The following is a 72,089-nucleotide window of genomic DNA, read 5'->3' as shown; positions in this document are numbered from 1 at the left end:
TAATTAACAATGTTATAAACGTTGTATGTATCTGTTTAAATGTTTAAGGCCACGGTGCTATTGATGAATGTGTTGGCTGAGCACAACTGTCAACGCAACAGCAGCAGCGGCGTCGCCAGATTATTCGCTTCATTTTTCGAGGACAAAGCAACACTTTCGTGGCACGAGAGACGACGATCCCCACAAAGCCTCGAGCAGACTGCTGGGACAAAGCGCTGTTAGCGAGCACCTATGAAGGCCGGCACCGCTTGCCAACGTCTTCCCAGTGCTCACGCCTTGCACACCGCAGCGGGCACTCGTTCGGACCTGGGTTGACAAAATGATCGCGAGAGGGGAGTCGAACTCGGCTCTCGGGCTTCATGGCACAGTGTGCCCCGCTACTCGCACACGCGTCGAGGCGTCGGTTTCTCGTTTGTATCGACCCTTGGAGAGATGGCGGGCCGAGGAGCCCTTCTACCAACCAGGACTTGAACTCGCGACTAAATATGAGTTTGAGCCCCTGGGCTGTAGCAACTGAGCCAAGGAATTAAAAAACAATAACAACGAGCAAAGAGCATCTTGAGAGTGAATGCCACCGTGCGTGGCGTTGGGGGGGGGTTGCAGGGATGAGTCGCCCCCCCCCCGCCCCTCCACCGCGATTCCTCGGCCCCAACTCCAGATGTTGCAGCTCACGCGGGCGCCAGGTTGTCTGGTGAAGGTCACGCAGGAGGCATCGCCCCCCCCCACCCCCCCGGGGGGAGCCAGGGGCTGCGATGCCTCCGGGCAGATCCTCACGGGGTCCATCTCGCGAAAGGTGAACCGAGCGGAGGCGTCGTTTTTTTTGTGTTGTTGTTACGACGCCGCCGGGATTGGGTCAAGACGCTGCCGCCCGTGCCCCCAATCAAGCCGCCGGTGTGCGAAATGGGCTGCGCGCTCGCCTAAGCGGGGTCCTCCGAGCCACGTTTGGCCGATGAGCAGTGCTCGATAAATCCCCGCCCCGCAGGGCGAAACTCGCCCGAATCTCCGCCAGAGCTGCAGCGGCCGACGCAAGGGGCTCGACCCGTATCTATCATCGTCATCATCATCGTCGTCGTCGTTACTCTGCTCGTTTATCACGAGCGCCTCGTCCAGTACTCAAGACTCTCCTTCAGGAGGCTGCTGCTGAGATTTCGCCATAGGCGGGGGGGGGGGGGGCGTGGAGGAGGCTATGTTGTTGTTGCTGCTGCTGCTGCGTGATCCCATTGGACCCATTTGCGGGTATATTTTCCTGCATTGGGATATTTGGTCTAGACCAGTTGCACCCTGTGTGTGTGTGTTTGGTCTAGACCAGTTGCACCCTGCGTGTGTGTGTTTGGTCTAGACCAGTTGCACCCTGTGTGTGTGTGTTTGGTCCAGACCAGTTGCACCCTGTGTGTGTGTGTTTGGTCTAGACCAGTTGCACCCTGTGTGTGTGTTTGGTCTAGACCAGTTGCACCCTGTGTGTGTGTGTGTGTTTGGTCTAGACCAGTTGCACCCTGTGTGTGTGTTTGGTCCAGACCAGTTGCACCCTGTGTGTGTGTTTGGACTAGACCAGTTGCAACCTGCGTGTGTGTGTGTGTTTGGTCTAGACCAGTTGCACCCTGTGTGTGTTTGGTCTAGACCAGTTGCACCCTGTGTGTGTGTGTTTGGTCTAGACCAGTTGCACCCTGCGTGTGTGTATGTTTGGTCTAGACCAGTTGCACCCTGTGTGTGTGTGTGTTTGGACTAGACCAGTTGCACCCTGTGTGTGTGTGTGTTTGGACTAGACCAGTTGCACCCTGTGTGTGTGTGTGTTTGGTCTAGACCAGTTGCACCCTGTGTGTGTTTGGTCTAGACCAGTTGCACCCTGTGTGTGTGTGTTTGGACTAGACCAGTTGCACCCTGTGTGTGTGTGTGTTTGGACTAGACCAGTTGCACCCTGTGTGTGTGTGTGTGTTTGGACTAGACCAGTTGCACCCTGTGTGTGTGTGTTTGGTCTAGACCAGTTGCACCCTGTGTGTGTGTTTGGTCTAGACCAGTTGCACCCTGTGTGTGTTTGGTCTAGACCAGTTGCACCCTGTGTGTGTGTGTGTGTTTGGTCTAGACTAGTTGTGCCCTGTGTGTGTGTGTTTGGCTATGCGAGAAGACTTTCAAACCTTGGAAGAAATCCCCCACGCGGAACAGGGGGCAGAACATCCAGACTCCACACAGAGGTGCCCAAGTTGGGACTCAAACACTGGGACTTCTTGCTCTGAGCCACGAGCGTTACCACTGCTGTGCCGTCATCCTGTGGTGGTGAGGGTTAGCGGCACTTTTGAGGACAGTGGCCGATGTTGTCGCAGAGATTCTCTAAACCTGCTGAGTGTAGTGATGAGTGTAGTGCTGAGTGTAGTGATGAGTGTAGTAGTGAGTGTAGTGATGAGTGTAGTGGTGAGTGTAGTGCTGAGTGTAGTGATGAGTGTAGTAGTGAGTGTAGTGCTGAGTGTAGTGCTGAGTGTAGTGCTGAGTGTAGTGATGAGTGTAGTGCTGAGTGTAGTGATGAGTGTAGTAGTGAGTGTAGTGATGAGTGTAGTGATGAGTGTAGTGATGAGTGTAGTGCTGAGTGTAGTGATGAGTGCCGTGCTGAGTGTAGTGCTGAGTGTAGTGCTGAGTGTAGTGATGAGTGTAGTGATGAGTGTAGTGATGAGTGTAGTAGTGAGTGTAGTGATGAGTGTAGTAGTGAGTGTAGTGCTGAGTGTAGTGATGAGTGTAGTAGTGAGTGTAGTGCTGAGTGTAGTGATGAGTGTAGTAGTGAGTGTAGTGCTGAGTGTAGTGCTGAGTGTAGTGCTGAGTGTAGTGATGAGTGTAGTGCTGAGTGTAGTGATGAGTGTAGTGATGAGTGTAGTGATGAGTGTAGTGCTGAGTGTAGTGATGAGTGCAGTGCTGAGTGTAGTGATGAGTGTAGTAGTGAGTGTAGTAGTGAGTGTAGTGATGAGTGTAGTAGTGAGTGCAGTGCTGAGTGTAGTGATGAGTGTAGTAGTGAGTGTAGTAGTGAGTGTAGTGATGAGTGTAGTAGTGAGTGTAGTGCTGAGTGTAGTGATGAGTGTAGTGATGAGGCTGAGTGTAGTGATGAGTGTAGTGATGAGTGTAGTGATGAGTGCTGAGTGTAGTGATGAGTGTAGTGCTGAGTGTGGTGATGAGTGTAGTGGTGAGTGTAGTGATGAGTGTAGTGATGAGTGTAGTAGTGAGTGTAGTGATGAGTGTAGTAGTGAGTGTAGTGCTGAGTGTAGTGATGAGTGTAGTAGTGAGTGTAGTGCTGAGTGTAGTGATGAGTGTAGTAGTGAGTGTAGTGCTGAGTGTAGTGCTGAGTGTAGTGCTGAGTGTAGTGATGAGTGTAGTGCTGAGTGTAGTGATGAGTGTAGTGATGAGTGTAGTGATGAGTGTAGTGCTGAGTGTAGTGATGAGTGCAGTGCTGAGTGTAGTGATGAGTGTAGTAGTGAGTGTAGTAGTGAGTGTAGTGATGAGTGTAGTAGTGAGTGCAGTGCTGAGTGTAGTGATGAGTGTAGTAGTGAGTGTAGTAGTGAGTGTAGTGATGAGTGTAGTAGTGAGTGTAGTGCTGAGTGTAGTGATGAGTGTAGTGATGAGGCTGAGTGTAGTGATGAGTGTAGTGATGAGTGTAGTGATGAGTGCTGAGTGTAGTGATGAGTGTAGTGCTGAGTGTGGTGATGAGTGTAGTGGTGAGTGTAGTGATGAGTGTAGTGATGAGTGTAGTAATGAGTGCAGTGCTGAGTGTAGTGATGAGTGTAGTGGTGAGTGTAGTGATGAGTGTAGTGATGAGTGTAGTGATGAGTGCTGAGTGTAGTGATGAGTGTAGTGCTGAGTGTGGTGATGAGTGTAGTGGTGAGTGTAGTGATGAGTGTAGTGATGAGTGTAGCGCTGAGTGTAGTAGTGGTGAGTGCAGTGCTGAGTGTAGTGCTGAGCATGTAGTGCTGAGCGATAGTGTAGCGGTTAGCGCGCTGCGCTATGAACCTGGCCACCCGGGTTCGATTCCCGCTCACGGCCAACACCAGTGACGATTATCTGAACCGGTTACGGGCCTCCCCTAGGTCGACTCAGCCTCAAATGAGTACCTGGTGCGGTGTGTAAACATTGCCACTAGGGAGACAAAGGCGGTCGGGCGTGGTGCTGGCCACCCACCTCCTCGTGTACCGTTCCGGCCTTCATAGGTGCTCGCTAACAGCACTTGCCCCTACAGTCTGTTAAGGCTATATTTGTAGTGCTGAGTGTAGTGATGAGCGTAGTAGAAACTCGAACTGTGAGAAAGGAAGACACGGGGAAGCTGGTCAGTCTCGCCATGTGGGTTGTGGCCTAGGCTGTAAAAATATTTGCGAGACGGGGAAATGAGGAGGTTCCAGAACATGATCAGGAGCAGTCGGACTCGGATAGTCCAGGAAAGCCAGCAGAGACGACGAAGGAAGTTCTGGAATGAAGTGGCGAGGAGGGGGGCAAGAGGCTGGGAAGGAAGCGATTCTCTTCGACAACTCGACAGAAGGAATGTTGCTGCACTTTGAAGTGGCGACGAAAGCCCAAAAGGTCAGACAGAGACGGGGGGAGTTCGAGGCCCAAAAGCCCCGGCAAGAAGTTGGGGGCTAGGATGGATTAAGCGAGCGGCTGGGGGTGGTGTCAGACTACAAACCCCGAGAACGAAGAGAGGCGCAGGGTTTGATGCCCTTGGGTGAGGAAGAGGAGGAGGGCGGGCGGGCGGGCGGGGGGGGCCGGAGGAGGTAAAGCAAAAGAGCTCCCCCCTGGCGGAACGACTCCGCCAGCGGCGTTACCACGGCCATTCGTCGCGCGTCTCCCCTGCGCGTTCATTTGAGGCGCGGCTCCCCGAGACGAGGAGTCACGGCCTTCTTCCTTCCTGCTGCTCGCACTGCAAACCAGGAGGTCAGCGGCGGAGGGAGGGGGGGGGGGTCCATGACGGACAGCGCGCAAATTGTTTTCTGTCGAAATATTCCGAGGCTGGTAATAATAACAATTGACATTTATTAGGCGAAATTCATCCAAGGATACCAGCGCGCCATGCACGGAGTTAGGGAACGTCCATAGTTCACTGGGCCATGCGCGGGGCGTGTGGGGCCAGGCGAAACAGGTGAGCCTTTAGAGACCACCGAAAACAAGGTGCGTGACCTCGCCTGTCTCGCCACACGTGGCAGGGCCGTTCCGTAGTCTCGTGTCGCCGCTCGCGTATTCGTGCGCGCCGAGGGTTGTGTGTGGAAGTCGGCGCCGTGACTGCCCCCGCGAGACGGAAAGCATCTGCAGGCATTGCGCGCTCATTCCTTTGATTTGCGGACAAGTGGCATCGTCGTCCAAGGTTTTCTTACACCTGTTCGCCTCTCAACATAACAAAAACTCGCACGCATAAATGAACCACGCTTTTATTTTTAATTGAAATATTTCAGGCGTGTGCACAGCTGCCAACCCATGCGGTTTTTGCCCCGTATTCTGGAACAGGGAAATTGAGTTTGCAGGTCCATTCGGCGTACAGCCGTTTCAATGCGGGCCAAACAACAATGTCTATTTGTTTGTGTTTCTCCCTTGTGATGGGACTTTGTAGCATTAACGTTGGAATTTAACAAAGTACGGGGAGGCCAATAAGGTCTAAATTGGTTCTGTATTAAGGTAGGGCACTGATAAGAGGTTGATCGCTATGTTGATGTCTCCTTTTGAGCGGAAATAAGTTTTGCCCAAGGAGACTCAAGCAACAACGCAGATTACACGCGCCCTGTCCGAAAATGAGACTCAAGTGGGGCGAGAAGATTAGCGTAGGATTGCGCGGCCTTCAACAATGACAAAGAGCCCCCGTGCAAATATTGACTTAAAGCTTTCGTGACCGCAGGAATTCATCTTCTTTGGGTCTTTCGGTAAAGTCACGTATGTAGAAATACCATAAAATTATATTAAAATAAAATAAATCAAACACGACGTTTCGACCGCAACACAAGCGATCTTCATCAGGTGTAAAAAAAAACAAATAGCACATAGGGTGTATTTATGGTATAATATACCTGGTATTTGTTCACTCTGTCTATGCTGGTGTATGTTCAACCCAGAGGATGAACACGAAATTTAGCATTCTTCTGAAATTCGTGGTCTGCCAGGCAAGTGTCTAACTGTGTTGTTGGCCTGACTGGTTTTGCATCACGTAAATTTTTCTTAGGTTTGTTGAATTCTCGTCTCTCATCTTCTTGTTGTATTTGCCTCCGTGTAAGTTTAACGCTCTCTATGTGTCGCGTTGATGTCACCGTATGTGCTATTTGTTTTTTACACCTGATGAAGATCGCTTGTGCTGCGGTCGCAACGTCGTGATTGATTTATTTTATTTTAATATAATTTTATGGTATTTCTACATTCGTGACTTTACAGCCACGAAAGCTTTAATTCTTTATTAAAATAGCAAAATAACAAACAAAAAAACTACGACGTTTCGATCGCAACACAAGCGGTCGTGATCAGGCGACGGCCGCTTGTGTCGCGATCGAAACGTCGAAGTTTTTTTTGTTATTTTGTTATTTTGGCGTCCTCTGGGTCTAACACCGCTTTGAGACGAGGCTCAAAAGAAAGCTGTCTCTGGTGTGGACCAATCAGTTTCAAGGACGATGCATCGTATTGTCAGATGACTTTTTGTTTGCATTCTGACCACAAGTATTGTGGTTAATGCTGACATGATTTATTGTAAAAGGTTTCAGTTTGGTGTTTTAACATCTTAACACAGCTGTTTTGTTGCCAGAAAAACGGGGTAAAACCTATTCTCATATTTTGGTGCTGGCAAAGGAGGTCCCATTATGTGGACTCTCTCAGAATCTCACGCGGCCGTGGCGGGACACGTCGAGGGATGGGATCGCGTCTTTCACGAGGGTGACCTGGCCACTCCAAGAATGACAAAAGGAAACAACAACAAAAAAACGGTGTGGCAACGAAGCGAATAAAAATTCATCGCAAAAAAACACAAAACAGCTGGGACCGTCGCCTGACGCAGTTCCCCCGTGACTGCGTCAGGACGCGCGGAGTGCCGCCGCCGCTACCGCTGCGCGACTCGGGGGTGAGGAACGCGCCAGGGGTTGCGGGCTCCGTCGGCCTGGGCCCGGGGTCCCTCCACCTCCACCTATCCCCCCCCCCCCGTCTCCAACCCCCGCTCCCTCCCCAACGTGCCCCAAGGCGCTTGATCACAGCCCTAGGGCGGACGGCGTTAATTGAACGGCTCCTCCACGGTTGCTCTAACCACAGCGCTCGGTGCGAGCCGTGGGCTCGACTCAGGCCGCCGGAGAATGCGCAAAACAGAAAATAAATACATCTACACCCCCACGCCACCCCCCCCCCACGCACAATCCCGCTCGTATATCCCGGTTTGAAATCATATTACGCAGGTTGAAAAAATATGTCTTGTGTGTCGGACATCGTCCGAGGGATACGAATATTTCGCCCAAAACAACAACACAAAAGAACAACAACAACAACAAACACAAAGGAACACACGAACACCGGTGGCTGTCGTGCAGCGAGACAGCCGGCGGTGGGGGGGGGGGGGGGGGGCAGAGGGGGAGGGGGGGGTCACCGGAGCGGCCGCACGCCGAGAGGCGCCGCTCCCCTCGGCTCCAGCGAGGTCGAGTGGCGATCGGTTCTCGGCCGGCCGGTCGGCGTGCGCGATTCTCATCCGCGTGTGCGTCCACCCAACGATCGGCAAACGCTTCGCTGTCAGGCCGAGCGCAGCGCGCGCGTCTCTGCGATTGGGAGGCGCGAAGCTTTTGCATTTTCAGAGCTGAATGGCATCTCTTGGCGTATGATCTTCCGTTATTTATTGTGGTTAATTTCCAGCATCATCAGCAGCAGCAGCGCCAGCAGTAATGGTTTATCCACTCTATCCACTGCTGGATGAAGGCCTCCCCGAGTCATCGCCATATCTCGCGATCCTGCGATGCAACAAATCACTCAGCGAGCCGATTTCCCCATCACTCTGTGGCGGTGTGGCTTGGGGAGGAGGCCTTTATCCAGCGGTGGATGGAGCATTGCTGCTGACGACGACTACGATGATGAGCTACGTTTCGGCGACCGGCTGGTGGTAGTGGACCTCTCGGAGGCCGAGTTGTTTCCCGCCCAGCCGCACGGTAGCTCCTCTGTGCCCACACGCGATGCCCTGTGGTGCAGTTTACATGAATAATGATCACCGCGATCGCGGTGAGAATAACGTAAAAAATGTATACAGGTGATTAAATTATTCAGCGGTTCCCTTGGAAACGAGATCAAAGAACGTTGTCAAATTCACCGCGGTAAAATGGAGTGTGTGAATAGCCTCCTCCAACGCCCACTTGGTGGTGATGCCCTTGCTCATTCACGAGCTCCGAGCCAGCCCCGCGAGATATTAAAATTCATCTAAACGCATCGGAAGCCTGGGAGGAGGTGGGGTGGGTGAGGTTTGTTTAGTGTTATTAACCATCGCCAATAGTAAAAAAAAAACTGTCACCAAATAACCATCAGTGAATCGCGCGTTTTTAAAACGCGGCTCGGTCAGCGACCATCTCCATCCCTCGTGGGGGGACCCCCCCCCCACAACCACCACCGCCGGAGCCCGCGCGACAACGCAGAGACTGCGCGACACGGGGGGGGGGGGGCTCCTCGCCGTGCCAAGAGTCACTCTGCGATCAACTATGCCTAGCGCCTTCTCCCAGAGGCCCCTTGTCATTGTAATGCATCTTGACGGATCGCGGCCTTCCTCCTCCTCCTCCTGCCCGCTCGCCCCGTGTGAGTGAGGACAAAGGAGGCGATCTCGGCGTGCGCGGGGCGGTCTCTCGGCGAGATAAACAGGGATTCCGGTGTCAAGGCGTCGTGATTTAGCCGCGAAACTTGGCGCTCTCATCCGCTCGATCGCGCCGGAGAGGCGGCAATTATTTACCGAGAAGGAACAAAATCGGGCCACTTTCTTCCGCGTGTGACATCCCCGCGCTTGCAGGGAGTTGAAGGGTGCGGGGGGGGAGGGGGTGTGAAACCTTAGATATTTAACATTTTGCAGCGAATGCGATGCGAGCAAAATGAGAAGCGCTCACAGCGGACGCGTCGTTTGTCGTGCCGTCGTTTCCGAGAGGTACCCGAGGACAGCGCCGTCTGGTCGCGCGGCGCGCTCCTCGCGGACGGCTCTGACTCTCTCCCCCCCACCCCCACCCCCCTGGTTTATCGCCCTAACGAGCTTCAGTGGCGCTTCCCTTGACGTCCCCGCGCGCCGTGCCAAGATTTGTTGCGGAAATAACTCCAAAGTCTCGACGCGTGCCGCCGAGGAACTCGCGAATGGAGATGATGGGCTCCACAGTCGTTTACAACGACGACAAAAAAACACGATGGCTCGGCTTGGGTTATTTTTTTTGTTTCGTCGTCTGCGCTACATTCCGGACGCTGTGAGCGCGACCCCCCGTGACGGCGCCTGAGACGCGGCCCCTGTCGACTTCTACAGCGCGCATGGCGGTGGGCCTGGGTGGGGAGGGGGGGGGGTGGTCACGGGGCACGGCGACCACCTCTTGAGTTTGGTTCGACCGCCGTGCAGATGTCAACCGGTGTCCACTCCCGTGCGGGCGGCCGCCGTCCAGCAAGTCGATCCGTACCCTCGCGATACAAGCGGCGTGCGCGAGACTCGGCAGCTCGGGGCGTAATTGCGTCACAAGACGCCTGCAGTCATTCGAGAAAGGAGTCACTTACCAATGCACTGCCGAACGGAATGGTGACCGCGAATGGTGACAATTCATACAATCACAGGGGCAGCTCGGTGCAGGCCGACTCGGCACATGTGACGGTCAGAGGGGGGGGGCAGTGGGGGGGAAGTGGGGGGCGACATTTTCGCGAACTGCACACAACAGAGGGCCCCACATCGGGCGTATGGATGATTTAACAAGGTTGGCCCCACGTGTAATTCTGCCGCGGGCAACCTGGACTCTCTGTGCGGCCCTGGTGAAGCCGCGCACCTCCAACAGCGGCAACCACAATGATGATTTTGATTTAAAGCTTTCGTTACTGCAGGGATTCATATTCTTGGTTCTTTCGGTAAAGTCACCACCACGTATAAGGGAAACAATAAAATAATACAAATATAAAACAATACAATTCTCACGACGTATCGACTGCAACACCAGCAATCTTCATCAGGCGTTGCAGTCGAAACGTCGTGAGAATTGTATTTTTTTTATTTTCTTTATTGTTTCCCTTCTACGTGGTGACTTTACTGTAAGAACCAAGAACACAATGATGATGTCATCTTGTAACGCGTCGCGCAGTGTTGAGAGAAAGAGAGAACGACTCAGAGGCGCGACGAGGAACTGCGGACAGGCGGGAAGGCAGCCACGCCAGTAGCCGGTGCCAACAATATCCCAAGCTCTGCGGGCCTCTATGTGTTAAGTGGCATCTCATACGTTCGGAACAGGAGTCCACATTTTTGTTTGCGAGTACTGCCTTCTCGTGGAGAGCCCAGATCTGGCACCCTCCCCGACGCCCACGGTGAAGGAAGTTTCGCAACCTTTGTGCGATCCACCAACCCTGCGCAGTGCCTCCGCAGTGCTGTACCACAGGCCACGTGCGTAGCTGTCACCGCCAGCCAGCAGCAGCAGCGGCGGCGGCGGCGTTGACGCGAATCGGGGGCGACGTCGCGCCGCGCTGCAGCCAACGTCCGTCGCGGGGCCCCGCGGAAGGTGACGGGGGGCCCCTGCCGAGCGCCGCGCGCCGCATTCGTCTGCGACAGCTGCGAACTTGAGGCGAATCCTCGCACGGCCGCGGCAGCCACGCGCAGCTGAAGGCCCCAAGCTCGGCTGGCTCCGCTCGCCGCCCGGAGCCACGCCACGCACCACGGAACCGGCTGCGACGTGCCCAACCGAGGGTGAACGGGATCTGCATCGATTGAGGCCAAAGGCACGTGCGGTACCTTTGCCGAGTGCTGAGTACGCACAAGTTGGACGGATAGCGATAGTGATGAGGAATGGCGCGTTGGGCCAGATCAGCAGCAGCAGCAGCAGAGACGTCTGAGTGCAAACGTTCAGAGAAAGGGGAAAAGAACGTGAGTTATATCGTCCAGGGGCCGAAGGACGCTGGCGAAGAGAGCAGGATATGCATGAGAAGGGGGAGGCCTTTGTTTGATGATTTCAAGAGGGCATCGTTGCAAGAGGAAAGCGCAAGATCAGACCAGCACATGGTGGGAACTCGAACCAGGAATCTGCACTCGGGCGGAGCGCTTGAGACGTGAGCGCGACGTTGCCGAGTGCAGGCCGGGTCCCGAGAGAGTGCGGGAGCGAGCCACAACCTCCCGGCCTGCACCCTGGCCGGCACTTTCGGTGGTGCCCGAGCTGGACGGGGCCCATCCGGGCAGCGTCACGGCCGCGCGGGATAAAGCGCGCCTTGTATCGAACTCCTGACAACAGCGGCAGCGTAATTTACATCACGGCGCTGTGTTTAATAATAAAGGTCCGATAAAATCAAGCAGCGCAGTGCGAGATGCATCGACTGGTTGCGCAATAAGCGTAAACCTGCACTCGGCAACGTTTGTAACATTTCGCGTGCGTTGCGTTGTGTTGTGTCCAGCTCGCAGAGTTGTATCGCCGCGCCGAAATTCAGACGCGGGTCCAGATCTCCGTTCCAGAGTGGAGCTCGGTCCCTGGGCCACAGTCAGGCAGGGAATCGGGTCGGCGCGAGTCTGGTTCCCAGATCCGCACCGCTGATTAGCACGGTTGGCTACATACGGTGAAAAAGAAGTTTGACATCCATACATCCATAAGATCTTAACACCTATTTTGTCGCCAGAAAAAAAGGGGAAACCCTATTCTTGAATTATGACACTGGCAAAGGAGGTTCCATGATGATACATACATCCAGTTCATATCGGATCTTGGTCTCATGGCCAGTTGAGTGTCAGGGCTCAGGTCCACGTTAGGGTCACAGCCATAGTGAGAGCAGGTTCCCCATCTGGCCGCAGTGGACACGGAGTCAGACGCCACGTTTACAGGAGGAGACTCGTTCAGCGCTGTCATCAGGGGGGGCGGGGGGGGGGGCTATGTGACGTCTCCTCGTTGCGCGATTCAAATTTTGTGTTGTTATTCTCGAGTTGAGGCCGCCAGAGGATTTGGCGCCGAGCTCGGTGGCCGTGCGCGCTCACGGTTTCTAGAGGCAGCAACAAACAGCAAAGCCATCGGTCTTGGGAGCGCCGCGCTCTTGTCGGGCCGGGGACGGCACAGCCGGAGCTGTGCGCGCGGGGATGGATCAGACGCCGCAACGGATCGAACGCCCGCGCATCCGGACCCTCGTTTTCTTCACGAGCACCCCCTCGGCGCACGGACAGGCCTCCTGGCCACGGCTTGCAAGAGCCCTGGGCTCGGGGTGGCTTTCCCCGACGTCCGAGAGAACGCAATACGTTCACTTTCAGGACGACATTCCATTTTATTTCATTTCACCCTCGACGTGAGTAGCCCCCGTTCCTCCACCCCCCCCGCCCCCCCTGGAATGATCGCTGCTCGCAAGTCAGCCGTGGTCCGCCGCCTTGACACAGGCCACAGGCGCGCCGTGCGGGCACTTTGCACGCTTTGTACGAGATGTGGCCGAATGAAAGGACGCGATTCCATCAGACGACTCGCACGGTAAGGCGGTCTCGCGTGAGCAGCTGGTAAATGACGAGTGGCCTCCGTGCGTGCTGCCGAGATTTTTTTACTGGGTTTTTTTTTGTTTAAATCAAATGCCTCGTCTCAGTCCTCTGAGACGTAGCTGCGTGTCAGCGGGATCGCGGAAAATAAACAGAGGGGCTTCCGAGGTGCATTGTCCGCGCAAGAAGAGATCGAGAGACGGCGCAGAGTAAGACAAAGACATCCGCGGCTGAGATCACCCGTGCCGTGGGGACTCTGGAGATGTGTCCGCGTCGCGCGAGCCGGGGATTACGCAGTCGCGGTTGCTTTTTTTTTTGTTTGGCTCGCAGCAAATCAATTCGGCAAATCCTCACAGCGTCTGGAAACAGCAACCGCGACCTAAAACACGTCGAGGGGAATGGCTCCACGTGATGATTACTATCCCGCGATCCAATAGAGTTCACAAGCAAAACGGCGAGTCGCCGTCCGCACGAACGGCGCGCCCACGATCTCCCGTCACCTTGACCCCGGCGTCACCTTGACCCCGGCGTCACCTTGACCCCGGCGTCACCTTGACCCCGGCAAACTTTGACCACTCCACGATGGACTCGCGGGAATTAAAAAAAAAACTTTCCGTTCAGATTTTTTTGTTGCTGTTGAAACTGTGACTAATTGGATTTAGCATTCACCGTAATTAATATTTATTACCTCGTTAAGCGCCGCATCTGCCGTGACCGGACAGATCAGATGATGAAAGAAGCTGCTGAGTCACGGGAGAGAGTGGCGGTGACTCTCACTCTCTCCATGTTTCTCTAGCTCTCTCTTTCTCTAGCTCTCACACTCTCTCTATCTCTCTAGCTCTCTCTCTAGCTCTCTCTTTCTCTAGCTCTCTATCTCTCTAGCTCTCACACTCTCCATCTCTCTCTAGCTCTCTCTAGCTCTCTCTTTCTCTAGCTCTCACTCTCTCCATCTCTCTCTAGCTCTCTCTAGCTCTCTCTTTCTCTAGCTCTCACTCTCTCCATCTCTCTCTAGCTCTCACACTCTCTCCATCTCTCTCTAGCTCTCTCTTTCTCTAGCTCTGACACTCTCACTCTCTCCATCTCTCTCTAGCTCTCACACTCTCTCCATCTCTCTCTAGCTCTCTCTTTCTCTAGCTCTGACACTCTCACTCTCTCAATCTCTCTCTAGCTCTCACTCTCTCTCTCTTTTTCTATCTCTCTCTCTCTCTAGCTCTCTCTCTCTCTAGCTCTCTATTTCCATCTCTCTTCATCTTTCTATAGCTCTCTCTCTCTCCATCTCTCTCTCGGGGTGCATTACCTGGCTAACAAGCGCCATGACCTCGCCAAATTCGCCTGTGCTCAGGCGAAGATGGCGGTGTACAGAACGAGGAAGAAGATGCTGGAAGGTGACACTGACGGCTGCTCTGTGCTGCATACAGTGTTCAGGGGCCTGCTTAAGGCGCGGCTCCGGCTGGAGCACGCCATGTACAACACACATGTCGGTGATGTGCAGCGCGTCTTCTTCGAACGCTGGGGAGCCAGACAAGCCCCTCTCTGTACCAGCGTGGACGGCACCCCACGTGTTCACCTTCTGAAGCGCTCGCTCGTCACCGTGGCGTGCGCGATGACCACCACCACCACGAGAATTTTCTTTTGTGTTGTGCGCGGCGCATTTAGCGCCACAGCGAGTGGATTTATAGCGTTTATTTGTGTTGCTGGTGACTTTGTGTATTTCGTATCGGAATCGCCTCCAGTGCTGTTGCTGCTGGCGGCAATAAAAGTTGTTTAAAAGTCAAAGTCTCTCTCTCTCCATATCTCCCTAGCTCTCACTCACTCTCTCTCTCGCCATCTCTATCTCCAGCTCTCACTCTCTCTATCACTCTCTCTCTAGCTCTCACTCTCTCTCTCTCTCCATCTCTCTCTGCACACCGCATAACTTGCGGACGTCACTAATTAAATAACCGATATCGATCGCATTTGCAATATCACTCATGCCGAATTAAACCCAGCCGGTAAATTCCACTTCCCACGCACGCACGCACTCACTCATTTTTGTTTGTCGAGGGTGTCATTAAGGTCACTAGGAGCTTGAAATTAAATGAAAGAGACTAAAAATCCATCGCTGCAATGCGTGCGTGTGTGTGTTTATTTTATTGTATTGTACGAGTCGAGTGTCTCCGTTACTTTAATCGAGAGACAAACGACGACACCCGCAGAGATCCCGGTTTTCCGACGGAAGGCGTTCGCCGTGACACGGAGAGACCCCGGCCTGCAAGTCTAACGGCACGCTCGCACCAAAGATCTCGTCGGCCTTGCGCAGACCACCAGCTCAAAAGAAACTGAGGGCGCGGCCGGGCATTGCTGCTGTTTAGACCGCTGGACTCGACGAGTCGAGAATACGTGGGGGCGGGCCGCGAAGCAAAGCGTCATCGCAGCAGATGGCATGTGGCAACAGTGAACACGACATGACTGACTGCACCGTGACGAGTCAAGAGGGCCAACCCAGTCTAGAGTCGCGTCCCTGTTTCACTGTTGCCTGTCGTTAGGGTGGCCACGTGTTCTCAACTCTTTGAGTTTGGTGGTCTAAGCCAAAACATGGCCACACATTCAGTTACTTTGAGCCGGTGGTCTGGATAAGGCTGGGAGCTTTCGTACGTGCAATGCCACACATATGTTTATGTGCCATTGTCAAGTTGTCAGATCCAAGGCAGTGGATCTCACGACACATTCCAGCCACGCAATCAGTTCCTTTTAGCTGGTGGTCTGGATAAGGCTGGGAGCTTCCGAATATGCAATGTCACACATCTGTGTATGTGCCATTGATGTCAAGTCGTCAGATCCAAAGCAGTGGCTCGCACGATACACAGCTCCCAGACCCCCACCCCACTACCACCGTGCCCACAACTCTCTCCCCATATATATTCCATTGCACAATTACCCAGGAAGCAATGACCAATCTCCAACGGCCGATTCTAATATTCACCACTTTGGCAGGTTTATCTGTGCGAAACAGCACTAATAATTCAAAGTCATCTTTAGCCCCGGCTGATTAATGATAGCAGAGACGCACATGTTAAATTAACTGCAGGCAGCTTAAACAATTCACCTGCAGAGAGCCTTCATAATTTATAAGCCGCGGTAATTTCCTGCTCCAAACATTTTCCTTGCTAATCTGCCAGCAGCGCAATAATTTACATCGGACCCAAGCAATGCTAATTTTGTGCTCCACTGAAGCACACGCACATTTACATGACGTCTGAAGCGACCGCTCTGCGGCCAAAGTTAATTCTTGAGCACACAGCAACGCACACAGTACAGTCATGTACACAGCGGGGTGCTCTGCGCTACCCACGTGTGCCACACGCACGCGCACACAGTGGCTAGCGGGGCAACGGACCGAGCAATGCGAGTTCGATTCCCGATCACCGGCCACCGACACCGGTGACGATTTTCTTGAACAAGTCGTGGGCCTCCTGCCCCTAAGTCGACTGGAACCTCGCGTGAGTACCTGGTGCGGTGTGTGATCATCGCCACGCGGGCGTGGCGCTGGCCAACCAACCACCCCTCTCGTGCACCGCGACCGGCCTTTATAGTTGCTGCTCGCTAACTGCACTTGCCGCAAGTCTGCGTGGGCTATACGGGGGATCTTTGTCGTTGTGTCTCACACACAAACGATAACGACACCGAGGATACATTTCTGCCAGAGCTGTTCGGGACTGCGCTCCAAAAAATATAATTGAGTGGGTAGGTGAAATGTGCCAATACCAACAATGCCCTTTTAACCAGGAAAACCTCGCTGTCTCTCCTTTCCAGGAGGGTCTTGCTGTTACATTTGATGCTTCGTCCATGAATCCCATTGCTGAGAGTTTGGCGTCGCGTAGTTGGAGATAGGTGAACACAGAGACATTTCATACGGACACGATGCGGTTGCAAGACTCACATCTCTGCACAAACGGATTTAATAATAACACTATGTGACACAATTGTTGTTAATGGGTAGTAAGTGTTATTTCATAATTGCTTATGCCTAAAAAGTATAGAAAATGTCTATTATTCCCCACAAACTTTGCTTTTGTGACCAGGACAATGATATTTAGAAATTTACCTATTTTCAATGAGAAAACGAGAGAATTTGTGTTTTTTTCGTTCATATAAAGTCAGAAAAAAACAACATATTAATCAACATTAGCATGTATTTATACTAAAGTAATACAAAAATGACTACAACAGATTTATAAGTGAGTAGTTTTTCGAGATTTACGATTATACTATAAATCACTTTCACGAATCAGCCCCCAAATGTAGTCTCCCATCATGTTCTTGTTATACTGTCCTTGGTAGCGGCGTTCAAAGTCTAGTATATCCTGGTGGAAGCGCTCGCCTTGCTCCTCCGAGTACGCTCCCGTGTTCTCCTTGAATTTATCAAGATGAGCATCATGGATATGGACTTTGAGGGACATCCTGCAGCCCATTGTGCCGTAGTTCTTCACCAGAGTCTCAACCAGCTCCACATAGTGTTTCAACCTTGTGATAGCCCAGGAAGCCACGGACCACTGCGACAAAGATGTTCCAAGCCACTTTCTCCTTACTAGTGAGCTTCTTGGGGAATTCATTGCACTCCAGGGTCTTCTTTATTTGTGGTCCGACGAAGACAACGGCTTTGACCTTTGCCTCAGACAGCTTAGGGAAGAAGTCTTGAAGGTACTTGGAGGCTGCCTACTCCTTATCTACAGCTCTGACAAATTGTTTAATAAGGCCCACTTTAATGTGCAGTGGTGACATCAGCACCTTCCGGGGATCCACCAGTGGCTCCCACTTGACGTTGTTCCTCCCCACAGAGAACTCGGTCCGCTATGGCCAGTCCCGCCTGTGGTAGTGCGCCTTGGTGTCCCTGCTGTCCCAAATGCAAATATAGCAGGGAAACTTGGTAAAACCGCCTTGGAGACCCATCAGGAATGCCACAATTTTGAAGTCTCCGATGACCTCCCAGCCGTACTCATCATACTTCAAGGCATCCAGCAAGGTCTTGATGCTGTTGTAATCCTCTTTGAGGTGCACCGAGTGAGCCAGGGGAAGACACGGGTACTTGTTACTATTATGGAGCAGCACGGCTTTGAGGCTCCTGGATGAGCTGTCAATGAAGAGGCGCCACTCATTCTGGTTACAGGCGATTCCGATTGCCTCGAACAGACTGGTCACATTGTGGCAGAAGCAGAGCCCATCTTGACGGGTGAAGACGCTGCAAAAAGGTTGGTGACGCTTCCTCTGATCTGCGACTTGCACACTTTCATCCAACAAGTTCCACTGCTTGAGCCTAGACGTCAAAAGCTCGGCATTGAACTTGGTGAGACCAAGATCTCTGATCAAGTCGTAGGTATTTTTGGTTGGGGTAGTATGGGTTTCTCTCCTCAGCTCCACCTCTGAAATTATCATCTGGATCTACAACGTCTTCCTCGCTCTCTGACTTGCTGCTCTCTTCTAAAGACGGCTGCTCTCTCTTCGGAGGAGTGGGTACGGGGAGCTCATGGCAGTGTGGATGAAGGAAGGTCCGGATACGTGATAGCAGGTACATTCTTGCCAGTCTGACGTTTGGAAGGGTCCACCATGCAGAAATAGCAGTTGCTTGAGTGGTAAGTGGGTTCCCGCCAAATTCTTGGGATAACGAACTTCATGGCTCGCTTTTCCTCTCTGTACCATCCTACAAATATACATTTATTTCATCCATGACTAATGTGTAAGAGATTCTCGCAACATTTTTCATATATGATATAGATTTTTTTCAATAACATTGAAAATTTTACAACATTTTTAAATTAAAAACTTTTATAATAAAAAAAATGTTAACAAATGTTATAACATAAAATTCCGAGCAACAATTGTCCATCTTACCCTCCAGTGTTTTTTTTTTGCATTGCTCGCAGGTGAAATGAGGTGCCCAGGGTTTGTATTGATCCCCGACAGGCATGCCGAAATATGCCTTGTTGTCGGCCTCACACATCTTAGCAGATGCTTCCACAGAATACTTTTTCGCTCTTGTCTTGATAAATTGGCTGCAGACATCGCAAAATGCGTCTGCCGGATGCTTGCAGCCTCTTGATGCCATCTCAGAAAAATGCAGATATGTATCTACTTCGGCAGCTGGAACTAAACTGAACTGGTCGGCTTAAGGCCCCTGTATTTATACTGCTATTTATATTACTGGAAAGTTCTAGAACGTTCTAGAAGTTACTCCAAGTCGACTCAGCACTGAATCTATCTGGAATGTTCTGGAAAATAGGTAAATTTCAAAATATCAATGTCCTGGTCACAAAAGCAAAGTTTGTGGGGAATCATAGCCATTTTCTGTACTTTTGAGGCATAAGCAATTAGGAAATAACATTTACTACCTAGGACCAAAAACTTTTGTTACACAGTGTAATCGAACGCTGTGATGCCACCTCCTGGACAGCTCGCAGCCCGAGGCTGCAACGCCTGGGTGTGTCCGGGCAGTGCTGTACGCATGGACGAGCCACGCTCAGCTCTGCTCATCTGCCGAGAGGCTGGGCGTGATCAGTGCGCATTGGCGGTGAGGTTGGGTCGCAGGCAGTGGCAGGGGCAGTCATCATAACAAACCTGGGGCTGCTTCACAGCCAATATGCAAACACCTTTTGGTTCCAAGTGACACCTGAAAATTAGTTTGAAATGGGAATCCGTGCATGGCCTCTCCCTCCCGAGCGGAGATATAAACAGGGCTGACGCGGCGGTGAATGCCAGGGGGTGGTGGTGGTGGTGGGGGGGAGAAGGGGGAGGGGGTGTGGGGTGGAGGGGGCGGTGGGGAAGGAGAAGGGGGAGGGGGTGTGGGGTGGAGGGATAGAAGAGGGGGGGGGGTGTAGCGGAAGGTTGGGGAGACTCAGGGTACGAGTCTATGCTCAGCTCGGGAGGCCGCCTCACGGAGGGCGCCTCACCTCGCGCTGCAGCCTCTCAGGGAGCACGGACACGGGGGGGGGGGGGGGCTGGCGACGGAGTGAGCCCCGGCAGCCACACGCAGCCCATCGCGGGCACCGTCCAGCCAACCTTCCCTCACTCCCTCACTCACTCCGCTCCCGTCGCTCACACCCGCCCTCATTCCTTTCCTCACCCCCTCCTTCAATTTCTTCACTCCCTCCCATCACTCCCTCCCATCACTCCCTCCCATCACTTCCTCCCTTCACTCCCTCCCATCACTCCCTCCCATCACTCCCTCCCATCACTCCCTCCCTTCACTCCCTCCCATCACTCCCTCCCATCACTCCCTCCCATCACTCCCTCCCATCACTCCCTCCCATCACTCCCTCCCATCACTCCCTCCCATCACTCCCTCCGATCACTCCCTCCCTTCACTCCCTCCCATCACTCCCTCCCATCACTCCCTCCCATCACTCCCTCCCATCACTCCCGCCGTCGTTGTTTCTTCATTCCATTCACTCCCCTCCTTGCCTCCCCCCTCGCCTCCCTGGTTCATTCCCCCCCCCTCGCTCCCCTCCCTCGACCATGCGCAAATGAATAAGTAAACAGCGCCGGGCACGGGAGTCTGTGAGCTGTCGGGAGGGGGAGGAGGGAGAGGGCGGGCGGCGGAGGGGGGAGGAAGGGGAGGGAGGGAGAAGGGATGGATGGATGGATGGGGAGCAGGCTGCGCGCTCTGCGCGGGGCCGGGATGGGTCCATGGTGGTCGCGAGTGTCTGCGCGGTGCAGCATCGACGACGATTCCGTGGAGTCGGCCTCTCGCCGAGATCGCCAAGGGCAGCAGCGCCGATTGGGCCTCTCGCGAGCCGTGACCCCCATGCCAGGGCTCCGCGTCTGGACGCATGCCGAGGGCGCAGCGTCTCAGGCTTCAGAGCAGCAGTCGTGACTCAGCAGGCCAAGAGGAAGGTTGCAAGTTCAAATCCTGGTAGGGGGTTCACTCGCCCCCCCCCCCCCATCGTCCCTCCGGAGTCGATACAATAACCATCAATTTAGTGGGGAAGTCAACAGCGGTTGCGCTAGGGATAGACCCATCTCCGCCATACGGATGTGGAATTGCCACCGCTGGCTCTGCAGGGCTGTCAACAGGGGATGGGAGTAGCCAACGAGGCCTCGATGATCACGCGATCATCCAACGGGCTCTGACGAAATTCAGCCGAACGAGGGCCACGTGTTTCAGGGACCCGGTAGAACGACGTCGGAACCAGCCTCGTTCTCCCGTCGAGGTGGACGTCGTGGGAGATGCGTCAAGTCTCCGCAGGGACATTCAACGTCTAGCTTCTGAAAATGTGCCTATTGGTGATGATGATAGCATGGGACCTCTTTTTTTGCCAGTATAAAAGAATGAAAAATAAGAATAGGCTCTACCCGTTCTGGCAATATACCGGGAGGTGGTGAGATGTTCCAACACCAAATAGATGATACCATTTGCAAGGAATCGAGTTGTGAATGCTATGAAACGAGGATTGTCTTTGTTACAAATATAGATGTTCTTCCCTGTGTATGCATCTCTGCTACCTTATACCTCGTATTTGTTCACTCTGTCTATGCTGGTTTGTTCAACCCAGAGGATGAACACGAAATTGAGCATTCTTCTGAAATACGTGGTCAACCAGGTCAGAGTCTAACTGTGTTGTTGGCCGACTGGTTTTGCATCGCATTATTTTTCTTAGGTTTGTTGAGTTCTCGTCTCTCATCTTTTGCCTCCGTGCAGTGTAACATTCTCTATGTGCTATGTGCGTGATGTCTCCCTATGTGCGTGATGTCTCCTATGTGCGTGATGTCTCCCTATGTGCGTGATGTCTCCCTATGTGCGTGATGTCTCCCTATGTGTGTGATGTCTCCCTATGTGTGTGATGTCCCCCTATGTGTGTGATGTCTCCCTATGTGCGTGATGTCTCCCTATGTGTGTGATGTCCCCCTATGTGCGTAATGTCTCCCTATGTGTGTGATGTCTCCCTATGTGTGTGATGTCTTCCTATGTGTGTGATGTCCCCCTATGTGTGTGATGTCTCCCTATGTGCGTGATGTCTCCCTATGTGTGTGATGTCCCCCTATGTGTGTGATGTCTCCCTATGTGTGTGATGTCTCCCTATGTGCGTGATGTCTCCCTATGTGCGTGATGTCTCCCTATGTGTGTGATGTCCCCCTATGTGTGTGATGTCTCCCTATGTGCGTGATGTCCCCCTATGTGTGTGATGTCCCCCTATGTGCGTGATGTCTCCCTATGTGTGTGATGTCCCCCTATGTGTGTGATGTCCCCCTATGTGCGTGATGTCCCCCTATGTGTGTGATGTCTCTCTATGTGTGTGATGTCTCCCTATGTGTGTGATGTCTCCCTATGTGTGTGATGTCTCCCTATGTGTGTGATGTCTCCCTATGTGTGTGATGTCCCCCTATGTGTGTGATGTCTCCCTATGTGTGTGATGTCTCCCTATGTGTGTGATGTCCCCCTATGTGTGTGATGTCCCCCTATGTGTGTGATGTCTCCCTATGTGCGTGATGTCTCCCTATGTGTGTGATGTCCCCCTATGTGCGTGGTGTCTCCCTATGTGTGTGATGTCTCCCTATGTGTGTGATGTCCCCCTATGTGTGTGATGTCCCCCTATGTGTGTGATGTCCCCCTATGTACGTGATGTCTCCCTATGTGTGTGATGTCTCCCTATGTGTGTGATGTCCCCCTATGTGTGTGATGTCTCCCTATGTGTGTGATGTCCCCCTATGTGTGTGATGTCCCCCTATGTGTGTGATGTCTCCCTATGTGCGTGATGTCTCCCTATGTGTGTGATGTCCCCCTATGTGCGTGATGTCTCCCTATGTGTGTGATGTCCCCCTATGTGTGTGATGTCTCCCTATGTGTGTGATGTCTCCCTATGTGTGTGATGTCCCCCTATGTGTGTGATGTCCCCCTATGTGTGTGATGTCTCCCTATGTGCGTGATGTCTCCCTATGTGTGTGATGTCCCCCTATGTGCGTGGTGTCTCCCTATGTGTGTGATGTCTCCCTATGTGTGTGATGTCCCCCTATGTGTGTGATGTCCCCCTATGTGTGTGATGTCCCCCTATGTGCGTGATGTCTCCCTATGTGTGTGATGTCTCCCTATGTGTGTGATGTCCCCCTATGTGTGTGATGTCTCCCTATGTGTGTGATGTCCCCCTATGTGTGTGATGTCCCCCTATGTGTGTGATGTCTCCCTATGTGCGTGATGTCTCCCTATGTGTGTGATGTCCCCCTATGTGCGTGATGTCTCCCTATGTGTGTGATGTCTCCCTATGTGTGTGATGTCCCCCTATGTGTGTGATGTCTCCCTATGTGTGTGATGTCTCCCTATGTGTGTGATGTCCCCCTATGTGTGTGATGTCTCCCTATGTGCGTGATGTCTCCCTATGTGTGTGATGTCCCCCTATGTGTGTGATGTCTCCCTATGTGTGTGATGTCTGCCTATATGTATGATGTCCCTCTATGTGTGTGATGTCCCCCTATGTGCGTGATGTCTCCCTATGTGTGTGATGTCTCCCTATGTGTGTTATGTCCCCCTATGTGTGTGATGTCCCCCTATGTGCGTGATGTCCCCCTATGTGTTCCCTCGCTATTTGTTTTACACCTGATGATGATGATGATGATCACTTGTGTTGCGTTTGAAACGTCGTGATTTATTTTAACATAATTTTATTTAGTTAAATTTTATGTTATTCCTACAATACGTGACTTTACCGAAAACAAACAATGAGTATTGTCTTTGTTACTGTTCAGCTTTGGTCGTGGTTCTCTGGTCTGTCACTGATGCTGAGACGAGGTCATAGAGAAAGCTGCCTCCAGTGTTGGCCAGTCCGTTTGAAAGACAATGCGTATTTTATAATAATCAGAGCATGTCGTGTTTGCGTGTCGACCACAAGAACCGTGCAGTGGTTCGTGCAGACTGGATTCCTTGCAAAGAGGTATCTGTTTGGTGTTTGAACATCTTCACGTGGCCAGAAAAGGTTCAATCCATTATTATTTTTGACATGACGATGACGTACCACCGCCCATGGTGACGCGTCACTCACGTGGTCCTCCCACCGTCGTCGCCTCCTCCAGCGGGATGCAGCCGGTGGTCTGCGCAAGGCCGACGAGAGCCTTGGTGCTCGCCTGCCGTGAGCCGCACGGCACCGTCCAGCAGGGACGTGCGGTCAGGGGAGGCAGGGACGGCAGGGCCTCACCTGTCATACTCCAGTGAAAATAGCTGTGACGAAAAGTACAAGAAAATATGAATCAAATAAAATCAATATTAAGATTTTTTCCACCAGTCTGTGTTACAGTATGAATGTCATTTCTGTACGATTCCTATCATTTTTATATAGGTCAAATTCGCCAAATTTGCGGAGCTCCGCTGCAAATACATAAATAGACTAGAGGTGAGGCAGCGACAAGCTCAGCCTCCCCTCTGATTGCGCAACCCCTCAGTAATGGGACGGAGCGCGGGCAATAAGCGCGTGCCTGTTACAATCTCTCTGTGTGTCACCAATGTAATGTTTGTAGACCCCTTCATTTCATGTCCTCGCCTTCCACTCTCCAGGTAACGTATTTCACGTATGTATATAAAGATGTTTAGGCTCGCTGGTCTCGTTATGAAACTGCAATGAAAAGGCACCAGGGGAGGCAGCTATAACATCTGCCTCAGTGTGTGAATCTGGCTCTGACACTAGCCAGTGCCCCCCCAGCCATTGACCTCACCGCACGTCACTGCAGTCGAGAAGGGCCCAGACTTCCAGGCCGGGGTCTCTCCGTGTCACGGCGAGCGCCTTTCGTCGGAAAACCGGGATCGCTACGGAAGGGTGTTGTCGTTTGTCTCTCGAAAGGCGACCACAAAAAAACAAGACGAGACAATTTTGCTGGCGCGAATTCCGTAGAGAGACATAGAGAGAGATAACCCCCCCGCCCCGCCTCAGTATTTCAACAGCCGCACTGCACGTGACGACTACGAGATGCGCCACCGACCCGGCGCCACGCGCTCACGGCCACCAACACCAGCGACGCTTAGGTCGACTCAGCCACAAATGAGGACCTGGCGCTATGCGTAAACATCGCCACTGCACGAGACAAAAGTGACCTGGCGTGGTGAGGGCCACCCCCACCACCTCCGGGTACCGTGTCGGCTCGCGAACAACCCTTCGCACCAACAGTCGATTCAAGGCTTCACGGGGCATCTTTGTCTTTGCAGGAGCGCAGGCAGGCCAGAAAACCCATATGTAATTAGAGCAACAGGAGAAAAAGGAACGCTTATTTGTTTAATGATCAGGTGCGAGAGAGATATGAGTAGAGGCAGAGACGAGGAGAGTGGAGGAATCGCGATAATCACATCCGCGCTGCACAGCGCGGGCGCCGTGCTGCTCCTGCTGCTGCTCCTGCTGCTGCTCCTGCTCCTGCTGCTGCTCCTGCTGCTGCTGCTCCTGCTGCTGCTCCTGCTGCTGCTCCTGCTCCTGCTGCTGCTCCTGCTGCTGCTGCTCCTGCTGCTCCTGCTGCTGCTCCTGCTCCTGCTGCTGCTCCTACTGCTGCTCCTGCTGCTGCTCCTGCTGATACTGCTGCTGCTCCTGCTGCTGCTGCTCCTGCTGCTGCTCCTGCTGCTGCTCCTGCTGCTCCTGCTGCAGCTCCTGCTCCTGCTGCTTCTGCTGCTCCTGTTGCTGCTGCTGGTCCTGCTGATGCTGCTGCTCCTGCTGATGCTGCTGCTGCTGCTCCTGCTGCTCCTGCTGCTGCTGCTCCTGCTGCTGCTGCTGCTCCTGCTGCTGCTGATGCTGCTCCTGCTGCTGCTGCTGATGCTGATGCTGCTCCTGCTGATGCTGCTCCTGCTGATGCTCCTGCTGCACAGATTATTGAGTCGACATAACGGAGCGAAGAATAGGTCGCAGCTGGGAATCCACACATTGCGAGGCACTTCTCGTTTGGCTTTTATTTTCCTTGACAGAGATGCGCACGGCGGAGGTACCATATCCAGTCGAATGCGATTCAACAGCAACAACGACAACCCCCAAAACCCACCGCATCTCCCTCCTCTTTGAAACCCACCCAGCCAAATTGTGGCTCTCCTGCACGAACGCCCGCTCGCACACGACGCAGCAACCACGACGCCAAATGAAAAGAGGACTCCACGCATTCCCTCTCCCGGCTCAGAAGCTGCGCCTCTTGAATCGCCCGCCGTGGACGCTGCTGCTTTCTGCTGCTGCCGTGGGGGCGACGCGTGAAACATCGCTCCCGCTGGAGAGGCAAAGGCGGCCGGGCGTGGTGCTGGTCACCGACGCCCTCGTGTGCCGTGCCGGCACTCCAAAGGTGCTGCTGCTCGCTAACGGCACTGTGCCCTCAACAGTGTGTTAAGGCTACGCGGGGGATATTTGTCTTTGTTGTGTGGCAGCTGCGCCTTCTCGGCTGCTGTTCCAGTGGACGGGGGCCACTGCTGGGGGTCTCGCGCCCATCCGACGTGGGGGTCAACCCACCCCCCCCCCGAAGCGGGGGTCTCGCGCCCATCCGACGTGGGGGTCAACCCCCCCCCCCCGAAGCGGGGGTCTCGCACCCCGGCACGAAGGGGCCCAGAGACGAGGCGCGGCGACCTTTTCCACGCGGGCCCAGGCGAGATGCGAATTTCATTAAAATCGCATTCGCTCTGCTCTCCGCGCGCGCTCGATGCGGTTTGCTTTGTTTACAAACTTGGCGCCGGGTTTATAATTTTCTGGGGGTGGGTTTTTGTTGTTGTTGTTGTTGTTGTTTAAGGCGACGCCGGTTTTCGCACGCGGCCCTCTCCTTCTGTTGGTATTGACGCCGCGTTGTTTTGGTCATCGGGAACGTGGCTTGAATTCTGCAGCAATGGAAGTGCCGTGGGTGTGGGTGGGTGGGTGTGGGTGGGTGTCTGTGTGTGCGTGTAGGTGTGTGGATGAGTGTGTGGGTGTCGACGCAGCCTCAAATGAGTACCTGGTGTGGTGTGTAAACATCGTCACTAGGGAGACAAAGGCGGCTGGGAGCGGTATTGGCCACCCACCCCATCGTGTGCCGTGACGGCCTCCATAGGTGCTCGCTAACAGCACTTGCCCCAACAGTCTGTTGAGGCTATAGTGGGGAATCTGTGTGTGTATGTACGGGTGATTGTGCAGGTAAGTCATTGTGTGAGTGTGTGGATGAGTGGCCTCGTGGGCGTACGATTCGTGCATGTGTTTAGGCGTGTGTCTCCGTATTTGTGTGGTTGAGTGGATTTTCCAGGGGGTGGGTGTAACGTATGCGTGGGCGTACGTATGCTTGAGTGTATTTGTCGATTGTGCATGCATGTAGGTGGTTGAGTGGCTGAGTGGCTGTGTGTGTAGGCGATGTGGGTTCACAATTGTAAAGCTGTCTCCACGCCGGATTAGGATGACACGCATGCAAACATGGCATTTGGCCATCTTTTGTTAGCGAGCAAAAAAAAACAGACACCCAGTTCATTTCGCACAAATCCGGAGCGGACAAACGCGAGACCCAGCGCAGGGCTCCGAAATCCAGCGCAGGAAGAGAAAGAGCGAGAGGAGCTCCCACGCGGACGAGATGAGAAGCCGACCAAGCGGAGCGTGAGGGGCCGCTCACTCACGAAGCCCACGTGGGCCGCGTGGCCATGCAGCCTTGCAGGTGGGGGGGGGGGGGGGTAGCGATTAGGGCATTTCGCTACGAACCCAGCAAAAACCGAGTTCGATTCTCGAGTCCGTTTGGGAAAGGTCACGTTTTGTCAACTCTCCGTGCTGCTGGCCTAAGCGAACTACGGCCACGCGTTCAGCTCTATTGCGTTGGTTGGCCCTGAACAAGGCCGAGAAGATAGCACGTGCCGTGTGGCGATCACGTGGCATGCACGTCTGGCGGTGGCTGCGCTGCACCGTGGGCTGCCTGTGACGGAGCGCTGTGGAGACAGCGGTAAGGATTGGTGGATCACCGCACAAAGGTGGCGCGCGCGCTGCTTTCCCGTGGCGGTCGAGGAGGTGCCGTATCCTGGTCCGCATAGACTAATCTCCACCTGCACCGTTGGTACGGGATCGAGGTGTTGCCTCGTCGCACGCGTGGTTTTCCTCCAGGTGCTGCGGTGACTTGCCACGTGTCGCATATCCACTCATTCATTGGCTGGAAACGGCCTTAATCTTCGCGCGCTACCTCTGTGAGATGGAACTTTTACAAATGACGCTGCATGCATAAAATAGAAACTAGCGCGCTACGATGCGGGGCCAAGGAAGAGGTTTGCTCCACCCTGCTGCTGCTGCTGCTGTTGTTTGTGAGAACTCCCTTGCGTGGTGCGGAATCCCCATGCGAGGGACGGAGGCTCGAAATCTCCTGGTGTTTGTCTTGCGGGAGCACGCGGGGTCAGGCCGAGGGATTTTCCCCGGGGGAGGCTGTGGGCACGCCGCTCCTGGCATTCACGCTCCCAGAGCAGCGCCGACGCCGGCGGCGTGAACACTCGGAGATTTTGACTTAAAACTTGCGTGACTGCAGGCATTCATCTTCTTTGTTTCTGTCGGTAAAGTCACGTAGATAGAAACATAATAATAATAAAATCAAGTGAATACAAATACTAATTAAAAAATATATAAAAGATATTCTTATTTGGTTCTTTCGGTAAAGTCACGTAGAATGGGAATAAAATAATAAATTGATAAAATAAAATAGCACAATAAAATTCTCACGACGTTTCGGCCACAACACAAGTGGCCTTCATCAGGTGAAGGGACGAGACAGTCTCTCCCCTCGTTGAGAACAATGATCGACTTCCAGGGAGCAGAGGCGTCGGTGGCAGTGGCTTGCCGCTCACGCGAGAGTCCGTGGCGGTGCTCGCCGACGTTGACAGCCCCGAGTCAGAGGTGGAAATTCCACGCTTCTATGGCAAGGGCTGGCGTTCCCACCAGAAGACGATCACTGTTGATTTACACACGAAGCGTGCGCCTATTTTATAGACGCCGGAGGGTGCTGATGATCGGCTGAGTTCACCACCGACCGGGAGTTGAACTCGCAGCATTCCGATTGCGAGCCACTCGTTCTACCCCCGAATCACCCCCGGCCGATTAACAATTTTTAAGCGTCATCATCACAGGCCAAGGTAAATCTCCCGCTGGGTGAAGGCCTCCCTACACCGTGTGGGTCATGGGAGATGCTCAACGGTACTTCACCGCGCCGGTCAGTGCAGGTCGGTGATGGGTGGGGACCGCCGAGTCTCTTGTCGGGGTCTCCGCTGGCATGCCATTTCTCAGACGTTTCGCGCGAGTGGCCGTGTGTCCGTCTCCTCTTTCATCCCGGGTGAAGCTTGGCAACCCCTGGCCTCTCCTGTGATGCTGCAGACATCCTGGAGAAGAGGCAGCTTGGATGGCGCAGACAACCCTCGGCACGCGAGTTAAACGTCATCCGTGAGATGTGCGTGGCGTCGGGGGAAGGAGAGGTGGGGATAATATCTGCACCCGCGCGCCTGCGCTGCCGCTGGGGGTGCATCCTTTAAAATTTACTGAGATGCTGCGATGTAACGTAATGCGCTCCGAGACGCCCTGGCGTAAAGGAGGGCGCTCCATCCAACACAACGCACCATCATGATCACCATCATCACCATCATCACCATCATCACCATCATCACCATCACCACCATCATCACCATCACCACCATCACCACCATCATCACCATCATCACCATCACCACCGTCATCACCATCATCACCATCACCACCATCATCACCACCATCATCACCATCATCACCATCATCACCATCATCACCATCACCACCATCATCACCATCACCACCATCACCACCATCACCACCATCACCACCATCATCACCATCACCACCATCACCACCATCATCACCACCATCATCACCATCACCACCATCATCACCATCACCACCATCACCACCATCATCACCATCACCACCGTCATCACCATCATCACCATCACCACCATCATCACCACCATCATCACCATCATCACCATCATCACCATCACCACCATCATCACCATCACCACCATCACCACCATCACTACCATCATCACCATCACCACCGTCATCACCATCATCACCACCATCATCACCATCACCACCATCATCACCATCATCACCATCATCACCATCACCACCATCATCACCATCACCACCATCACCACCATCACCACCATCATCACCATCACCACCATCACCACCATCATCACCATCACCACCATCACCACCATCATCACCACCATCATCACCATCATCAACATCATCACCATCACCACCATCACCACCATCATCACCATCACCACCGTCATCACCATCATCACCATCACCACCATCATCACCACCATCATCACCATCATCACCATCATCACCATCACCACCATCATCACCATCACCACCATCACCACCATCACCACCATCATCACCATCACCACCGTCATCACCATCATCACCACCATCATCACCATCACCACCATCATCACCATCATCACCATCATCACCATCACCACCATCATCACCATCACCACCATCACCACCATCACCACCATCATCACCATCACCACCATCATCACCATCACCACCATCATCACCATCATCACCATCATCACCACCATCATCACCATCATCAACATCACCACCATCATCACCATCATCACCATCATCACCATCACCACCATCATCACCATCATCACCATCATCACCACCATCATCACCATCACCACCATCATCACCATCATCACCATCACCACCATCATCACCATCATCACCATCACCACCATCATCACCATCATCACCATCATCACCATCATCCCCACCATCATCACCATCACCACCATCATCACCATCACCACCATCACCACCATCATCACCATCATCACCATCATCCCCACCATCATCACCATCACCACCATCATCACCATCACCACCATCACCACCATCATCACCATCATCACCATCACCACCATCATCATCATCACCATCACCACCATCATCACCATCACCACCATCATCACCATCATCACCATCACCACCATCACCACCATCATCACCATCATCACCATCTTCACCATCACCACCATCATCACCATCATCACCATCATCAGCATCACCACCATCATCACCATCATCACCATCACCACCATCATCACCATCATCACCATCACCACCATCATCACCACCATCATCACCATCACCACCATCATCACCATCACCACCATCACCACCATCATCACCATCATCATCACCATCACCACCATCATCACCATCATCACCATCATAATGTCTCGCACATGATTAGCTCACAATTGGCATTCTTTGTTGACGTGACAAACCTTACAAATTGGCTGCGTCGGGTGGTGGCGGGTTTAACGACACAGCAATATTTTACACGATCTAACCACAAGCCTCTGTTATGGATCATCATCATCATCATCGTCGTCGCCGCTGTCATCGTGGCGGTTCATCAACGGTGCGAATGATCGGCGGCTCCCAGAGGCCACGAGCGGCCACCGCAGAGAGTTTGAGGCCCGTCTCTCAACCTGCACGGCGGCCCGGCTCATGCAACTTTCATCCAACTCCCCGAGCCGGGACCGCGGCTCCTGCGGCTGTGGGGCGTGGGGGGGGGGATCTTAATAATGCACTCCCGATCCCCGCCAGACTCCGAGGCCACAGTTTAAACGAAGCCCGCGCCGCTTGATCTTCCATATTCTGTTTGTGTTTATACAGCGATCGGTAACCCGAGATCTCCACCGGTTTGATCATTTATTGATGCGTCACGTTCACACAGGCACACACAAGCGCGGACCACAGAGTGTGTCTGTCTGCGCACAGTGAGTGGCACCGCACACTTTTCACAAACTCGGAGGTTACGAATCCTGGTCAGTGGAGCGGTGGCGCAGTGGTTAATGGGCTGTGCTAAGACCCCAGCGACGCCACGTTTGATTACCCGCCACGGCTAACATCAGTGGCGAGTGATAGCTGAACCGTACCGACCGGCATGGAGAAGTATACACATTAAACCCCGAAAATTCCCCACGGTATCGGAAGGCCTTAATTCGGAAACTTTTAATCATTCCGAATGCGCCCACGCTCGTCATGTCTCCGAAGTTAAGCGGAGTTTAGTTCGGTTATCAATTGCATGGGAGACCACCTGGAATGTCAAGTGTCGCAGGCTGGCGCTGCAAAGTGGCTCTGACGTGGCAGCACAGCAAGGGATTATTGAGTCGGTTCTTCTGAAGATAGGAAGCTCGCTTGCATCTCACAGCTCCTAATATGGGAATGAGCTTTGACGAAGGGACCCGCGAGATCCATTGGGGAGTAAAGGCAGTCCGGAACGGTTCTCATTTGCCGGTGGGAAGAGTGCTCATCCCAGGGTTCAGGCACGGAACCTTTTCCTTTCCTTGTGCGCCTCGGGGGGACGCGTGGCACCTCGGGCAGCAAGAGGCCCACGCCGTCGCTACGGATGCAGGGCCCTGCCGCTCACCGCTTCCTGGACGACTTCCCATCGCTCACCTTGGAATCGCCTCTGCACAAAAATTTAATTACAAACAATCGTGGGAGTGTAACTTTGGCAGCGGCTATTAAACAGGCCCGGACGCGGTTATAAATTACACATCCTGTAAGTCGGTTGCCCAAAGTATCCAAATTTATCCCGTAACTGCCAATTAAACAAGCGTTAACAAAATTACCGCGTGATGCGAATGACGCCCGTGATTAAAGCCTTGAACTTTTTACTCCAACCCAAAGTGCTGAAGGCTGCCAAAAAGAATGTGTTTTTTTTAAAGACGATTGTCAAGAAAGCACGCGCCAACTCGCTTGTGAAAAGAGCGACACTCTCCTAAGAGCTCGTCCGCGTGAAGGGTGGGGGGGCACCACGGTGGCGCCTTCCCAGACTCATAACTCGACAGATGGGCCCGGGCAGGCACGTGTAGAGTGCAGTGACAGTGACGTGACGGATCGCTCGAAATTTGATCCATCGCGCTGGCCAAAAGAGTTGGAGGAAGCATGCAGGCGTCTCTCCGTCGTCTCTACGTCATCTCTCCGTCGCTGTTCCGTCGTCTCTCCGTCGTCTCTCCGTCGCCTCTCCGTCGTCTCTCCGTCGCCTCTCCGTCGTCTCTCCGTTGTCTCTACGTCGTCTCTCCGTCGTCTCTCCGTCGTCTCTACGTTGTCTCTACGTTGTCTCTACGTCGTCTCTCCGTCGTCTCTCCGTTGTCTCTCCGTCGTCTCTCCGTTGTCTCTCCGTTGTCTCTACGTTGTCTCTACGTCGCCTCTCCGTTGTCTCTCCGTCGTCTCTCCGTCGTCTCTCCGTCGTCTCTCCGTTGTCTCTACGTTGTCTCTATGTCGTCTCTCCGTCGTCTCTCCGTCGTCTCTACGTTGTCTCTACGTCGTCTCTACGTTGTCTCCCCGTCGCCTCCACGTCGTCTCTCCATCGCCTTTCGGTCGCCTCTCCGTCGTCTCTCCATCGTCTCTCCGTTGTCTCTAAGTCGTCTCTCCATCGCCTCTCCGTCACCTCTCCGTCGTCTCTCTGTCATCTCTTCATCACCTCTCCGTCATCTCTCCGTCGCCTCTGCGTCGTCACTCCGTCTGTCACTACATTTGTAATGGACGTTACATGCGCGAACGGGACACGTGGCTGCGTGTCTGCTTGGAGGGCATACAAGCTCCACGCAGTGGGGTCTCAAACCCGGGAACCTTCTTGCTGTGAGGCACGCGCGTAACCGCGGCGCCATCACCCTGCGGCCCAATGATTTTAGTGCCATCGTGACACGAACGACCATGTCCTTTGTAGATCCAGGAGAGCCTAACCGAGTCTTGAGAATAGTTTTTCAACATGGTCCTGCAATTTGGGATGTTTGGTCGATGCAATTGAATGAGTGTTTGGCATACCCACGTGAATGAGGAGATAATACTTCTGGCTATCTCACAGCCCAACACGTGTTTAAGAGTTTCACGAATTCATGAGTTCCACCCATCCTCGCGTGCAAAGCACGGGATCACAAGCGTGCTCCACCACGTCCTGACGCAGCTGCTGCTCGTCACCGATAACAAACACCTCCACACAATGCACGGAGGCTTCGCAGGCAGGAGCCGGGTGACGCCGACAAACCCAACCACGGCCACCTCCCACATGGGCCGATCTCGACACTGCCGGCATCAGTCATGGGACAGGTCCGCCCAGCTCCAAGTCTTTCCGCACGTGAGCACCTCTCGGTCCCGCGCCGCTCCTCTGCGAGCGATCGCTGCCAAGACGCATCAGTGGCTCCTTGCACGACGAGACTTCCACTGAAGACCAAAGTGGAAGCTGGTAGAGCGGCGAGCGCGGGAAATCCACTCAGAAACTCCAGCGGCGCGCGCGAAACCTGCGGTGGACTCGCGCCCGGCAGAAGCCCGCTCCAATATTAATGCCACTCGCGCAAGGCAACGGTTCTGCATGATGTGTTCCGACAGACTCTCCTCCCGAGTAGAAGCCCGCTTACCTCTGAAGGGTTCCCCCCCCCCAAAAAAAAATGGACGTTTGACCCTTTCTGACGGCCATCAATTCCATCGCTTTCAGCCCCACTTCCCCGCAGCCTTCCTTCAGCCGGCCGATTCACACGCTCGGCACGACGCGATTTGCCGACTCGCCGCGGCTTTCAGCCCGGCGCGCGCAACGGAGCCGCTGACAGGAGAGAGGTGAGAAGGACATTAGCGCTGGCAGCGAGGAGTCTTGATCGTGCTGTTAATGGACGATCTCCTCCGAGGTTTGGCTGCTGCACTCAGTGCGGCGCTCAGGCGGAGCTCGTTAATGAAAAAAAAAACCTCCACCCCCCCCCACCACCACCACAGCCATTCCGTGGACTGTCACAGTCCGGGGGTCACGGTTTGAGTTAAGAACATTATTCTTCGTCGTCGCCTCATTTATTTTTTTTGTTACCGTTTGTACTCGTCTCGTCAATGAGCGTGTCATCCAGTGGGGGCCGCGAGACCGCGTCAAGTCTCGATTGGCAGTGAACGTGACGGATCAAAAAACGATGCGCACACACACACAGAAGACGACAACACAAAAACAACAAACAAGATCAATGAGCAGGGACAGAAACAATATAAAAAACAACGATCAATCGTTGAGTTGCATCGCTACATTTGAACTTTTATGGCGGTACCCAGGGGTACCATAGTATCCCGGCTCTCGCATTAATGTCCGTGATGCAGTCGGTTTGAGTCCGTTGCGGGAAATCGACTCACCTCGACGAGCTGTACACTACGATGCACTATTCAAAGGTACATTTTTCGATAACGGATTTTTTTTATGCTGTTTGGCGTTTCGACATCGCGGAGTAGCACTGATTTCTGATTGGTAACCCAGACACAGAGTGAAGTGTGTCTGGGGGACCGTATGCAAATGATGCAGGCGAATTATTACCTGCATCATTTGCATACGGTCACCAACACAAATCCATCAATTGAAATTTGGTGTTGCACTTAATTTGGCTACATTCCAGCTCTGAGATTAACAAAAACACATATTGTGATTGACAGTCACGCAACATGAGTGGTAAAGTGCTCCCTTCTACTGTGTGAACCAGAGGTCTCTTGAAGGAGGGGATCTCAGAGGTAGCTCCATAATATCCACTTCTGCGGACCTTACTCTAACACGTGATTATTTACTGCTCTGCGAGAGTATCCCAGTGAATACTTTGGCTCATGACGTGTCGCCTAAATGACCTTCACGAAAATTTGCGAGACGACACGAAAAGCACGACAACAAAACATGGCAATCGATTTTAATCGACGAGTGGTCACGCGCCCCATCGCCACCGGCCACCGGCTGCTGAGCCTCGGCTACTGATCGCGGGCGTTCACCGCTCATCGGGCTCCGGTGATCGTGGTCTCCTCGACGAGCCGTGGCGGCCACGCGGAGCCACCTTCGTCGAAGATTCCCACGCGAGCTCCGCCAACCTTGGCCGTCCCGCGCCGTTTCCTCTCCGCCTCTCCGCCTCTCGCACCGCGTCGAGTAAAATCCATCCCGCGCGCTGCCCCGTAACCCCGAGGGTCAATTGCATTCTTGATCCCTGGCAGCATCGGCTGCACCTGCGGCTCCATCGCTCCGCGACCCGGCTTCTTACGGCTGCATCCTCTCCGATACCCAGGAGCCAAACGGAGGTCGCTATGACAACAGCACTGATTCTGCCCCCGTGCTGCAAGGATGCTGCGCAATCTCTCTCCCTCTCTCTGTTGTGTGCTATTTGAAAAGCAACCGACGGAACTCTGCGGCCACGCGTTGAGTCTGGTAACCAATGCGATGGCATCACACGCTGCTTCACGTGCTGCGCCCGTGCCTCCTGCGTCAAGCGCGTAACGGGCAGTGGCTTCTCGTGCGATGAGCTGGTCACACCACAAGCACAACGGGGCGACTATGTTATTGTCACCTGGGCTGCACAGGGCTTTGACCTCACAAACCTGACCACCCCCACACCCCCCCCCCCCCCCCCCAGGATTCCCGTGCTGCTCAGCCTAACAGCACTCCCATTGCCGCTCGTCACACGTGCTCAGGCTTTTCCTGGACAGCGTGGGCCTTCCACACTCTCCTTAACACAACGTGAAATCTGCAGAGCACCTTAATGGAGCTACATCTCGGACGCGTTTCAAGTTTATTTTATTGTTCTGGGCGACGAACTCGTGAGAGAGAGAGAGAGACCAGGGCGAGTCGCATCTGCAAGAGGAGGTCACTCGGGTCACCACAATGGCAAAAGCAAAGTACGGCAAATTTAGCGAAAAGAATTTCAGGGCTTAAGTAACAAACAAAAAAACACATCCCCGTTACGGGAGGAATATCAACCAGCGAGGGTGATTCTGACCAGGGTGACGCTTGGCCTGATGAGATCACAGGGAGGAACGGGAGCTTTATATTGATTGGTGGGGGGCAGAGGGGGGGGTGAATAGCGACGTTTGGGAGAGGACAGCGCAGGAGGAAGAGGCGTTTAGACTTGAGTAGGCATGTTCAGGGATAGAGGCAGCGTCCACAGCCAGTCACGGGAGTGGCAGCGGGATCTCAGGACCTGGCAGTCGCATGGTACCAACTTCTTTCGCACCGTACGTAGGCAACCGTGCTAATCGGAGGTGCGGGGGAAGGTCAACAGACTGAGCACAACGCGCAGTTCTAAAGGGACGAGTTTTCAGTGGTGGACCCGGCGCCAGCACCGTCGCCTCGGAGGGCATTTCCCCTCCTGCGCTTCTCCGCTGTCCGTGCCGCGCGCGTCCCTTGCTGGGGACTCGATCCGATACGGCGCGCCCCGCCACGCTGGGCTATCTACAAATTGCTTTGAAAAAAAAAACACGATTCTGATTCATCTCCATAAACCTCGCCCCCGGACCTCCCGCTGCCTCAACACCTCCCTCCCTCTCACCCTCTCCTCCCCTTTAGTCCGAGATTCAATCAGCTCCCAATCAATTCCTGGAAAATTGAAGTCCGCCATAATAAAATGTTCCCTCCCCCATCCCCCTCTCCCACCACCATCCGCCTATCCTGAATCCGGGACGATGGGGGGGAGGATGGGCGCCTTCGTGTCGGCCTCGGCGCCACCCGAACCCCGGGAGCGCGTGGGGCTCAGGGCGGCTCCATCGTGGGGACACCGCTGGGCCACGGACAGCGCCATTCGGTGTCACGGTGGCCAGGAGATGTTAACTGCCTCGCCTCGTATGCGAGGGGGTCGTGCGTTCGATGGCGACCCTGACGATGCCTGCTGTATATTTGGAGTTTGCGGTGTCTCTCTCTCTCTCTCGCCGTGGTCGCGTGGATTTGTCTCAGGGCCCTCCGGTTTTTTTCCCCTCCACATTTGGAATCAACGTCACGCGTTTGGAGGATTTGGCTGCTATAAATTTCCACATGATAAGCCACTTCATTGGGCTATAATTTGTGGCCAGATCGCTTCTGAAATAAAACTATATAGCTCAGTGGGCCTGAACTGGTAAAATCAAAGAATGTAGTTTATGTGGTGCTAACTGTGAGCTAAACGTACACAGGCAAGAACCCCTTGCGTGTGCACGTTTAGTGGTCCAACAGTGTGGTTTCTGGTTTGAGATAACGACTCTCGCAGAGACCCATAGACTCACACAGAGACCCATAGACTCACACAGAGACCAATAGACTCACACAGAGACCCATAGACTCACACAGAAACCCATAGACTCACACAGGGACCCATAGACTCACACAGAGACCCATAGACTCACACAGAGACCAATAGACTCACACAGAGACCCATAGACTGACACAGAGACCCAGAGACTCACACAGAGACCCATAGATTCACACAGAGACCCATAGACTCACAAAAAGAGCCATAGACTCACACAGAGACCCAGAGACTCACACAGAGACCCATAGATTCACACAGAGACCCATAGACTCACAAAAAGAGCCATAGACTCACACAGAGACCCAGAGACTCACACAGAGACCCATAGATGCACACAGAGACCCATAGACTTACAAAGAGACCCATAGACTGACACAGAGACCCAGAGACTCACACAGAGACCCACAGATTCACACAGAGACCCATAGACTCACAAAAAGAGCCATAGACTGACACTGAGATCCACAGACTCACACAGAGACCTAGAGACTCACACAGAGACCCATAGATTCACACAGAGACCCATAGACTCACAAAAAGAGCCATAGACTGACACAGAGACCCACAGACTCACACAGAGACCCACAGATGGACACGCACACACCTCGGCTACAATGCTGCCGGCAATTGATCGAAGCGCGGAGGCAGTGCCGCAACAAACCTCTACACCCCTACCCATCGAACGTTTCCCAAGTCGTCGTCCACTGCAGAAGTGAGGGCTCCGAGCGTCCCTGGAACAACGCGTGCGGGTACCCCGTGCCCCGTCTAGAACGGGCTTCTGCTACCGGGGCAGTCGACCCTTGATTGAGCGCGATCAATGCAAAAGCGCCGCGCATCGCGCTGACCGGCCGGACCATCCTGGGCGCAGCCACTCCTCCTCCTCCTGCAGCTCCTCTCCTCTGCGTCGACAGAAACCATCCGCGTTGTTTTCCAGCATCACTGCGCGAGCACTGCTGGCAAAACCGGGCCACCCCGCTCCATGTTGACTCCACCTTGCACCGCCACCCCCCCCCACCCTCCCCCTCCTCGTGTTCCCTAAAAACGCACAAAGTCAATTCTATTAAAGGGCCACGCAGGGCTCCCCAACGTCACGGCACCGCGGGACGCGTGTCGATGTCGCGAGCGAGGATCGGAGCTCGCGCGCTATCGGCCCCGAGGGTCAAGCAGCGACCCCGGCACGGAGACGCTGCACGCGGCGGTCGCCTCCTTAGCTCGGAGGGAAGAGGACTCCCAGAGCTACCGACTCAACGTCAACATCAACGCGTGCCACTCACCTACTCCCAGCCTACCACAGATCCAGACTGTCCAGATGCCATCACGGCTAAAGCCGTCGATGATGCCACCACCACCACCACACCTCACTGCCAACATTCCAGCAGCAGCAGCAGCTGCGTACAGAGGAGACCCGCAGCGACTTCGAATGACCGAGGTCACCCAGCACACAGCTGGGCCACAGCAACAGGGCAGTCGAGCCCAGCCACAGCGCACTCGGGCCACCTGAAACGTCGCTTATCCGGCCGATTACGGCTGGGATTTGAGCTTGGCTGAGGTGGTGCGATGGCACAACAAGGCCACCACGAGCCATGGGATATCATAGACCCGGCGGGTTCGGTGAACCTGCGCCATCCGTGAGCCACACGAGTCCCCGACCTCGACTACGATGGAACAATCGCCCCGAACGCGCCCGGTCTCGGTTCGCACCGCGTCTCGTTCGGCGCGATCTCCGACGTTCATTCCCCAACGGGGCTGCCACCCAGCACGTGGAGCGAAACGTCGGACATCGGTGAGCTATACTCGAGCGCAACTGCGAATACCTATGCGGTGCCTTTCAGAAGTTGTTTCCAATGTGACAAATCATCGCCATCATCATTGTCGTTATCATTGACATCACTAAGAGCACCGTTGTCGAAAAGACTGCTGGGTTCAGGGCTCCCGATGCCGTGACTTTCCCAGAGGGTGCTTGGCCATCAAGAGGATGAACTGCCGGGCACCGCTGTCTGGAGGCGTCTCTCAGCTGGGGTCGTCAGCTGCTGCTGCTGCTGCCGCTGGGATCACTGCCCGGCGTCTCCATGGCGACGCGAGTGATTGACAGCGGACTCACATTAATAAACACGCGAGCCGAGCCTGTTCTGTCTCTTGACATACACGGGAGCCTAGCGCTTACTTGCGTCACGCGTCGCACGTGCTACACAATCATCAGTGATTCCTTGACAGGCCTTGGTCAATGTGCTGCTGGATGACGGCCGTGTCAGTCGATGGGGATCGCTTGACCATACTTCACCGCACTGGTCAGCGAGGGTTTGGCGAAGCGGTGAGATCCAGGGACGGCTTCGTTTTAATCACTCGCCGCCGCTGTTGGTTGGCCCTGGCGAGGAATCGAACTTTGGGATTCGCCGCTCCGTGGGCAGCGTGCGGATGGGACCCGCGTCGTCTCCTGCACGCGCGCCGCGAGGATCACGGCGCAGCGCGCACCGCCGCCTTGCCGGGAGTCGCCGACTTTAAATTGTCAAGCGGAGGCGGCGCAAAGGCAAAGCGCCGCTTGTCAATAACGATGGGAGGACGCCGGTGAAAGCAGGACGCCACCTGGCCTCCCCCCCCCCCCCCGCCACGTGCGACTCGGCGGCATCACGAGCTGCCTCGAGAATAAATCTGACGATGCTCGGCTTTCATTAGTCGGTCAATGTTTAAATTCTAAACAAAATGTAAATCGTGGAGGAAAGGAGGCTATCGGCCCCGCATCAAGCCCTTTCCATTCCCCGCAATGATTGAACAGCGAGCCCTCGCATGGCTTAGAATAAGGAATGACCCATAAAGTATTTGGCCATTAATATTTATGAAATTTTCGGTGCGCCTTTAGCGATAAGCAGAGATGACGTATTTGCCGCTATCTGCGTGTAATGCCGTGGTCTGAGATCGCTGCCGCGCCGCGTGGCGATCGCGGCATCTCTCCGTTTCGCCGTGAGGCCCCCCACCATTTGGGACACTGAACTCGCAGATAAGCCCCCCCCCCCACCTCTCATCCTCCTCCTCTTTGCCTCTTCAAACGCTCACGGGAAGAAACATCTCCCGGCCGCCCCTCTCACCAAACGCGCGCGCGCACGCGGCAGGGTGGCTGGGTGGCTGGGTGGGTGTGTGGTTGGGTGGGTGGGTGGCTCACACACGCACACACGCGGAGGGGTGGATATGGCGGCGGGGGGGGGGGGGGACATGGGCCCTCACTCGCCCCAAGGTGGAGGCTGTTACCGAGCATTTGGGCTCATTTTCATTCATCATCTTTACTATCGTTTTACTGCCCCTCTGCAGCTTTGAAGACGCAACGCAACGGTATGGGGTGGTGGTGGGGGGGGGGGGGGTGAGAAACAAGTGACAACGACGCCGATTATTAACCCAGCAACGCCCTCGCGGACACTCAAGGCTGATTTTTGGACGCGCTTCGTGCCATCAATGAGAGTTTGGCTTCTTGTGGGAGGAAACTGGAAACCCCAGAGAGAGCCCTCAGTATACGCGGGGAGTAACAGCGCTGCCCTCACTTGTCTCCTTTCACGCTACCACACCTGGCAAGCCCTGGTGGTCACGCATTCAGGTATTGACCAGGCTCAAGGCTGCTTAGCTTTTCTGAGATCTGATGAGATCGGGTGGCATTTAAGGGGCCGTCGGTCGTAGGGGGCGTTTGTTGCTGACACTGCGGTCACGCGGCGCCGAGATCACGAGACGACTACGCGTGAGGGCATCGATCAGACTTGAATACAAATAAACAAAACACATGTGGCTCGGCGGCTCCCATCATAGCGTGATCCACCAACCCATAGTCCAACCCGCCACGCGGCCGTGACCACCTGCCAGCCGTGAATTCCGAGGCAGCTGGGCCACCGCTTGCTGTCAGCGGCACCTCCTTCTCCTCCACTGCTGATTAACATTCCCCAACCCCCCACCCCCCGAGATCTGCCTCTCCTATTATTGGAGCTGAAAATGAAGATTTGAATTTGAAAATTAATATCAAATCGCCATGTGCAGGACCCGGAGGTAATGTACTGCAGCCGGAATGATGCAATGCTGCTGCCAGAGTGATTAATTGCTTTTAAAATGTGACCACATTTTTTAAATATATCCTACCCGACACAGTCGCCGCATTAAGCGACCGCGGCCCATGTGTTTTGGCACGCGCCGTTTAATATTCGCACACTGCGCACAATGCCCTCTTGTATTTCTAACCGATGGACATTGCGCCCGAATTTAGATGTTGTCGCAAAGCCCTGGCTGGAGCGGCGTCGCCAGACGCCCCGGCTCGTTCGCGGCCGCGGCTCTCGCGCCAGCGGTGGGCCCCGCCGAGAATCGGCACGGCACGGCACGGCACGGCACGGTACGGCACGGCACGGCACGGTACGGCACGGCACGCGGACGGCCACGCACCGCGCAACCAGTCGCGGCCTCGCGTGGCCCGAACGCACTCAGGCCGCCTGCCTCTCGGCGCCGTGCGGTCGCCCGATGCTGCTGCGTTATCCCAGTGGAACAATTTGCCGGTATTTATTCAGCATTGGGATGGAGTGTTTTGTTTTGTTTTGGCCAATACCGGTTACACATTGCGTGGGGGGGTCTTTGTTTTTGTTAGCTATGGGAGGAAAGCAGAGAATCCGGAGCAAGCCCGTGCAGAACAGAGGGAGAACATCCAAACTCCACGCAGAATGGCACCCCGGGTCGAGGATCGAACCCGGCTTACATTGTGCTGCGAGGCGTGACTGTTACCACTGCAACGCCCTGCAACCCCTCCCCCACCACCCTGCCCCCCCCCACCACCCCTCCCCCACCACCCCTCCCCCCCCACCACCCCTCCTCCGCCGCTCATGAATATTTTGGGGGGGCCGGTTTTATTTTTGTTTTTAATTCGCTCCGTTGCATCGAAATTCCTGCCACCCCCTGGTGCCGATAAATTACATTTGAGATAGCGCATCAACCAATTTACGGCGCGTTATCGCTTTTCAGATATAAACAAGCTGTCAGGTTAAAGGTCAGAGATAAAGTACAATGGAATATAATGGTTTTAAATCAATTACCATCAAAAGGACCGAATCAAGTGGAGGCTGCAGCGATATCAAGACAAGGCGAGGCTCCCGCATCGCTGCCCTCCCTCTTCCCCCGGTGTCAGCTCAAAGCTCTTGCCCTGCCGCAGCCCTGTCCATTAAGGCGCGATCTTCACAATCTAATGAAGCGCAAGACTCAGACGCACATCTCCCCACCGATCCATCTTCTGAGACGGTGCCAGACCTGGCTCAGCGCGCGCCGCGCTATCTCATTAGCAAGCGCCGCTCACTTCCACTGCCCTCGCCGCTCGCCCATTCCCACCTCTCATTCATTCCCAGGGCCCAGCCGTCTGGGCTGCCCACGTGGAAAATATTTTCGCACCCGGCACACCGCATCAAGTACGGCTTTCGTTGTGGCTGTGGCGACGAGTCACGCTGCCCGTCAGCTGGCGACCAGTGCCACCTCCCTCGCCACTGTCCGCAATGAGCCGAGCGAGGCCACGGCACAGATCGGCAGCTGCACGGTAGGCAGACGGACCGACGAACATCCGCACTCGCGAAGATAAAGATCCCCCGTCTAGCCTTCAACAGACTGTTGGGACAAGTGCTGTGAGCGAACACTTATGAAGGCCGGCACGGCACACATTGGGTGGCCAGCACCACGCCCGACCACCTTGGACTCCCCAGTGCTGGATGTTTACACACCGCACCAGGTAGTTATTTGAGGCTGAGTCAACCTACGGGAGGCCCAGGACCGGTTCATATATTCGCCACCGATATTGGTCGTGAGACAGAATCGAGTGCGTGAGTGGGGGCAGCGGTAGCGGAGTGGTCAGGGCACTGCACGACGAACACAGCGACCCGAATTCGATTTCCGCTAACCGTCAATACCAGTGGCGAATATTTGACCCAATCCTAGGTGTCCCCCATAGCGAGTCAGCCTTAAATGAGTACCTGGTGCGGTGTGAAAGCGCTGGACAGACACAAGCAGCCGGCCGTGGTTCCAGACACCCACACCTTCGTGTGTTATTCCAGCCTTCAGAGAGGTGCTCGCCCCAACAGCATGTTAAAGGCCGGACGGGGGATCTTGGCATTTGCTTTGTTAGCTATGACGAAGGGCGGTAGTGCAGTGATTGGGAGGGATGCGGGACTGTCATCCGCGCGCGCAAAGCGAGATGACGGGAAAAAGTTAAAGCGCCATTTCAATAATGGATGTGCCTCTAATAAATACCGCGTTAATAATTGAAGGCATAATCCCACGCCCCCTCCATCCCATCGAGCTGCTGCTGCCGGGAATCCTCCTCTCTAGCTCCTCGCCGTCGCGCGAGACACGAACCCCGCGACACGGACCCCCGGGACAGGAACCCCCGGGACAGGAACCCCTGGGACAGGAACCCATGGGACAGGAACCCATGGGACAGGAACCCGTGTTGTCCATGCGCTGGGTCCGCTCGGCCACGTCACGAGCCTCCCAGTCGCGAGTGACGCCCGCCAAGGAATGAAATGGCAAATGAATGAAAAAGCAACGAGTGAATGGAATGACGGGGAACCAATGATAAGCACTTTCTGTGCGAGTCTATAGGTCCATGTGTGAGTCTCTGGGTCTGTGCGAGTCTATGGATATTTGTGTGGGTGTCTGGGTCTGTGCGAGTCTATGGATCTTTCTGTGAGTCTCTGGGTCTGTGCGAGTCTATGGATCTTTACGTGAGTCTCTGGGTCTGTGCGAGTCTATGGATCTTTGTGTGAGTCTCTGTGTCTGTGCGAGTCTATGAATCTTTGTGTGGGTGTCTGGGTCTGCGCGAGTCTATGGATCTTTGTGCGAGTCTTATGAGTCTAAAAGACAATTGAAACCGGCAGGTAACTCGTGGTGGTAATGATTATGCACCAGTGGTGTGCTCTCTCATTGATAACTATGGGTTTGTATTAGTCCATTTGTCGCCGTGTGAGGCTGTGTGTCTCCATACGAGCCTCTCTGTGAGTCTCTGGGAATAATTTAGAATCGGAACACAGCAGCAACATCACCGCCTACACTGCAAACAATTGGCAGGACCCTCCTGAGCAAGATTCTTGAGACTCTTTTCTGGGTGTAAATAAGCGTAAACATATGTTTTTTTATTAGATCAGAATCAGAATATTAATTTATACCGGAGGAATCCGATTCGCTATGAATCTCTTTTATACCTCCGATTATCACGATTGGCTACGGACAGTGCGAAATAAGTTCAACATACAATAAGAACTTCAACATCCGTGTCGGTAAGTTTTCACAGATGTCCAGTAGAACGTGCCGCAACAAAAGCCCCGTCTTTCCAGCGATCAGCAGAGATCGTTTTCATCAGAATCAGAATTTTGTATTTATACCCGGAGGAATCCGATGAGCTATAAAGCTCTTTTGATTCCATTTATCAGAGCTGCCCGGCTGTGCGGTGTGGGCTGCCCGTGACGGGGGGGGGGGGTTGGAGTGGAGGCAGGGGGTAGGGGGTGGGGGGCTGTGAGATTGCGGCAGTGAGGATACCCGCCGCTGTTTAAAAGCGCGCTCACAGGCGCGGTGTCTCGGCGCTCGCCCCGCCCGACCGCCCGCCGCGGCTCTTAAACGCGCGACTAATGAGCGATTACTCGTGTTGTGCCACTCGGACACGGCCGTAATGGGTAACGGTCTGAGCGCCGGGGACACTCCTCGGCCGTGAAGCTGTCAAAACCCGCGCTCATCTAATCTGCGTCCGTTAAATCATCGCGAGATGATGCCTCGGCGAGGGTCGTCATTATCATGCAACAAGCATTGGCCATAACGCGCATGGCGGAACGAGGGGCACGGGTTACAGGCGCAGTTTAATATGCCGCGGAGCATGTTACACAAATGTTATTGCTCCGACAGTTTGGTTTTTTTTGTTGTTGGTGTTCGTTGTTGTTGCTATTGTCAATGCAGCTTCTGCTGTTGTTGCTGCTGTTGTTGTTGCTGCTGCTGCTGCTGCTGCGAAAATAACGATGTTGTCGAAAATAAAGAAACGGCGACCGGAGCCGCAGCGGCACAACGCTGACGAGCGTCGCAAATCCCACGGCAGAGTTTGGAAAATGAAGAGAGGTCGTGACGGAGCCGGGCAATGGGAGTCGCTTCCTTTACCCCCTCGTGGTCATTAACACCACGCTCAAACCCCACCACCACCCACAACCCCCACCATCACCCACAACCCCCACCACCACTCCCAACCCCCACCACCCTCATCCCCCACCACCCTCAACCCACACCACCCTCAATCCCCAACCCCCACCACCCTCAACCCCCACCACCCTCAACCCACACCACCCTCAACCCCCAACTCCCACCACCCTCAACCCACACCACCCTCAACCCCCACCACCACCACCCCCAACCCACACCACCCCCACCCCCACCACCCCAACAACCCCCACCACCCCCACCACCCCCACCACCACCCCCAACCCCCACCACCCCAACCCCCACCACCCCAACCCACACCACCCCCACCCCCGCCACCCTAACCACCCCCACCACCCCAACCCCCACCACCCCCACCACCCCCACCACCTCCGTGTCCGTCGCGGCGCGGGCGACTCTGCGACCGCGAGAATCCTCTGCGCCGTTAACGGGCGACGGGGAAAGAGAGAGAAAAAAAGATCGCCCCGAAAGAATTCCTCGCATTTCACCGCCAGTCGCATTTCATTTTGGTCAGGCGGCTCGTTATTCACCGACTCTCAAAGAGGGTTAAACCTTTAATAGCTGCCACCATTACAACCGCGGCTCCGTAATAGCCATTATCGCCTTTAATAGCAATGTTAATCATACCTTATAGCTTCGGCGGAATATTTCACAGTATTTCAGTTTTATTCGATTTAATTAATTTCCATCAGTTAGACCCTACGAGATAGGCCTGACGAGATGGAGTGTCTCGCGAGCGGGGCCCCTTGGTGAGAGCTGTCGCGGACGGCGCAGAGAGGCGCGCGATGGTGTCGCGACGATGAGGTCCCCATCGCTCCCTCGGATTCCCCTCTCAAATCCTTCAGCGAACATCTCCGCGTTGGCTTTGGCCGTTACCCAAAATCAGCGGCACTGACCAGAGCAACACTGCTAAAAGGTGCCAGTTTATCGCGGCTACCACGGTGCGCAGTTTTGTGTTTACCAATCAGCAGGTGCGCGCAGCGTGTGATGGCCGAACGTACGTATGTTACACCCACAGGCATGCCTTTGCAGTTAACAGCAGTGACAGCGGTGCTGGTAGGTCAAAGAATATCCCCCTCCGGTACCCGATTAGTGCGGCGATGGATGAATGCCACGTGCCGGCCGTTCCAAAAGTGCGGGGGCCTCGTGCGGCGGGGGGCTGGGTACATCCGCGTGGGCCCGGGTTTCCCCACCCCCTGACTGATTGCCAAATCGTAGCCATGTGTTACGACGACGACTGCTCGGGCATTGGGAATGGAGAGCCGCTTAGTGACCGATGCTTCACGGGCAGCCGCGTCCACACCGCCACCGAGCGAGGGCTATCGAGCGAGCAAAGCGAGAGGGAGGGAAGGAGAGGGAGGGGTCCGCTCATCGCGGTGAGTTGGCGCGATCCTCCCGGCTCGAGACTCAATCCGGCGCCATCCGCTCCCATCGCCGCCCGTCACGGTCTCGCCGGTGGTTGTGACTCGGCGCGGTCCACCGAAGCGCCCCGCAGGGCCGGCACGTTCGGTCATGGCGGATTCCGCGGCGGTGCTGGGGACGGTTGTGCAGGAAATGCCTGGCGAAACGACAGACTCTTCACTTGCTGCAGAGCAGCAGCAGCAACCGCAGCAAACTAAGCAAACGCAAGAAGTTCAGGTTGAATCGGGCTCTGGGACAGACTCGGACATGCGATGACTCCATTCCTGAACTGGAAGGAATAACAGACAACACCCTGCAGTCAGAGTGGCAGCAGGCTCAGCTTGCAGCTGCTGGACAGCTCAATGAAGAGATGGTCAGCAAGGCCAAGCAGAGCCGCAGCGAGAAGAGAGATCGCAAGGCCATTGTCCAAGCTGGGACTGGGGCAGGTTGCGGGAGTGACCCGCGCCACCATCCGCAAGTCCAAGAACATCCTTTTTGTCATCACCAAGCCCGATGTCTACAAGAGCCCGGCTTCGGACCCGTACATTGTCTTCGGAGAGGCCAAGATTGAAGACGTGTCACAGCAGGCGCAGATGGCAGCTGCTGAGAAGTTCAAGGTGCCAGGAGAGGCAGCAATAGGTGTGCAGAAGATGGTGCAGCCAGCACCAGTGCAGGAAGAGAGTGAAGAGGAAGATGAGGTTGACGAGGGAGGGGTGGAGGCCAAGGACATCGAGCTTGTGATGTCCCAGGCCAATGTGTCTCGTTCCAAGGCTGTGCGCGCGCTCAAAAACAACAGCAACGACATAGTCAGTGCCATCATGGAGCTGACAATGTAGCTGCTGCCAAGAAGACAACAGTAGGGCAATGCCAGGAAAGGTTTGGCGCCGTTTGCATTGAGCTGTATCTAAATAAAATTATCACATTTAAAATAAAAAAGAGGGAGGGAGGGAAGGGGTGGGAGGGGAGGGAGGGAGGGAGGGAGAGAAGAAGACGGAGGGAGGGGGGGGGAGGGAGTTATGCCGCAGTGACTGGGGGTGACCGTGGCAGGCCCAGCCGGTGAGACGCATGCTAACACGACAGCCTCGGCACCGCCTCGCTTATAAAGTTTAAACAACGCCGCGGACAGGAAGGGAGATTACTCGTGGAGGTCGGCCTGGCCTCCAGCTAGTCGTGTAGCTCAGCCTGGCCTCCAGCTCGCTAATTCATCTCCCCACGACGCGGCCGGACGCCTGCAACGGAGACGGCGCGAGCGAAGCAGCCGCTTCCCGCACAGCGACGCAGCTGTGTCACTTGTGCACGTGCACTGCGTGAATGTTGTTGATATTGCTCATTGCTGTTGGCATTATTGTTCCCATGCCGTTTAGGCGCTTGTTCGTCCATGGAAGTCTCACCGAGTCTCAAGGCTCTATTTTTTGGAGGGTCCTGCCAACGTTGCTCACGCGCATATCTCAATCGAGCGATTTGCGGTGTCATTTTTGGAATTTGGGAAAATTTGGACCGTGACGTCGTCACGCAATGGCAGACTCTTTTGTTTTTTTTCAAAAGAAGCAGACAGTGAACCCGAACGTCACGGTTATAATCCACCCGCGGCATTCACCCTGGATGACCGGCCGCCTTCGAATCTCGAGCCTGTGCCACACGCGTTAAACGCGGGTGGATTATAACCGTGACATTCGATGGTGCCGGTGATGTAGTCAGCGGCGCAAGCACGGACACGCTGGGATTCCCCGTTGCGTTCCGCTGTTGGGGTAGAGGCCGTTGCACACGCGTGCAGATTTATCCTGCGATTCCTTGCTCCGTGCTTTTGCTCCTGGCCGCTGTTGCACGACAGCTTCGTGAGCCTCAGCAGCAGCAGCGCCCTGAGTCTCAATGATCGGGACCGCTGCTCGGTGGATTTATTTTTCCGTGGGCGCGCAACGCTCCGCGCTGTCCGTGGCGCGAGGGGCAAACCCCAACGAGGACATCTCGGATCTGCGCGCATCCCGCGTCGCGGTGGAATAAATGTCAGTGGCATCCACGCGAGTGTTGTGTTTTCATTCAGAGACCGGAGGAAATAATGATGAATGAAATGCACGATGCGCATTCCATCCCAGGATCCCAATTCGCAAAACAAAGCGGCGTTCGATTTCACCGAGCCAATGGCGCCCGGTGGAGGTAGCGCCGACGCCACAGCGGACGGGAACGATCGTCCCGGGGTCACGGGGGTTAAGGAACGGGAGCGGCCTCGCGTCCGCAAAACGACTGCCGGCAAGAGGGCCGCGAGGGATCTCGAGGGTGCTTGGAGTGTGGCATCGCCTCGCCACCGATCGCCGCGCAACGGGCGCGAGCCCAGTCGGGGAGAGCCTCGCGGAGGATCGGTGGCGAGGTGGCACGGGCCGGTAAATCGGCGAAATGCGCCAGAAAGCGCAATGGAGGGGTGAACCGTTTCATTAACACCGCGGAATCGGAGGCTCGGGAACTCGGAGAAAATCCTCGCGAGGAGACAGCGGCGCTGCCTGCCGCCTGACCGCCCGCAAAGTCACCCCGGGGCCCGGCTGACGCCTGCCAAGCAAAGTTCACGCCTTGGCCAGAGAGCGGCGCAGCGTCGGCCCTGTAGACTTCCCCGTGGCACTAAGGGGGGCACGGGATGAGCCGTGACAAGCTCGCTCCACGGCTGACATGGATTCCTGAATCTATCTGTGAGTAGCTCCTTAGTATTTGGGCGGGGGGGGGGGTTCTTCTAGATACTTCTCAACCTACACAATGGGGCACTTCCACAGAATTCGTCGTCGTCCCCTGCATCTCTGCGCCCCGCCTCCACCAACCCGCGCCGCAGACCGGCGCGGTAGAGCGAGGTGCGGTACTCCCCACGACTCGCAGGGTGTGTGGGGAGTTGCTTTCATCGAGCAGTGGATTGACGGGAGGGGCTCATTCTCATCTGTAAATGCTGAGAAACTTCCATCACAACAGACGGGCTAATGCAGGCTGGAGACAAACGGACGTAGCAGGGCAAAGACGTGCGAAGAGTTGCACGCACGAAAGCGCTCAGCTGAATGTGTGGCCATGTCGTGATTTGACCACCACCTGAGCTGGCGGTCTTCTGGATCGCTGGGCCAAGAGCTCTTGCTGTACGCGCTGTGGTCTGCGCTCATTCAACGGAGGAGAAATGGAAACACGACACGAACTCTCACTTTAACACGTAACCCAAAAAACCTCTATCATGAACGAACTCTCACTCTCTGCCGAAGCCCTATCGCCGTGGCCAGCAGCAGACCTCGACATTGGCTTTAAGCTCCTGAACGTATTACTGCTGCCATCATCATCACCACCACCACCACACACGAACAGGCTTGGGTAACGGAAGGGCTATGGCCGTGCACGCACGTTCACTTGCACTGGGCGCGATCGCAACTTGGCACTCGGTTGGGAAAAAAAATCTGCGCAGCAGCAGCTTCATCATCACCAGCAGCAGCTTCATCATCACCAGCAGCAGCAGCTTCATCATCACCAGCAGCAGCAGCTTCATCATCACCACCAGCAGCAGCATCAGCTTCATCATCACCACCAGCAGCAGCAGGTTCATCATCACCAGCAGCAGCAGCATCAGCTTCATCATCACCAGCAGCATCTTCATCATCATCACCAGCAGCAGCAGCAGCAGCAGCTTCATCATCACCACCAGCAGCAGCAGCTTCATCATCACCAGCAGCAGCTTCATCATCACCACCAGCAACAGCAGCAGCTTCATCATCACCACCAGCAACAGCAGCAGCTTCATCATCACCACCAGCAGCAGCAGCTTCATCATCACCAGCAGCAGCAGCAGCAGCTTCATCATCATCACCACCAGCAGCAGCAGCTTCATCATCACCAGCAGCAGCAGCTTCATCATCACCAGCAGCAGCAGCAGCTTCATCATCACCAGCAGCAGCAGCTTCATCATCACCAGCAGCAGCTTCATCATCACCAGCAGCAGCAGCAGCTTCATCATCACCAGCAGCAGCAGCTTCATCATCATCAACAGCAGCAGCAGGAGCAGCTTCATCATCACCAGCAGCAGCTTCATCATCACCAGCAGCAGCTTCATCATCACCAGCAGCAGCTTCATCATCATCAACAGCAGCTTCATCATCACCAGCAGCAGCTTCATCATCACCAGCAGCAGCTTCATCATCATCACCAGCAGCAGCTTCATCATCACCAGCAGCAGCTTCATCATCACCAGCAGCAGCTTCATCATCATCAACCATCATCACCAGCAGCAGCTTCATCATCATCAACAGCAGCTTCATCATCACCAGCAGCAGCTTCATCATCACCAGCAGCAGCAGGTTCATCATCACCAGCAGCAGCTTCATCATCACCAGCAGCAGCTTCATCATCACCAGCAGCAGCTTCATCATCATCACCAGCAGCAGCTTCATCATCACCAGCAGCAGCAGCAGCTTCATCATCACCAGCAGCAGCGGCGGTCGGCATTTGACCCCACGAGCGACCTCGCCTCGATGTTGTCACGGCGCTCCAAGGCGAGGTCCATGCGCGTCGTCTCGTGCCAACTGCGACCTCTTCGGACGCCTGCGTGCGGCGAGGCCGATTCGCACGCACGGCCCTCTCGGGAGGGGGGGTACATAAATCAGAAGCATGGCTTCAACACAAGCAAACCTGGAACATGGGATGTCTCGTCGGCAGAGTCGGGCTCGCTTAAGCCAATGCTGGGGTTGTTTTAATTTTCACCGATTCACTGCTGGATGAAGGCATTCTCAACCCCCATTCGCGGGGGTTTTCCGACCATACTCCACCCACGCTGGTCCCCTGCGGGTTCGTGAAACTGGGGAGGCTCCGAAATCACTCGCAGCCAATGTTGGCCTTGGCTGAGAACCGAACTGGGGGGTGACGCGTTCAGGGCGCACTGCGCTAGCCGCCGCGCCACCGCTCTACCCCTGCACGTGCAGCGCTCTCATTTGGCGCTTTTGTTCACTGCTCCCGCGCCCCTTGCACAGACACGAGCGCGCATCTCTCCACTCGCCCTGTGTGTGTGTGTACATGATTGGTCACGCGTGTGTCTGTGTGTCTGTGTGTGTGCATAATTGGTGTCTTGTGTGTGTGTCTGTGTGCATCATTGGCGGCCAAGCGTGGTGCCGGCCACCCACCCCCTCGCGTACCGTTCCGGCCTTCATAGGTGCCCGCTAACAGCACTTGCGCCCTACAGTCTGTTTAGGTGATATACGGGGGATCTTTGTCTTTGTGCGTGATTGGTCACGTGTGTGTGCATAATTAGTCACGCGTGTGTATGTCACTGTCTGCACGTGTCACTGTCTGCACGTGTCACTGTCTGCACGTGTCACTGTCTGCACGTGTCACTGTCTGCACGTGTCACTGTCTGCACGTGTCACTGTCTGCACGTGTCACTGTCTGCACGTGTCACTACTTGCACGTGGCACTGTCTGCACGTGGCACTGTCTGCACGTGTCACTGTCTGCACGTGTCACTGTCTGCACGTGTCACTGCTTGCACGTGTCACTGCTTGCACGTGGCACTGTCTGCACGTGTCACTGTCTGCACGTGTCACTGTCTGCACGTGTATTTGTACCTAATTGACTGTGCGTGTGTGTGTGACTCACTTCACGTGTGTACGTTTGCGCACAAGAGTTTTCACATGCGCGCGCGTGTATGTACACGACCAATAATCGGGTCAATTATTCGAACGGGTCCTGGGCTTCCGCTAGGTTAACTCAGCCTTAAATGAGTACCTGGTGGCGGTGCGTTAACATCAGCACTGGGAAGACAAAGGCGGCCGGGCGTGGTGCTGGCCACCGAGCCACGCGTGTGCCGACCTTCATAGGCGCTGCTATGAAGTCTGTTAACAGTCTGTTCGAGGCTGTACGGGAGATCTGTGTCTGTGTGTGCATAATTGGTCATGCGCGCGTGTATTTGTCTGTAATTGGCTGTCCGCGGATGCATGTGTGTGTGTGTGCGCGCGCATTTGTGAGTGTAATTGGCCGTGTGCATGTGTGCGTGTGCATGTACATAATTGGTCGTGTGCATGTGTGTGTAATTGGCCGTGTGCATGTATGTGTGCATGTATATCATTGTTTGTGTGTGTGCATGTGTGTGTGCATTTGTGTGTGTGTAATTGGCCGTGTGCATGTGTGTGTGTGCATGTGTGTGTGTGTGATTGGTCGTGTGCATGTGTGTGTGCATGTGTGTGTGATTGGCCGTGTGCATGTATGTGTGCATGTATATAATTGGCCGTGTGCATGTGTATGTGCATGTGTGTGCATATATAATTGGCCGTACGTGTGAGCGTGTGCCTGTCTGTATAATTAGCCGCATTGATTGAGCCGTTATCTCTTCCACTGTGGAGTCGCGAGCATTGTTTAGCGTTCGGTCGGTCCCTTTAACTTGGCGGGTCAGCGCAGGGCTAATCAATGACGCCCACGGGCACACGCAGAGCCGCCCGCACGCCCCCTGACAAATTACGGCCGCCGATCATCGCCGGCCCGAGCGGGGTGGACGCGGGCCAGGCACGGCCCCGTGCCGGCGAGCGGTGGTCGAGCATCGGGAGCGAGTGGGGGGGGAGCGAGTGGGGGGGGGGGAGCGAGTGGGGGGGGGGGGAGCGAGTGGGGGGGGGAGCGAGTGGGGGGGGGGAGCGAGTGGAGGGGGGGAGCGAGTGGAGGGGGGGAGCGAGTGGGGGGGGGAGCGAGTGGGGGGGGGAGCGAGTGGGGGGGGGGGCGAGTGGGGGGGGGGGCGAGTGGGGGGGGGGAGCGAGTGGGGGGGAGCGAGTGGGGGGGGGAGCGAGTGGGGGGGGAGCGAGTGGGGGGGGGAGCGAGTGGGGGCGAGGGGGGGAGCGAGTGGGGGGGGGGCGAGTGGGGGGGGAGCGAGTGGGGGGGGAGCGAGTGGGTGGGGAGCGAGTGGGGGGGGGAGCGAGTGGGGGGGGGAGCGAGTGGGGGGGGGAGCGAGTGGGGGGGGAGCGAGTGGGGGGGGAGCGAGTGGGGGGGGAGCGAGTGGGGGGGGAGCGAGTGGGGGGGAGCGAGTGGGGGGGAGGGAGCGAGTGGGGGGGGTGCGAGTGGGGGGGAGCGAGTGGGGGGGGAGCGAGGGGGGGGGGGAGCGAGTGGGGGGGGGTGCGGCCGCGTGCCCAGCGGGCACGGTGGCGTGGCGGGGCCTCTGATGGGGTGATTAGTGCGGCACTTGCGGGGTGGGGGGGGGGATCGTCAGTGGAAGGAAACTCTGGACACTGCGCACTGCTGCTCCTTCTGATGCTGGTGATGCTGCTTCTGATGCTGATGCTGCTTCTTTTGATGCTGATGCTGCTGCTGATGCTGCTTCTTCTTCTGATGCTGCTGCTGCTGCTTCTGCTGATGCTTCTCATGCTGCTTCTGCTGATGCTGCTGCTGATTATTCTTCTGCTGCCGTTGCTTCTGCTTCTGATGCCGCTGCTGCGCTTTGTGAGGGAGGGCTGTTTGGAACCGGCGCTGCGTTCATCAGCCGCGTGGGCCGAGGGCGCTGGCGGGGCCGAGCGGATTGTTACAGCGACTCACGCGGTTCGGTTTCAGCGGCCGCCCCGACGATCCCGTGACGTCGTACGCAAGAGTAGGTCACTGTGTGCACAGCGCCATGGTCCAGATTTGTCCAAATGAGAAAAAAATTACAACACCGAAATATCACTGAATTGGGAGAACACACAACAGCAACAGCCATCAACCCCGCCACCTCCCTCCCCATCTACTGCGCTAACTTGGTGAGGCTTTCCTGGGCAAACAAGAGGGGCAAAATACAATAACACGTGTGTCGAGGAGCTCCAAGCCCATGGAACAAAACGTCGGACATCACCCCGAACAACACGCGGCACACAACCCGAAAATTAACGGGAGGCCTCGCGTACAGCGACAGGTGCGGAGACGCTGCTCATCGGAGAGGCGGATGCGGAGGGTATCCACCGTTGGTTGTACAGTACTCCGCTAGGCTCCCCACGATCATCAACTCGCACCGACCAACGCGCGGCCAAGATCGGTCGCTATCCGTCACGCGGCATGGGGAGGCCCTCGCCTAGCAGTGGATAGAGCTGGGGAGCGGTGCAGACGACGACAGCAGGGAGCGCTGCTCAGCCATTACTGCGCTGCCGGCTACCTGGCGACACATGGTGGACCCTAGTCCCGTCTGGTGGTCCCTAGTCCTGTCTGGTGACTCCTGGTGGTCCCTGGTACTGTCTGGTGACTCCTGGTGGTCCCTGATACTGTCTGGTGACTACTGGTGGTCACTGGTACTTTCTGGTGACTCCTGGTACTGCCTGGTGACTCCTGGTGGTCCCTGATACTGTCTGGTGACTACTGGTGGTCACTGGTACTTTCTGGTGACTCCTGGTACTGCCTGGTGACTCCTGGTGGTCCCTGGTACTGCCTGGTGACTCCTGGTGGTCCCTGGTACTGTCTGGTGACTACTGGTGGTCACTGGTACTGTCTGGTGACTTATGGTGGTCACTGGTACTTTCTGGTGACTCCTGGTACTGCCTGGTGACTCCTGGTGGTCCCTGGTACTGGTTGGTGGCTCCTGCGACTGTCTGGTGCCTCCTGGTGGTCACTGGTACTGTCTGGTGACTTATGGTGGTCACTGGTACTGTCTGGTGACTCCTGGTGGTTACTGGTACTGCCTGGTGACTCCTGGTGGTCACTGGTACTGCCTGGTGACTCCTGGTGGTCACTGGTACTGCCTGGTGACTCCTGGTACTGCCTGGTGACTCCTGGTGGTCACTGGTACTGTCTGGTGACTCCTGGTGGCCACTGGTACTGCCTGGTGACTCCTGGTACTGCCTGGTGACTCCTGGTGGTCACTGGTACTGTCTGGTGACTTCTGGTGGCCACTGGTACTGTCTGGTGACTCCTGGTGGTCACTGGTACTGTCTAGTGACTCCTGGTGGTCACTGGTACTGTCTGGTGACTTCTGGTGGTCACTGGTACTGTCTGGTGACTACTGGTGGTCACTGGTACTGCCTGGTGACTCCTGGTGGTCACTGGTACTGTCTGGTGACTACTGGTGGTCACTGGTACTGTCTGGTGACTCCTGGTGGTCACTGGTACTGTCTGGTGACTCCTGGTGGTTACTGTTACTGCCTGGTGACTTCTGGTGGTCACTGGTACTGCCTGGTGACTCCTGGTGGTCACTGGTACTGCCTGGTGACTCCTGGTGGTCACTGGTACTGTCTGGTGACTCCTGGTGGTTACTGGTACTGCCTGGTGACTCCTGGTGGTCACTGGTACTGTCTGGTGACTCCTGGTGGTTACTGGTACTGCCTGGTGACTCCTGGTGGTCACTGGTACTGCCTGGTGACTCCTGGTGGTCACTGGTACTGCCTGGTGACTCCTGGTACTGCCTGGTGACTCCTGGTGGTCACTGGTACTGTCTGGTGACTCCTGGTGGCCACTGGTACTGCCTGGTGACTCCTGGTGGTCACTGGTACTGCCTGGTGACTCCTGGTGGTCACTGGTACTGTCTGGTGACTCCTGGTGGTCACTGGTACTGTCTGGTGACTCCTGGTGGTCACTGGTACTGCCTGGTGACTCCTGGTACTGCCTGGTGACTCTTGGTGGTCACTGGTACTGCCTGGTGACTCCTGGTGGTCCTTGGTACTGCCTGGTGACTCCTGGTGGCCACTGGTACTGCCTGGTGACTCCTGGTACTGCCTGGTGACTCCTGGTGGTCACTGGTACTGTCTAGTGACTGCTGGTGGTCACTGGTACTGTCTGGTGACTCCTGGTGGTCACTGGTACTGCCTGGTGACTTATGGTGGTCACTGGTACTGTCTGGTGACTCCTGGTGGTCACTGGTACTGTCTGGTGACTCCTGGTGGTCACTGGTACTGTCTGGTGACTCCTGGTGGTCACTGGTACTGCCTAGTGACTCCTGGTGGTCACTGGTACTGTCTGGTGACTCCTGGTGGTCACTGGTACTGCCTAGTGACTCCTGGTGGTCACTGGTACTGCCTGGTGACTCCTGGTGGTCACTGGTACTGCCTAGTGACTCCTGGTGGTCACTGGTACTGCCTGGTGACTCCTGGTGGTCACTGGTACTGCCTGGTGACTTCTGGTGGTCACTGGTACTGTCTGGTGACTCCTGGTGGTCACTGGTACTGCCTGGTGGATCCTGGTGGTCACTGGTAACGCCTGGTACTGCCTGGTACTGCCTGGCACTTCCTGGTAACGCCTGGTGCTTTGTGTGGCCGCTGCCCGGTATCTGTTTTAGGTCGGGGAAGACGCCGAATTGTGGTTATTTAAATGTGAAGGCCGCTTGCACCGGGTGCGAAATTGCCAAGTAGAACTATGAAATAATGAACACTTTGGGGAATGCAGTAATTACAATTATTGATCAGCGGCATCGATCGCAGCCGCTCCTCACTAAATAAAGGGCCTCTCAGTTCAGACGTCCTCTATTCATTTCATTCAGAGCTGGGAATGGTGAAATGCTGTTCGCAGCGTTACACACATACACACATACACACGTGTGTGTGTGTGCGTGTGCGTAAGTGTGTGTGTGCGTATGTATGTGTGGGGAGCGGCAGTGCAGCGGTTAGCGCTCTGCGCTACGAATCTGGCGACCCGGGTTTGATTCCCGCTCACGGCCGACACCAGTGACGATTATCTGGTCCGGTTCTGGGCCTCCCCTAGGTCGACTCAGCCTCAAATGAGTACCTGGTGCGGTGCGTAAAAACATGGCTACTGGAGAGACACGAAGGCGGCCGGGCGTGGTGCTGGCCACCCACCCCCTCGTGTGCCGTGCCGGCCTTCATAGGTGCTGCTCGCAAACAGCACTTGCCTCAACAGTCTGTTCAGGCTATACGGTGGAAATGTGGCTTTGTCTTTCTATGTGTGTTTGTGTGTGCGCGTTATCCCTTTTGTTTACCCAGGAAAGCCTCACCGAGTCTCATTACTCTTCTCAGGAGAGTCTTGCATTGGGAATGTTTGGACAATTCCCTTTGATGGGTGCATGTTTTGTTTTTGTATTGTGGAAACCCATGTAAAGTCATCGCATGCGAGGGGGTGAACACTCTTAAGATTTATACAGACAGATTCAATAATCCGTTGATGTCTATGGGTCTCTGTGCGAGTGTGTGTGTGTGTGCCTCGATGCGAGCCTTTGGGTCTCCATTTGAGAAAGCGTGGATGATGAAACCAATGGTAGCGCCTTCCCGCTTCTCAATCGATCCACCTGCGCGCGTCACCTACTGGAGACCCGGAGAGGAGTCGGCAGCCTCCTGCACCGCTGCGGGCTCTAGCACCGCACCGCGTCCCCCGCGCCCGCGAGTGGAGTTGGGACTGCGGGAGGCCCTACGCGAAGTCTCCGCCACGTCCATTTCCGAGACCTCTGCACTCAGTCGGTGAGAGCGATGAACGGGAACGGCAGTGGCGACGGCGGCCGTACCGCGTCCTGCCCGCAATGAGCACTCCTGGAAGGGCCTTCATAGTTCCCGGGAGGGTGGGGGGGGGGGGGTTGGTCCGCTGATCGAGACCGTAACGGATGGGCACGTGAATCACCACAAACACGGCCATGCGTATACGGGATGCCGTGGCGTACTGAGCACGGAAATATTTCACCGGTTCGCCCACGCTTCTCTGTCAGACCGTGAAGCTAGGTGACGGCTCTAAGCATCACCACCAGCATGGCCATCGTAGTCTTGTGTGACTTAACATCCCACCGCGTGGAATATAAAGTCCGGAAAGCTCCAGCCAACCCGTGGCACGACTCCACCCCCCCCCCCACCCCCCATTGCAAGCGGAGTGGCTCCACGGCTCCACGGCTCCTGTTCCCTCGGGAGGCCCCGGCTGCAGCGGAGAGATCGATACCGGTAGCAATTAGACTCCCCTGCTGCCCGGACCTCTGTGCTCTTATTGACTCGGTCCAGTATCAATTGCTTCATTAACAAACCAATATAACTTATTAAGAGCCACCGATTTTTGTTTTTACAATTATAACAATAATAAATATATAAAGCTGCGTCCCGCAATGAATTCACCTGGCGGCGCACGCGCGGAGGAAGTCCCCGGCGCGGGCCGACGTCGCGGACGAGAGATTGAGCCACGTGGCGCGGGCCGACGTCGCGGACGAGAGAGGGAGCCACGTGGCGCGGGCCGCTCCCGGGGGCTGTCGACACCAACTTGGACCCTCATTAGGCTCGCTTACATCGCTCCCGTCGTCAACGTCACCCTACACCATCATTATCCACCGATGCTACCTCCCCCCCCCCCACCAGCCCCCCGCTGTCGTCACGCGGAACCCTGAGCAATGATGTCGATGATAACGATGCAGGCACGAGGAGGATTTCATTCAGCTGCGAATACACGCTGCTGCTGCTGATGATGATGATTGTTGCTGCTGCTGCTGATGATGATGCTGATGTTGCTACTGCTGCGGATGATGTTACTCGCAAAATTGTAACCGATGCTAAAATCTCCGCCGCACGGCTGGAATTTCATTCCGCGGTTTGATTCTGGATCGCCACGCGTGCATGGCGGATAATGCCCCGGCTTACATGGTTCACTCGACAATATGACAAAATATTTACTTTGTAGCGTGCACCCGTTCCGTGAATATTCTGGGGAGCGGTGGCAGTGGTGACCGCGCTAACAAACCAGGCGATCATTAACAGCGACGAATATCCGAACCGTAAGCGAGCCTAATGAGGGTCCAGGTCGGTGTCAACAGCGTCGGCTCGGCCTCAAATGAGCAGGAGAGAGATGGCCAGACGTGGTGCTGGCCACCCACCCCTCGTGTGCGGTGCCGGCCTTTATAGGCGCTCGATAACAGCGCTTGCCCCAAGTCTGTTCAAGGCTATACGGGGGGGGGGGGGGGGGATCTTGTGCGCTTTGTTTGTAACTTCGAGGCTGCCACGTCCCGCAATCTTCACCGACAGCGTCACTCAACACAGCCGCATCCCCCGTGATCAGTTCGCGTTGTGTATTCGAGTGCTGCGTCCAACAATGACCCGTGTCGAGCCGAGGGTCCCCTTGCCGACAGAACATCGGGGAGTTATCGTCATCGATTCAGGCGAGCCAGACTCTGCCGATGAGACGCAGAATATCGAAACGTGCCCAGAACGTACTCCCATTGAACCAATGTTGCTGAACTTGTGCACTCGCAGAAAGCCGTGTGGGCCGATGGAATGTGTACAAATAATAATAATATAACACAGGTGGAGGCGTAGTTAAATCTAGGATGCGAATTGTCGGCTTTTTACGTTGCTACTTCCCCCCCCCAACACGACGCTGACGATTATTATTTTGTGCGTCGCGTGTAGGAAGCAGCTGACCCAGGATGGGGGAGAGAGACACCCAGAGGGGAGAGACAGAGACACTCAGAGGGGAGAGACAGAGGCACCCAGAGGGGAGAGACAGAGACACCCAGAGGGGAGAGACAGAGGCACCCAGAGGGGAGAGAGGAGAGAGACACCCAGAGGGGGGAGAGAGAGAGACCCAGAGGAGGGAGAGAGAGACACCCAGAGGGGAGAGAGAGACACCCAGAGGGGGGAGAGAGAGAGACACCCAGAGGGGAGAGAGAGACACCCAGAGGGGGGAGAGAGAGAGACACCCAGAGGGGGGAGAGAGACACCCAGAGGGGGGAGCGAGAGAGACACCCAGAGGGGAAAGAGAGAGACACCCAGAGGGGGGAGAGAGACACCCAGAGGGGAGAGACAGAGACACCCAGAGAGGAGAGAGACACCCAGAGAGGAGAGAGACACCCAGAGGGCACACGGCCACTGCCGCCCGGCTCCAACACGAGAAAGCACCTCGCTCAGTATGTCCACGGCCGCTTTGTATATCGTAGCGGCTGAGCCAATTACCCAGGGACACCCTGGGCAACGTAACGCACGCTCTCTGATCCCACGTGCGCAGGAGCCCGTGGGATCACCGTGAGCTGCCGCCGCCTCTTGCGTGCACGCGACCCGCCCGGCACCACGAGAGCTACAATGTTCCAATTGTCCACCGCTGGCTCTGCTGGGCTGCTCTGCTGGGCTGCTTTGCGTAAGGTGATGAGCACCAATGCAGCGACGGTGAGCAGGAATCCACTCTGACTCCTGTCCTGGTGGACAAATTTATACCCGGCTCTGGCCACGGGGAAAGGGGCGCTGCACATTTCCACACAACGTGCAGCACCGCGCGGGGCGAAGCAGAAGCCAGCGAGCGAGTGATGAACGCCGCTCTCTAAAGCGAACTTCCCCCGTCACCGAGTCTCATCGAGAGCCGTGCCGCGCCCGCCAGACAGCGCGCCGCTCTTGTGCGGTCCCCACTGCCAGGCTCCGCTCGGAGCCGCATGCAGCCGGTCCACAACTCGGAGCAGGCAGAGACGCAGGGACATCTCCCGCGAGGCATCGCCCGAGCGAACGGGACACGGGCGCGATGGAACGGCGGTGGAATCGCCGCGCCGCTGCGGGCGTGGGGGATTCCCCCCCCCCCCCCACCAATACCGCCGGCTGCCCAAGGTCACTGACCAAACGTTACTGCGCATGTGCTCGTTAAACTGAAAACAAGCCCGGCATAGCAGTCAATTAACGTGACCTTATCCGTCCGAATTTTTGAGTGGAAAACTCGCGGCTAAATTTAAACTGCACGTGGAAGAACGCAACATCGGCGTGCGTCTTGTCAGCTTACCCCCTCCTCCTCCCCTCCACGGTGAACATGTGGAACATTCCACGAGGCCAGCTACAGACGGCAAAGGCAGCAGACTGTTCCATGTTGCGCATGTTGTGCGGGGGAGAGGTTGGGGACGTGGGGGTGGTCGCCGGGCCCAACATCTGTGCGGTGCCGCGTGGAGCTCGCTCGAGAGCTCATGGAGCGCCATACAGAGGGGTTCCCTGCAGTGGGGATTCGAGGGCAGAGTAAACGGGGGAGGCACGGGGTGGGGGGGGTGGGGGGCACCATTTATCTACGGGGCACCAACATCCACTCGCAATCCAACTCGACAGGCGAAGTCCCCCAAGTGCTCGCGTGCACCACTCGTGGCAGAGCGGCCTCCACTCGAGGGAGCTCCAGAAAGGCCCTCTACAGAGGCCATTTGTCCAGCTCTCGCACGCTGCTCAGATGTCCAGGAGGAAGATGGGGGGATGGGGGGGGAGGGGCGTGCCCACACTTTGACTTACACGATTCCCCGTGAATTCGCACAGTTAAATCTCCCACAAATGCCATGCTTCCATCTCGCGCGTCCTATCATTACAGCGGTTAGTTTGCTCCGCGATCTCAGCACGAGATGCGTTCCTTTCCTCTAAATTGGCGACGCTGGCTTGAAATGTCAGGGTGCGTTCCGTTGAATCGCCGCTGCTGTTGGTTGGTAGCGCGATGCCGCACGCCCGTCGAAGCTCCCCGCCAGGACGCCGTCGCGAACCCGCGGGTTGATCGCCCAGGGTTCTTTCTGCGCGGTCGTAAATTAAATAAGCGCTGTATATATTTTTTTTGGAGGCGGCGGGGGTGGGGTGGTGTTTTTATTCTCCCCCCTCCCCCCCTCCCGCGGGACCGCTCCGTCAGACGATGAGCGACGCGAGGGGCCGGGCGCGCTGGTCACACGGAGCGCGGGTCAATAACTCTTGTCAAGGAACCCGTGACCTCTCGACCCCAGGGCCGAGTGCTGCGTCCCCGTGACCTCTACAAGCCCCGCGTGCCTCGCCCGGCGAGGTCAGCGTGTATAATCCGTCCGCTTTATTCACCGTAAAAGTCACGGGGTCGCTCGCCCATCGATAGCGGCGCGTCCGTCAAACGCGAGCGCACGCGCACGCACGCGCGTGCGTGTGTGCGCGTGTCCGTCCGTGGACGCGCGGGCCGGCACGGAGAGGAAGTGGCCGTGAGTTGCTCATCTCGAATGTTGACGTCCCACTCCTCGTGGTCCTCATTCCCAATCCTCTCTTTCTCTCTGTCTCTGTCCCTCCTTCTCCCTGTGCCCAATCTCGAATTCGATCTTTTCTCCCTCCTTGCCCCCCCCCCCTCCACTGGAATCAACTCCCCGATGAGCGGCATTGCCCAGAGACTCCGTCCCTCCCCTGTAGCCATTTTGTGACCTCCACGCGCCCTCTGTTGCGGTCACTTATTCCTCGGCCCTTGGACTGCCCCTTGCCATCTAAATCACTCGGTTTTTGTTGCCGCATTTTAACTCTGCTAGAGAGCGCCTTGAGCTAAGGCGCTCTATAAATATAGAATAAGATAAGACGTGTATGGACTTCTTTTTTTAGTGAACTAGACCCAATTCTATGAATTGTGGAAGAGTATGAGATGTAAAGCCGGAGTGGTATCCTGCTGCTCAAAGGAGCAATGGGGGTGGTGCTCATCTCCCGTTTACAGCCCTCAGCCAGTGGTGGACATTCCATATTCCCATGGTGGGGCCGAGTATATTCATAGGACAACTAGAATTTGTATTCCCAGGGCAATTCCCGAAAGAAATGAGGATCGAAATGTAGATAAAACGAGGCAAACGAGAGCAGGGTGAACTGTTTTTGTAGAACGGAGTTTTATCACTAATAGCAACACAACAATGTATCCGAGAAGAACATGTCCAAGCGGTGCGCACCACCTGTTGTTGTGACATACGGATCAGAACCATGGACCTATGACGAAGGACGTGAACCCTAAGCTGAGCATCGCACAGCATGGAGAATTACAGACTCGCAGTCATACCGATTATCATTATCGATGGGGGGAGGGTTGGGGGGCAGGGAACAATCGAAAATCGGACACCAAATTGCCTGCGAAGTTAAGTGGGAGTTTCTAGCGACATCTAGCGATGCTTTGGGATTCTTTTTGGCGACTTTTCACTTTAATAACGAGCTGTTGACGCTGAAATTAAACAATTTCCGTTGAGCCACTGCAAGTCAGGGGATTGGCCTCCGTCCTCCAGCATGCTCCGGGTCGGCAGGAGGCTCCGGTGGAGCGCCTCGAGTGAGTGCGGAGGTCTCGCTTCGCCTCGCTCGCTCAGACACAGCCGCGGCTCCCCATCACTGCCGCTCGCTCGGCTGCGAGGGCCTCACGCTCTCGGGTTTGCCAAACGCTCCGAGCTCTCGCCCGCCTTCCACCCGGCGGCTCCATTTTGTTTATTTACGTGGTTGCTTGTGCTTATATATTTATTTATTCACACGAGGCCCCCCCACCCGCATCAGAAACGCGATGAAAAATCGCGGCGTCATGCATAATTTTCTTTGTGGGAATGGCATTTTCACGGTGTTGTGCTTCAAGCAATGGCGTTAAATTGGTCCTTGCGAAGGGCACTTGAGATGATTGTATCCCGGGACCCACGCGCTTCCATGCGCACAGAGCCATGAAATTTGTCTGGTGCCCTATCTGCATCTTTAAGCCCCCTTTAATAAAGACCTGTCCCCTCGCAAAAACGAACGCTTAAATCACGAGGGGGGGGGGGGGGCGGTGGGCTGTACTATCAGCGCCGCGCAAAGACCGTCCAGATATTTACTTATTTACCGCGGGACCATCTATCGTGGGGGTTTAGGGGCTGTGTTTCTCTATTTTTAAGGACTCTCCGATAAACATTTTGATAGATGCGAAGCAGGCCCCTCGGCACACTTTGTGCGTCTGTGTGTATATAAATATATTCTTCAGCATGTTATTTACGCCGTTGTAACTTTGAGCCACCGCCGAGTGGAATAATCAGAACGGCCCTCACAGCAATGGCGAGTAAAGCAAACGTCAAACATTTGACGATTCTCGTGCCGAAGCAAAAGCAAATTGCCGATGTTTGTAAACGCACCCGCAAGGCTCCAAGAGTAAGGGAGCGCTGCCGGGTAAGGTTCAGGGCCTGGCCTAGCCTGGCCTTCCCGCCGTCAATTCCCAGAGTTTACCACCACGCCTATTCATTATTATTATTATTCATGATCAGAGCTGGAATTCGGCCAAATTAAGTGCAGCATCAAATGTGAATGTGAGCAGGGCTTATTATCGCGCAGTCATTGGTGACCGAGATGAGCCCATCAACTCACTACACTTGGCAACTCGGTTTAATCACGGGCGGTGGCTGGAAGCTGGATTCGAACCCAGGATCTCAGCGGTGCCGGCCCAGCACTTTGACCTTTGCCCCACCAATTTGACCTTTGCCCCACCTTCTGCTTTAAGCATTAACGTATCGTGCCCCTTCTGTTGTAAGGCATTTTTGTTAAATATATCATATATTTTTTTTTTATTCCACATCCTCCCCCCCCACATCATACATTGCAACATCATGACGCTCTGGACGGTATTACCAGGGGCATCTACGGTATCCGGCACATCGGACTCATCAGAGCGGGCGGGGGGTGGCGCTTGTAAGGCATTTGAATGACACCTAAGGTCGTTTGTTTTTCATCTCTGCTTAAACCCCTCCGTGAGAGCATTCGCATCTCGATCTTTCGAATTGCGGGCTGACGTTTTCTTCAGACGAGAGACGCACGCGGCACCAGGGTCGCTATCTCCCCGCAGGGACGAGACACAAGTGCCGGTGGTCCCGCAGTGCGTCTGGACGAAGACATCCACCGGCGTCCGTTTTGTCTCCCCTGTGCGAACAAAAGTTCCCGCGGCACCGATAACATTTACAACAACAACAACAAACACACAAACGAACCCCGCAAACCCTTAAACAACGCACGGAGGCGCTTGCGCTGCAGCGCGTTTCTTTCGCCACCGCCCCGCACTACCCCCCACCTCACCTCTACGCGTGGGTGAAACGTTTCTCCGTCCGGCGGTGGCGGCGCTGTCAGCCGCCGCGTCGGCTCGCGTTGCCGCCGAGGGGACAATTGCGCGCGGCCATCAGGGAACGGCGGCGGTGGTCCGCCGCTGCAGGGGGCCTTCCCTGCCCGGGGACCCGTCCCAAACACTGCACCCCGCCCGCCCCATCCACACTCGCAGGCTCGCAACTGCTCCCACGGCTCGATTCCTCGCGCACCCGGCACACCACATCCAGTATACATGCCACTTGAAGCTGTGTGTGTGTGAATTATACAAGCGGATATTCACACAGATTCACTTTAATTGCGACAGCGTGCGCTGGTGTGTGCTCGTGCACGTGGTTGGTTCTGACCAGAGGAATGTGGAATTTCCACCACTGACTCAAGGCAGTCCACCAAGTGACCAGAAAAATATTTTTTTTAGCACTCGGCACACCGCACCTAGGGTATATCTTGACACGGCTGTGGCTGCTAGTCACGTGCCACCTACTCGAGTCTCACATCGACCCAGAAAATATATTCTGTGAGAAATGAAGCCCTGCCCAGAGGTCAGGGCCATGAGTCACGGTGCCACCGGTGCCTGCCAGCCTTCCAACCCGCACACATTTCCCCTGGGGTACGACGGTGCCACTTCTTAAAAGTCCTCCACGTGCACACTTTGTGAGCGACGCCTCGAGATCGTCTGCGGATGGAACCGTGGCCCACAGCGCCAGCGGAGAGAGGGCCTCGCCACGCCGCACGGCGGACACCCGACCAGCACGCGGGCAGCACCGCGGGCAGCTGCAGCGAGCAGGGCGAGGATGCGAGTGGGACGAAGTGACGGGTAACGAGTGACGAGTAACGAGTGATGGGTAACGAGTGACGGGTAACGAGTGACGGGTAACGAGTGATGGGTAACGAGTGATGAGTAACGAGTGATGGGTAACGAGTTACGGGTGACGAGTGACGAGTAACGAGTGGTGAGTAACGAGTAACGGGTAACGAGTGATGGGTGACGAGTGATGGGTAACGAGTGACGGGTAATGAGTGATGAGTAACGAGTGATGAGTAACGAGTAACGGGTAACGAATGATGGGTAACGAGTGATGAGTAACGAGTGATGGGTAACGAGTGACGGGTAACGAGTGACGGGTAACGAGTGATGAGTAACGAGTGACGGGTAACGAGTGATGAGTAACGAGTGATGAGTAACGAGTGATGGGTAACGAGTGATGAGTAACGAGCGACGGGTAACGAGTGATGAGTAACGAGTGACGGGTAACGAGTGATGAGTAACGAGTGACGGGTAACGAGTGACGGGTAACGAGTGACGGGTAACGAGTGATGAGTAACGAGTGATGAGTAACGAGTCGCGGGTAACGAGTGACGGGTAACGAGTGATGAGTAACGAGTGACGGGTAACGAGTGACGGGTAACGAGTGACGGGTAACGAGTGACGGGTAACGAGTGACGGGTATCGAGTGATGAGTAACGATTAACGGGTAACGAGTGATGAGTAACGAGTGATGAGTAACGAGTGATGAGTAACGATTAACGGGTAACGAGTGATGAGTAACGAGTGATGAGTAACGAATGATGGGTAACGAGTGACGGGTACCGAGTGACGAGTAACGAGTGATGAGTAACGAGTGATGGGTAACGAGTGATGAGTAACGATTAACGGGTAACGAGTGATGAGTAACGAGTGATGAGTAACGAATGATGGGTAACGAGTGACGGGTAACGAGTGATGAGTAACGAGTGATGGGTAACGAGTGATGAGTAACGAGTGATGGGTAACGAGTGATGAGTAACGAGTGATGGGTAACGAGTGACGGGTAACGAGTGATGAGTAACGAGTGATGGGTAACGAGTGATGAGTAACGAGTGATGAGTAACGAGTGATGGGTAACGAGTGACGGGTAACGAGTGATGAGTAACGAGTGACGGGTAACGAGTGATGAGTAACGAGTGACGGGTAACGAGTGATGAGTAACGAGTGGTGGGTAACGAGTGACGGGTAACGAGTGATGAGTAACGAGTGATGAGTAACGAGTGATGAGTAACGAGTGACGGGTAACGAGTGACGGGTAACGAGTGACGGGTAACGAGTGATGAGTAACGAGTGGTGGGTAACGAGTGACGGGTAACGAGTGATGAGTAACGAGTGATGAGTAACGAGTGATGAGTAACGAGTGACGGGTAACGAGTGACGGGTAACGAGTGACGGGTAACGAGTGGTGGGTAACGAGTGATAAGTAACGAGTGATGAGTAACGAGTGACGGGTAACGAGTGACGGGTAACGAGTGACGGGTAACGAGTGACGGGTAACGAGTGGTGGGTAACGAGTGATGAGTAACGAGTGATAAGTAACGAGACCGACTCCGCTCCCGTCGCGTGTGATGCGAGGAGCGCCGCCTCCCGTGGTCGCCCCGTGGGAGCGGTGAAGAGGTGGAGGAGGATGAGGAGGAGGTGGAGGAGGAAGAGGAGGTGGAGGAGGAGGAGGTGAAGGAGGAGGAGGATGTGGAGGAGGAGGAGAGGAGTAGGGAGGAGGAGGAGGAGGTGAAGGAGGAGGAGGATGTGGAGGAGGAGGAGAGGAGTAGGCAGGAGGAGGAGGAGGTGGTGGTGTTCAGAAGTCCACAGGTCAGGAGGCCGCGGCGCTCGGGCGAGTGGCTTGGCTCGCGTGGTGCGCCTCTACTCGAGGTGTCATGTCAGCCGAGTCTCTCGGTGCCCGGCACACAGCTCCAGTATACATCTCGCTATGCCCGCGCCTGGTAGCCAAGCGTCCACTCATTTAGGTGAAATGCATCCGCCCTGCGTGTACATCACGTGCGCGTCTCGCCGTGGCCGCGGCCACCGCCAGCCGCCTCTGCTGTGGTGGACCAGACGGTAAATATTCCGTGAGAAATGAAGCTCCCGACTCGGCTGATTACTGCGCGCGCCCGACACGCGCGCATTTATCTGCGAGCAGGGAATACCCCCGTGCACCATTAACGGGACGCCCGGTACGTGCAGACATCCACAAAGCCATCCCCCCACCTCCAGCCCGCCCGCCCCTCACCGCGACTAAGACTCATCGCTCCATCTCTATTAAGGGGCCACGTAATTCGGCTCGTTCGAACGCCTCGCCTCCTGGGCCTTGTTCGGCGACACCCACAATAACACCCACAATAACACCTTACTGACACGCACGAAAAAAAATGTAACTCGGTGTTCGCCGAGAGAAAGCGCTTCCGCAGATGTCGGTGCTCCTTAGCCGTAGCTCACCGCTGCAGCGGCGGCGCGGTGTCATCCCCAATGCTTCGTGGCGTTCACTCGTGCTGCCCCCCCCCCCTCGCACGTAACCCTCGCCGCCTCGGCAATCCTCTCAGCCGCGTGGATGTCGCCGACATCGGTGTGGCGATGTAGGCGACATCCACCCCTGGGTTCGATTCCCGACTCGGGCGCTTTCCTGTGCGGCGGTGCTTGTTCATTTTCTTCTGCATGGGTTTCGTCCGGCCACTCGCGGTTCACCACAGCTCACCAGAGCTCACTTTAAACCCGCGCCTTCAAATGTTGGAAGCGCGGCGGCAGACGTTTGCCGCTGCGGCGGACCAGCTCGGCTGAGTGGGGGCACGCGATGCGAGCGTGGTGGTGGAGCGAGCAACCAGTTGCAGGCGACGATCGCTCTCGAATTGCCGCGGGGGGTGGATCACGGCGCTTAGCGGAACGAAGCGAGGTGAATGCGATTGGAACATTTTTTTCTGTTGCTGCCCCAGCCATCACTGGCACTATAGCCGGCAGGGAATCCCGCGGCCAGAATCATCACGAACTCACTCGCTCGCTGACGCAGGCACTCACAGACTCGCACACTCACACATTCACACACTCACTCACAGACTCACGCACTCACAGAGTCGCACACTCACAGACTCACACACTCACAGACTCACACACTCACTCACAGACTCAAACACTCACAGACTCACTCACAGACACACACACACGCACTCACAGACTCACACACTCACACACTCACAGACTCACACACTCACTCACAGACTCACACACTCACAGACGCACTCACAGACACACACACGCACTCACAGACTCACACAATCACACACTCACAGACTCACACACTCACAGACTCACGCACAAAGATAAAAGACAAAGATCCCCCGTATAGACTTAACATACTGTAGGGGCAAGTGCTGTTAGCGAGCACCTATGAAGGCCGGAACGGTACACGAGGGGGTGGGTGGCCAGCACCACGCCCGACCGCCTTTGTCTCCCTAGTGGCAATGTTTACACACCGCACCAGTTACTCATTTGAGGCTGAGTCGACCTAGGGGAGGCCCGGGGCCGGTTCAGATAATCGTCACAACAACCGCCATTCACCACTAGTGGCGGTGACGTCACCACGACGCTTGTGCCAGGCTATGTGCACCCTGAGGCCACGTGAAGTGTCGAACGCCCGCTGGCAGAAGGTCACGGGCAGACCCAGGTGCCACGGGTCGACTGACTGAGATGACTGGCTGATGCACCACCTGTGCCCCCTACTGTGCCAACCTGCTGTGCTTTAGCCACCCGGCGCTCCGCTCGTTGTTGTGAGCGTCGCTCCTCCGCCCTCCGTTGTTGTTGGAGGGCGACTGCCTCCAACTGCCCGGTAGCGTCCTTCACGAGCCTCCTCCACAGAGGCCGATCTTGACACCGCTGATACCAGTCATCGGCAAGTCCACTCAGCTCCACGTCCTCCTGTACCACATCACTCCATCTCTTCTCTAGCCCGTGCCGCGCCCGCTTAGCCCCCTCAATCCGGCCAAACAAAAGCTGTTTCGGCATGCGGTGGCTGGGCATGCGGGCTACATGACCCAGCCATCGCAGCCTTGCCCGCCGGAGGAGCTCACCGATGGGACCCTGCCCAGATTTTTCAAGGATTTGTGAGCTCCTCACACAATCCAGTCTGGTTAAACCCAGGATGGATCGTAGGCAGGCCAGCCTAAATGTCTCTAACCGGCGAAGATGTTCCATTAGGGGGGTCCACGTTTCGCAAGCGTAGAGAAGGGAGGGAATGACCGTGGCCGAGAAGACCTGAAGCTTAGTGCGGAGCGACAGACCAGGTAGCTTCCACACAGCGCTACGTAACCGATGAAAATATATTGCCGCTCGACTGATTCGGAGTGAGACCTCTGCTGTTAAACTGGAGCCAGTCATAAGCACACTGCCCAGGTATAGGAAACTCTCCACTCTCTCCACAACTGCCCCATCACCGATTGGGAGTTGTGGGGGTGGAGTGTCCGATGGTACATAATACCCAGGCAGGTGCTTAGTTTTGGTGGGGCTGGTGGTAAGGCCCCACCTCTTAGTGGCACGCTCCAGTCTCAGCAGCAACGTCTCCAACTCCTCCTCTGAATGAGCAGCTATTACCAAATCATCAGCATACATAACGTGGTTGAGCAATAGGGAGCCATCCCTTGACCGCACCCGGGGCATCGATTAGCCTCCCATTATATCTGTACCATATGGAGATTCCCCCGGTACAGCTATTGAAGGCTTCACAAACTACGTGGTCAAATAGGTGTTAAATAATGTGGGAGCCAGAGGACATCCCTGTCGCACACCAAGGTGTACAGGGAATGGCTCTGACTCCCGGCCATGTAGTTTTACCCAGGCCCGCTCACCATCATGAAGGTCCTTAATGATCGTGAGCAGAGGGTCAGGTACTCCAAAAGCACGAAGAACGACCCATAGACCAGGCCTACTGATGGTATCATAGGCCTTGACCAGGTCAATAAAGCAGAGATGTAGGTCTTGTTGGAATTCCCTACACCTCTGCTGTAGTAGACGGACAGAAAATATGGCATCTGTGCAGGACCGCCCTTTCCTGAAACCGCATTGGGGCTCCGCAAGCCTCTCCTCAGCGTGCCTGGCAAGGCGATGCTGAATAATCCTTGCCAGGACCTTTCCCGGCATACAGAGGAGTGAGAGGCCCCTGTAGTTGTTACAGTCTGTGCGGTCCCCCTTCTTATCCTTCAAATCCTGCGGAACCCGTCCAGTGGTCGAGACTGTTGTTATGATGTCATATAGGGCAGTCTGTGCACAAATGCCCGCTGCCTTTCCTGGTCTCAGACTCCGGATCGCCTTCAATACTTCCTCAGCAGATGGCACCTCAGCCAGCCACTCACAGGGGGTGACTTCTTCCAATATTTGAGGCACCGCAGCCTCACCAGGG

At 55.3% G+C, this 72,089-nt stretch overlaps 1 pseudogene; it reads left to right on the top strand.

Annotated features, from left to right (window-relative positions):
- The first annotated feature begins 47,259 nt into the window (after positions 1-47,259).
- LOC116952538 (nascent polypeptide-associated complex subunit alpha pseudogene) lies at positions 47,260-48,176 on the top strand (annotated as a pseudogene).
- Positions 48,177-72,089: the final 23,913 nt, after the last annotated feature.

The sequence above is a fragment of the Petromyzon marinus genome, chromosome 47 (genome assembly GCF_048934315.1).
Source record: "Petromyzon marinus isolate PM22_M1 ecotype Great Lakes invasive population chromosome 47, UKy_Petmar_22M1.pri1.0, whole genome shotgun sequence".
Taxonomy (NCBI): Eukaryota; Metazoa; Chordata; class Hyperoartia; order Petromyzontiformes; family Petromyzontidae; genus Petromyzon; species Petromyzon marinus.
Note: the sequence above shows the minus strand (reverse complement) of the source record. Positions and strands in the feature narration are given on the sequence as shown.